Source organism: Ornithorhynchus anatinus, chromosome 20 (assembly GCF_004115215.2).
Source record: "Ornithorhynchus anatinus isolate Pmale09 chromosome 20, mOrnAna1.pri.v4, whole genome shotgun sequence".
Classification (NCBI taxonomy): domain Eukaryota; kingdom Metazoa; phylum Chordata; class Mammalia; order Monotremata; family Ornithorhynchidae; genus Ornithorhynchus; species Ornithorhynchus anatinus.
This window is the reverse complement of record NC_041747.1, coordinates 27,299,289-27,351,914: the sequence shown is the minus strand read 5'-3', so window position 1 is coordinate 27,351,914 and position 52,626 is coordinate 27,299,289. Positions and strand designations below refer to the sequence as shown.

The 52,626-nt window shown below is 44.6% G+C and overlaps 1 long non-coding RNA gene across 1 annotated transcript; it reads right to left on the bottom strand.

Moving 5' to 3' along the window:
* Positions 1 to 33,260: 33,260 nt before the first annotated feature.
* On the bottom strand, positions 33,261 to 42,366 carry LOC114805918. Its single transcript, XR_003754044.2, has 3 exons — positions 42,019 to 42,366; positions 34,055 to 34,230; positions 33,261 to 33,559 (listed from the first exon to the last, which is right to left on the bottom strand). It is a non-coding gene; the product is annotated as an uncharacterized LOC114805918 (long non-coding RNA).
* Between the last annotated feature and the right edge of the window lie 10,260 nt (positions 42,367 to 52,626).

Sequence of the window (52,626 nt, the reverse complement as noted above, 5' to 3'; positions counted from 1 at the left end):
ATCTGCCCTAGCACTTAGTACAGTGCTTGGCACATAGGAAGCTCTTAACAAAAACCATAAAGAAAGCAAAATAATAATTTTTGAGGGTAAACCCTTCCAAGGCAATGCTTTTTTTTGGCTTACTCTCCACCAAGCCCTAGTCTCAGTGGGAGCACCCGATAAAAGCTTGAGCGTCTGTATGATTGAATGAAACTCTAGCACCCTTGGAGTCGAGAATAATCCTGGTCCTCTCTGGATCTCATTCTCATTTACGATACAATCTTTCCTCCATCAAACTGGTTTTCATTCATTCACTCAATCATATTTATTGAGCGCTTACTGTGTGTACTGTGTGTATCTACTGTGTGCTAATATAACAGTAAACAGGCCCATTCCCTGCCCACAGTGAGCTCCTGACCCATTTGTGATCCTCTTCCTGAGTTTTTTGTCAAAACCCGAATTTCCACTTCCAGTTCCAGGCCCGGACCTGACCAGAAAATGGTGGCGAGCCGTGGTGTTGAAACTTTACAGATGAATCAGTAAGATGACCTGAGATACCCGGGGTGCGGTGAAAACGAATAAAATGCGTTGACTGAGTTCTGCCGTTTTCCCTGCGAAACTAAATGCCAAGGAAAAACTCATTTGAAAGGAGAAGAAAGACTCTTGCTCGAGTGTTGTAAAATCACTTGGGTTCAGTCTCCGCTTGACTCACGGAGATTCTCAAATTCTGTAGGAAGAGGTGTCTGTTATTTTCACGTAATCATCTTTCAACTAAGCTTCTGTTGTTTTCTCTGTCACCTTGACTCTTTCTCTATTCTTCAAAGCACAAAGGCAGTTTGAAAGCTTCTAAAATCTGGAGCTTAGTGCCTAAGAGCCGTGACAGAATGGAAGTTTTCTCGCTGTCTTTGCTTTTCCTTTTAGCCTTTTACTGATTCCGTGTGTCATGTGTATTGAGCATCTTCTGTGGGCAGAGCGCCGTACAGAGAACTTAGGAAAGTACAGTAGAATTAGTTGACGTGACCTCGGCTCTCAAGGAGCCTACATTCTAGTAGGCGAGACACCAAAATTAAGTACAGCTAAAATGAAGCAGTAGCGTAGGAACGAATATGCCGCTGCTTTAGATTCACGTCCCACGGTTTCCCAATGATTGACAAGAGGAAATGCATCCTCACCTGGAGATGAACTGCTCTTATCCCACATTTTATAGCTGAGAAACATGAGGCACGGAAAGGCCAAGTAACTCGTCCGAGATCACACAGCACTTCAGAGATGGAGTTGGGAAGAGGGACAGGGCTTGGGTGAACCTCGGGCTCTGTCACACTTCCTCAAATGTCACGCGGCTCAAGAAATCAGTGGGCAGCGTTTGAAATCTACCCATCGACATCACCCAGGTACCAATGCTTACTTTGTGCAGAGCATTGTACTAAACACTCGACTACAATAAATAGAGACGGCAGACACGATCCTTTTTTTCTTTTTTTGGTATTGACTAAGCGCTTGCTGTGTGCCAGGCGCTATTCTAACCACAGGGATAGGTACAAGTTAATCAGGTTGGTCACATAAGGCTCACAGTCTCAGTCCCCTTTTCACAGAGGATGCAAGTGAGGCACAGAGAAGGAAATAGACTTGTCCAAGGTCACATAGCAGACAGATGGAAAAGCCGGGATTAGAACTCAAGACCTTCTGACTCCCAGGCCTGTGTTCTATTCACTAGGCCGTGCTGCTTCTCAGCAGGCCAATCAGTGGACCCAGGAAGGCACAATCCCTCTTCAGTCCTGCCTACCTTTCGGGGTTCAGGGCTCCGCTTGCAGTGGACAAGCTCTAAATTGGGTGGGGCAGGCGGTTACCGAAATGCTGCTCCAGCTAATGGCTGGAGAAGTGGAAAGAACATGGGCTTGGGAGTCAGAAGTCTTGGGTTCTAATCCCGGCTCCGTCACTCGTCAGCTGTGTGACTTTGGGCAAGTCACTTAACTTCTCTGGGCCTCAGTTCCCTTATCTGTAAAATGGGGATTAAGACTGTGAGCCCCACATGGGACAACCTGATCACCTTGTATCTCTCCCAGTGCTTAGAACAGTGCCTGGCACATGGTAAGCACTTAACAAATACCATCATCATCATCATCATCAGACGTAGCGAGGCCTGGGAGTCAGAGGACCCGGTTCTAATCCCGGCCCCGCCACTTGTCTGCCATCTGACCTTGGGTAAATCACTTCACTTTTCGTGCCTCAGTTGCCTCATCTGCAAAATGGGAATGCTATCCCTATTCTCCCTCCTACCGTGTGGGACTGGGACTGTGTTCGATCTAATTACCTCGTATCTACCCCAGTGCTTAGAACAGTGCTCGGCATAACACAATAAGCAATTATTATTTAGGCTATCTCAGCCATTAATTGAGTTCCACTTCAGGGAGGTCAATCATCTCTCCTTAATAGCCAGCAACGCTTTCCATCTTGCTCTCTCCTCTGTGCTCTTCACTCTTCCGTCTTTCCCATTCCACTGAACCAGATGAACAGGGCTGTTAGGAGATACCTAATGTAGTTCCCTTTGCTCATTAATTTTCTCAGAAATTAATCTAATTTCACGGCCTGTTGCCTCCTGAATTGTAACGGTGAAGTTTCTGCATCAGCACGGGAGTCCTCCAAAGTGCAGGGCATGTACAAATTGGTATTGTCCCCTAATACTGGAAGCACTGGAGGGAGCAAAACAGGATGAATTCAAGACTTGTTTAGCCTGTATATTAATTGCTTAATTACATGAGGTTCTATAGTGCCACTAAAAGCCACAATGTCAAGAGGTCTCGGTCGTATCACGTTGCTGCTGGAAAGCAGTCTTTACATCACTAGGTTGAAATTGGGGAGGTAAAACTCTGGATGAACTTGCCCGTACTGCCCGGTTTTTCTTTATTTTATCACATTTTTTAAGGTCTTGTTTTTGTACAAAATCTTAGTGTTGGTCCGGTGGAAAGATCATAACTCTGGGAATCAGATGACCCGGGTTCTAGGCTCAGCTTGGGAGGTAGGGGAATGACACCTGAAGCTTTGCTAGCGACGATGAAGATTTCTGCATAAAGAACCACCTAGAGCGTTCAGGTAGATGAGCGGGCCCTGTAGGAATCCTGGAGAATAACTAATTTGGACGGCGAAGTCCTAATGTGTAAAGCAGTGTTGCCTAATGGGTAGAGCATGCCTGCTAGTCAGAAGGACCTGGGTTCTAATCCCGGCTCTGCCACTTGTCTTCTGAGTGACCTTGGGCAAGTCGCTTCACTTCTCTGGACCTCAGTTTCCTCATCTGTAAAATGGGGATTAGGACTGTGAGCCCCACGTCCAACCTGATTAGCTCGTAATTACCCTATCGCATCGCTTAGTACAGTGTCTGGGACATAATAAGTGCTTAACAAATACCATAAAAAAATTACTCTCTCCCTAGTGACCATGACTAGCGAGAACCCCACCCTGGAATGTCATCTGTGTGGACATCACCAGTGAAACAGACCCCTACATCCTAAGACTTTCACCAAGGCCATTACTGATCCCTCCAGACCAGTCTTCCATAACTCAGGAGAGATGAGACTTTCTATCTTTGCCAACCGATCGACGTCAGGGGGGAGAGGCGGGGAGAGCAGGGGGTTCAAAGGGGAACAGGTACATTGGTCAACAGAATGTTCAGGTAAATTCCCTTATTCGTAATTTAATACATAGTGGGTTGAGATCAAACTCTTTCTGAGAGAATAAGTTTTTCTGGAGAAAAGAAATCCCATCCCAACTCACTTCTAGACCAGCAGTTGAGCGTTTTCTGGAGGGATGGACACTGTGTCTGGACCCGGAGGTGTCAGGAGTAGAGCAGATTTTTGAGTGTCCGGCTTTTGTCTTTGGCTTACTTACGGTGCCCCCATCTCATCAGTCGCACTGTTGATGCTTTCTCCCCGTCCTCCTCCTAGCCTGGAGCTCCTTCCCTCTCCATATACACCAACCCACCACTCTCTCCATCTTCAAAACATTATTAAGGTCACATCTCCTCCATGAGGCCTTCCCAGATTAAACCCTCTTTTCCCCGGCTCCCTCTCCCTTCTGCATCATCTATCACTTGGCTCTCTGAACTTTGGGCGTTTGATATTAGCCCCACCCCCACCTCCACAGCACTTATGTACATAGCTTTAAATTATATATATATAAATTTCTCATTTATTTATATTAATGTCTGTCCCTGCCCCTCCCCCCATGACTGTAAGCTTGTTATGGGGAGGGAACGTGTCTATTAATTCTGTTGTATTGCATTCTTCCAAGCACTTAGTTCAGGGTTCTGCACCGTAAGCCCATCGATGGGCAGGGATTGTCTCTATCTGTTGCCGAACTGTACATTCCAAGCGCTTAGTACAGTGCTCTGTGCATAGTAAGCGCTCAATAGATACTATCGAATGAACGAATAGTGATCACGTAATAAATACTACTGATTGACTGACTGTAAGCACCTTATGGACAGGGATTGTCTTCAACGTGTATACTTTTTTGTCAGGATCTAAGCATCTCAAACAGCTAATATTAACATAAAATAAATAAATGTGAAGGAATTTCAGGGTTGTAATGTATCTTTGGAATGCTTAAATGTTCTAAATTATATTCAGATAAGGATTGCACTTTTAATAGGAAAAGTGAGTATAGCCCTAGCAATTAAAAAGTGCAATGTAATAAAAAATGCTTATCACTGAGGCGAAAAATATCAGAACACCTTTATTTATTTACCATCTATTAAACTGACAGTACCTATTAGGGGGAATTATGATTTCTTTCTCTACTGAAATATTCCATTTACAGAAGGCAGGCAGTCTTCCATTCTCGAATGTTTACCAAAAACATCCCGGGCATAATTTATGAATCTTCCTTGGAATGAAAACGAAATGTTTGCATAACTTTCCATTTGGACTCGCCGTTTAAATTTGCCTCATTATGAGTGATTAGTAAAAACTCCAATCATTTTTGGTAAGCAATAAAACCTAATTTGTCACTTCAGTGAGGTTACACTGCAGGACGCCAAGGAATGGGAATTGTTCAATCAGGAGAATTATCCAAATGCAGCCATAGAACATGACCTGTAACTGAAATTTTCCAGACCCCTTTCCAAATCCTGTTGACTGAGTTTGTTTATTGTATTTGTGTGTAGAACAGGTGGCTATGATTCCTCAGCATCTCTAATTTTGTTTTCTGTTTCTTTATCCACACTGCAGCAGTGAGTTAGTAATTGAGGTCTTACTGCAGGCAGAACACTGTACTAAGCACTTGGGAGAATACAACGTGACAGTTGGTAGGCACGTTCCCTGCCCGCAGTGAGTTTACAGTCTAGAGGGGGAGGCAGACATTAAAGTAAACATTAATTAATAATGATTAATTAAGATAATTAAGTTTACTAATTATATTAATGTCTGTCTCCCCCTCTAGAAGAAGAAGCAGCATAGCTCAGTGGAAAGAGCACGGGCTTGGGAGTCAGAGATCATGGGTTCGAATCCCAGCTCCGCCACGTGTCAGCTGTGTGACTGTGGGCAAGTCGCTTAACTTCTCTGTACCTCAGTTACCTCATCTGTAAAATGGAGATTGAGACTGTGAGCCTCCCGTGGGACAACCTGATTACCCTGTATCTACCCCAGTGCTTAGAACAGTGCTCTGCACATAGTAAGTGCTTAACAAATACCAACATTGTTATTAAACTCTTTGTGGACAGGGAATAGGTTATAATGTTGTGTTGTACACTCTTAAGTGCTTAGTATATGTCCTGCACACAGTAAGCACTCAATAAATGCGATTAATCGGTTGAAGCGGCCTTCTCTGATTAAACCCTCATTTCCTCATCTCCACTCCCCTCTGAGTCACCCTGATTTGCTCCCTTTATTCATCCCTCTCTCAGCCCCACAGCACTTATGTACGTATCCATAATTTATTTATTTATATTGATTTTATCCAACTTTGACCAAAACAATGAGATTTCATCTGCAGGCTTCTCAGTTTTCTGTCTTCAGCTTTATTCGGCTACCTTTTCACCCTCGATTTTCTATACCTTCAACTGGGTTTTATCTTCTTTCAAGCAGAAAGACCCATCCCCCTAAGAATCCTTGAGGGCTTGAAGAACAGAGGCAGAGAGACCAAAGGAAGATCTCTGGAAGTTCCCCAAGAGGCCGGAGGAAAGCGGGATAAATGACAGGTGTGGTGATGTCTCATCCTCGATGGAAAGAGGGTTTGGGGATCACAGTGGCTCCACTTGGGGAGTCAGGGGAAGGAGTCGGAGGGAAGCCATCCGCTTCACTGCTCAAATCAATATCTGTCAAAGCCCAGACAGGGGAGCGGAACATGCTGTGAGGAGGCTGGAGTTTTCCAGAATTCACTGGCGCCCAGAGGACATAAAGTTTCATGAGCCGCGTGTCTTTCATGGGCTCTAAACTCTCCAATAAATAAGACCAGGACCAGGCTGCTACTGACTAACTAGTAATGCAGTGGAAGTTGTTTTCTTTGAATCTAGCTACTGCTCTCTGTGAGAACGGGCTGCTCTGACTTTGTTAGTGTCTCTAATTTTGCTTTCATTCCTCTGTTCACATTGACAGAAAGGAGGGTTAATCCTTTCTTTTCAAGCCTCCCTCTTGAGGAGAAAGAGAAGCTTTCTAAGCGTGCACACTTCCTTTTGAAAGCATGAGGTGTGTGGCCAGAGCTTTTATCATCCATTTGATCCTATTTCTTGTGCGCTTACTGTGTGCAGAGCACTGTACTAAGCGCTTATCTCAGAGAGACCCTCCGGAGGTCAGGAATCCATCTGGACATTCAGTATTTCTGACAGATTTTTTTCATCAACCTTAGCTGGATCGATCTAATCATCCATCTGTGATGTTTTTCTTAAGCATCTAACCCCGGTTCGAAGCACAGCACTAAGCACTTAGGACAGTACAATGGAGATAAAAGACGCACCCCTGACCATAAGGAGCACTGTACTAAGCGCTTATCTCAGAGAGACCCTCCGGAGGTCAGGAATCCATCTGGACATTCAGTATTTCTGACAGATTTTTTTCATCAACCTTAGCTGGATCGATCTAATCATCCATCTGTGATGTTTTTCTGAAGCATCTAACCCAGTTCGATGCACAGAACTAAGCACTTAGGACAGTACAATGGAGATAAAAGACACAGCCCTGACCTTAAGGAGTTTATAATACAATGGGGAGACAGGCAGGCAGAAATGATTTTCAGAGAGTGGTAACAGGAGGAAGAACAAGGAGCTAAGAGGTAGTTATATGATTTTATGGTATCTGTAAAGCCCTTACTATGTGCCAGGCACTGTTCTAAGCACTAGGGTAGAAACAAGGTAATCAGGTCGGACACAGTCCAACATGGGGCTAACAGTCGTCCTCCCCGTTTTACAGATGAGGGAACTGAGGCCCAGGGAAGTGAAGTGACTTGTCCAAGGTCACATAGCAGAAGAGTGGAAGAGCTGGTACTAGAACCCAGGTCCTTCTGACTCCCAGCTTAGTGCTCTATCCATTAGGCCTCGCTGCTTCTCTTATGATTATGCCAAGATGAATGACTGGATATACAATGCGATATACGTACGCGGTGGCGAGAGAAATCAAATACGTAGGTGCCATAGGTGGTCATTGAGTTGGTGTCCCCTGGGGTATCATGAACGAATCAAGCCAGGCTTCCTGGAGGAAGTAGGATTTTCAGGAGGGCATTGAAGCAGAGTATGGGCCAGGGGAAAGGGGAACTGTCTCTTCTCTTTTGTTGCCCTTCTTCCCAGCCACCCAATAGTCAGAGGAGAAAGCATCCTAAGTTACAGGAAAGGAAACTGAGGCACAAATATGTCCCAGATTGTTATTTTTATTAACAATGATAGTAACTGTGGCCTCTGGTAAGCACTTACTGTGTGCCAAGCACTGTACTAAGCACTGGGGTGGATACGAGATAATCAGGTTCCACATGGGGCTTACATTCTAAGGAGGGAGAACATTTTGCAGATGAGGGCACTGAGGCACAGAGAAGTCAAATGGCTTGCCCAAGGTCATAAAGCAGAAAGCGGTGGAGCCAGGATTAGGGCCCGGGTCCTCTGACTCCCAAGCCTGGGCTCATTCCACTAGGCCACGCTGCTTCTTGAACCAAGAGGCTCACACTTTGTTCCATGGATTCTCTAAGGCTCTGGGATTGTGTCCCTCCAGCCGTGAGCTATTCAATCACAGCTGGCTCAAGAGGACAATGTTCCCACCGTCCGGTTTTATTTGGAAAACCTCCGGAGCTGGGCTCATGCAATTCTTTTCGGAACTTTCAGCCCCACGTCTTCCAACTCCTAGATATCCGTCTAGGGAGGCCGTGAATGCCAGTAAAGAGGATTTTGTTTCCGAGTTCTCCAAAGAACGCATGAAAATTTGCATCACTTTCTATAGGGAAAAGGCAGCCTGCATTAATTTTCAATATATTTCACTTGACAGTAATCACCTCTGGTACCAGCCGGGCAATAGGAATGCAGCAAAATCTATTTAGGATTTCGAGAGAATAATTTGAAGCTTTGCAGGTGAACGAAACTCAGAAGAAAGGAACAGGTCTCGACTTTTCCGCTTACGTCTTAGTTGAATGAACCGTACGGAAATAGAAACAGACTTGTACCGGGAAATGAATCAAACAATATTAGCATATTTAGAATCAGCAGAGAAGGAAATTCCTTCCTCAGTACAATACCTTTCCTTTGACTAATTGACTAAAATGCTAATGAAAGCCTTCTAATCACTCTAATTGGTTTTCCTAGAGAGTTTCTTTATCAACCTATACTTCAGATGTTATGTCTTTATATAGATAGCGCCAAGATTATATGAAAGACGTTCCCCAGAAAATATCTTTATATAAGAAGTTCCCAGGTTTTATGCCGCAAAGGCTCAAAATGACTTTTTTCTCTTCTGGGGAAGGGTGAGGGGAAGAAGGAAGAAGTGAGGAACAGTATTCTCAAATGAAGAAAATCAATTTTACTTCTAGAGCTCTTGAAGTTAAGTATAGTGGCTAGAAAATAACATTTTGGTAAGTAACACAAGCCCACACTGTTATCTGGACACTCACTTTTTTGAATCTCTTTGGCTGTTGCCTCGTTCCACCCACCCTCTTCTCTCTTTCTCTCTATGGACTGATGCTTGATAAATGCGATTGATTGATTGATTGACCGACCAAACAAGGAAGTTTGGGTTTGACTCCAATTTTGGTAGATTCCTCCCTCTCTTGGTTTCCTTCACCATCGTATTCATCAGTATTTACTGGCGTCCCACTTAGGTCCAACAGTCTCACGGGGCTAGAGAAGGAATTTAAGATAAAGTGGGATGGGAATCCATCCATGGACAACCAATCCAGAGGGATTTTTCAGGAAAACACTCCTTAGTAAGGAAAAAGTGTGTCAATCAATCAGTCAGTCAGTGATATTTATATGCAGAGCACTGTCCTAAACACTTGGGAGAATACAACAGAGTAAGTAAATATGATCCCTGCTCTCAAGAAGCTTACAATCTAGCGTCAACTAGGTTCATAGCATTATATCGATCTATCGATCAGTCATGTTTATAGAGTGCTTATTGTCTCCAAAGCCCTGTACTAAACACTTGGGAGAGTACAATATTACCAGAGTTGGCAGATGCCTTCTGGCCTGGAGGGAATGTAAAGCTTAGACAGTAGTTTACACACCAGGAAGACACCTTTCTCTTCTGGGGGTGGGTGGAGGGGTGTCAATTACAAGTCAATCCCCCCCATCCTGTGAGATCATCCAGTCATGGAAAGGAAGACAGAATTAAAATCCACTTAAGTCTGATAACACACAGGAGCTTCAGCTCAGAGTTTCATTGCCTTTTCAGAAATGAGGCACCAAAGCTTTGTAATAACAATTGCAATTTTTTTAAGCACTTTCCGTGCGCCAGGCCCTGTACTAAGCGTTGGGGTAGGCACCGGCAAATCGGGTTGGACACAGTCCCTGTTCCACGGGGGTTTCAGGTCTCAATCCCTATTTTACAGATGAAGTAACTGAGGCACAGAGAGGAGAAGTGACTTGCCCGAGGTCACACAGCAGACAAGTGGCAGAGCCGGGATTAGAACCCACGATCTTCCCAGGCCCGTGCTCTATTCACTACACCACGCTGCCAGGAACAGATGATAAAGAATACACCCAAAGAAAGGGGGAAAGTCGACCCGACACGGAAGTCCAAAACTTCCTAGAGGAGGTTTATTTTTTTTTTTTAACAGAAGAGAGTTGAAGAATTCCGACCCATGTCCGAGGCTATTTTTCAGAGACTGCTGGAATTTTACTGAACTGTCCACCCACCCAAAGTTACCTCCGAGCTGAGAATAAACCCGAGAGATTAGGGCTGGGAAGGTAGAGTTTTCAGAAAGTTAAACATCTCAAATTGGGACTTCTAATGAAAGAAGTTCGTCAGGCAGAACTGTAGGATTGCGACCCTGACATTAGACTAAGCATTTTTCATCATTTAAATTCAATCGTAAGAATGTCACGGAAGAATTCCTACAGATACAAAAATAAATGTGTTGGGCGTGATGCAGAACTTTATCTAAAAGACACCTCAGAAGGTTTCACTTTGGAGAGACATTATTTTTCAATACTTCCTCGTCATCAGGAGACCGTCTACCCCTCATAGCATGCACTTTATTTTTTCATGGTATCATTAGGCTCCTACTATGTGCCAGGCACTGTATTAAGTCCCGGGGTGGATACAAGATAATCAGGTTGGACACAGCCCAAGTCCCATCTGGGACTCACGGTCTTATCCCTGTGGTTCAAATGAGGTAACTGAGGCATAGAGAGAAGTTAAGTGACTAGCCCAAGGTCACACGGCAGACACGAGGTGGAGCCAGAATTAGAACCCAGGTCCTTCTGAGCTGTGCTCTATTCATTTGGCCACTCTGCTTCTCAGGGCAGATTTCAAAATAAAAATCAATCACCACATGAAAACCTTCACTATTTTGTTCACCGTTCGTGTGATCTCTCTGAGGGCAGGGGTCGCTTCTGAAGAGCCTTGAGATCCCCAAGTGCCCAGTACAGAGATCTACTCAGGGTAATAATAATTGTTTTATTTGTTAGGTGCTTTCTATGTCTCAGAGGCTGCGGTAGATTCACTACAGTCAGCTTGAATACAGTCCCTGTCCCACGTCAGGCTCACATTCTAAGGGGGAGGGAGAACAGGAACGAATCCCCATTTATCAGATGAGGAAACAGAGGCACGGAGAAGTTAGGCGGCTTTCCTAAAGTCCCATAGCAGGCGAATGGAAGAGCCGGGAGCAGAACCCAGGTCCTCTGAATCCCAGTCCTGCCCTCTTTCCTAAGGTAGATAATCAATCGATTTACATTAATACTGATAGCGGAAAGATCTGACTTTTGGCACACAATTTTGTTAAATAGGCAGAATCTGAATTCCTGCTGCTTTTTTTATCCGTGGTTCAATCAATGTATTTGGGCTGTTATGGGTACGGCGAGTTGTACTAACTGCTTGGGAACATGTAATGCGACCGAACTGATAGTCACAATTCCTGCCCAAAAGGAGCTTATTATCTACAGGGGGACACAGACATTAAAATAGATTAGTGATACAGGAAGTAATAGAGTATAAGAATATTTACGGGAGTATTGTGGGTCTGGGGTGAGTTTCAAAGTGCCTATAGACAGGGAACATGTTATATTGTACTCTTTCAAGTGCTTAGTAGAGTGCTCGGCACACAGTGAGCACTCAATAAATACCATTAATTGATTAAGGGGTAAACAGTGACGCTCTGAATACTGGCTCATTGGAAGAAGAGAGGGTGGGGCATGAGAAATCAACTCAGGTCCCTCCCCAAGGGCTCGACTAGTGGCAGCAATTGTCAGGGACAGGGTTTCTTCGTTTCTTTAAATTACATATTATAAATCATTTATTTATATTAATATCTGTCTCCCCTCTGGACTGTAAGCTCATTAAGGGCAGAGAACGCATCTACCAACTCTGTTGTACTGTACTTTCCCAAGCACTTAATACACTGTTTATTATTAATAGTAGTAATGATAATAGTAATAATAATTATGGCATTTGTTAAGTGCTTACTATGTGCCGGGCACTGTACTAAGCACTGGGGTGAAGACAAGCAAATTGGGTTGGATACAGTCCCTGTCCCACGTGGGGCTCGCAGTTTTAGTCCCCAATCTACAGATGAAGCAGCGTGGCTCAGTGGAAAAAGCCCGGGCTTTGGAGTCAGAGGTCATGAGTTTGAATTCCGACTCTGCCACTTGTCAGCTGTGTGACCCTGGGCAAGTCAATTCACTTCTCTGTGCCTCAGTTACCCCATCTGTAAAATGGGGATGAAGACTGTGAGCCCCACGTGGGACAACCTGATGACCCTGTATCTACCCCAGCGCTTAGAACAGTGCTCTGCGCAGAGTAAGCGCTTAACAGATACCAAAATTATTATTATTATGAGGCAACTGAGGCACAGAGAAGTTAGGTGACTTGCCCAAGGTCACACAGCAGACAAGTGGCAGAGCCATGTTCTAATATTATTTTACTGGACTCTCCCAGGCACTTAGTACAGTGCTCTCTATAGGGTAAGCGCTCAATAAATACGATGGTCTGCACATCGTGCTCAAGAAAGACCACTGATTGATTTCCCCAGTGGGGTTCAGTTCCCACCATGTCGGAAAGCCTCGTATCCGCACAGAGACAAGAGCGTCTCACTTCATGCCAGGCTCCCGGTCTTTGCGAAGGCCTGTTGGAAAGTGAGATTAAATTGCTGGCAAGAGCTCCGAAGCGAATGCGCTATCACCAGATTGCAGGTTTCTGGAGATATGATGAAAATCCTTGGTTTGTGCAGTAATTAAGAAGTGTAAAATAGAGATTCTTCCTCCATATAGAGCAGCAATTTAGCATGTGCGAGTTAAAGCCCTGGCGAATAATTGATTGAAAAAGAGGGGTGAGATGATGTGCATAATGTATTCAAATGGTGGCTGAGGGCAGAGTCATTTTTGAAAGATTTGTAAGCCAGGCTGCAGAGGGAGTGAGGTGGAATTCTAGGATAATCTCACTGGGCTTTCTCCAAATAGACAAAAGCCAAAAATGAGCTAAATTTCCTTCTACCAGAAAGAAGGATCCCGGTGGATGTGCATTCAGTAGGCTCGGGGAGCTGGGTGGATGGGAGAAAACTGGCATTTTAAAAAAGGAATGGGGATAAGGAAAAGCCTTGGAGGTTCTTGTCCGGGTGATAGCGGTTCTTCTACTGGAATGATTGTGCTTGTACACTCATTGTATTAAAATCAATTTTTGAGGGTTTTACTGCTTTATATCTTTCTCGGTGTTTCTGTAGGAGGTAGCACTGTATTTATTGAGTCCTTATCACGTTCAGAGCACTGTACTAAGCGCTTGGGAGAGTACGATATAACAGCGTCGGTAGACACTTTTCCTGCCCACAGTGATCTTAAAGTCTTGAATTGCTTTGCTGGTTTATCCAAGGAACGGGACGGGCTGGGTCGGTGTGGAATATGACATTTTGCAAGCCAGACGGCTATGCTGGAAGTCTTGGGTGGCGGTGGGAACCTGAAAGTTAATCCCTCTGATATTAATTGAGGCCAACTTGAGAACTTTTACAGTGATTTAGGAGATCAAAAGGAATTCCTTGAAGAAGAGTCGTTAAGATCAAGTAGCATGGTTGTTGATGGGGAAAATCCCTTCCATTTGAAAGAGTTCCAATCGTACTAAGCCCACGAGCCGTACGTGCTTAAATACTCAGTTGGTTATTGTAGTTTAAATTGTATTTTGTAAGTTATTTATTTATATTAGTGCCTTTCTTCACATCTAGACTTCAAGCTCGTTTTGAGCAGGGACTGTGTCTGCCAACTCGGTTATATTGTACTCTCCCAAGCACTTAGTACAGCGCTCTGCACATAGTAAGCGCGAAACAAGTACCACTGATGATGATGATGACCGTCCAATCATTAAGCTACACTCCCTGATCCCCACCCATGCTAAGAAGAATCTTTAGTCAACCAAAAAATCAATCAGTGGTACTTACTAAGAGCTTACTAGAGTGAAACAGTTAGACACAGTCCCCGTCCCACATGGGGCTTGCAGAATAACTAGGAAGGAGTACGATTTAACCTCCATTTTATAGATCAGGTAACTGAGGCCCTGAGAAGTTAAGTGACTTTCCCAAGCAGATGAGTGGCAGAGCTGAGATTAGAACCCAGGCCTCCTCTCTTTCCACTAGGCCAAGCTGCTTCCCGCTTTCTTCCCCCCAAAATCCCCTGGCATGTCTGAAAGAGAAGCAACATGGCCCAGCTCTGCCATTTACCTCCCGCGGAATCTTGGTCAAGTCCATCATTTCTGTGTGCCTCAGTTTCCTCATCTGTAAAGTGGAGCTCCAATGCCTAGTCTCCTTCCTGTCTAGAATGGGAGCCCCGTATTGGATCTGCATTTCTTGTATCTATGCTGGTGCTTTGGTGCCATAAACTGCTGTCTTGATTATCGTCATCATTAGGGATGATGGTGTTTGGTAAGTGCTTACTGTGTGCCAGGCTTACCCCGTTCTAAGCAGTGGGGTAGATACACACTAATCAGGTGGGACACATTCCATGTCCCACACGGGGCTCGCAGAGTTAATCTCCACTTTACAGATGAGTCAACTGAGGCACAGAGAAGTTAAGTTCATTCAATCAGATTTTTGGAGCACTCACTCCGTGCTGGGCACTGTTCTAAGTGCCTGGGAGAGTATGATATAACAATAAATAGACACATTCCCAGGCCACGACGAACTCACAGCCTAGAGGGAGATATTTCTATGGTCATGGGTTCGAATCCCGGCTCTATCACTTGCCAGCTGTGTGACTGTGGGCAAGTCACTTCACTTCTCTGTGCCTCAGTTACCTCATCTGTAAAATGGGGATGAAGACTGTGAGCCCCACATGGGACAACCCGGTTCCCCCGTGTCTACCCCAGCGCTTAGAACAGTGCTCTGCACATAGTAAGCGCTTAACAGATACCAACATCATTATATCTCATACACAAGCTCCATCACAGAAGCAGTAGCCGCGGCTACTGAGCCTAATAATAATAATTAATGATTAGGGTACTCATCAAGCGCTTAGTGTGTGCCAAGCACTGTTCTAAGGTAACGCAGCCGATAGGTAGAGGAGTCAGGATTAGAATCCGTATCCTTCTGCCTCCTGGGCTTGTGCTCTCTCCATTAGGCCGTGATTATGGTTAAGGGGGGTGCCCCCAGGAGGGTATAATACAGGCCAATTGGTGCCCCTCCAAACCAGGCTCTCCACCGAAAGCGGCCAGCAGCCTCCTCCTTTGTCCAGAATAGCTATTTGATGGATGGGTCATGGCAGGCTAGGAGCCTTCGCAACAGAGTGTCGACAGGTCCCCGTTGAGAGAAATTCCACGCATCTCAGGTCTGGCTCTCAGAACCACTGAAGTGTCCTGATCTCAGCCTCGGTGCTCTCTCAGGGATTCAGAGCAGGGAGACTTCTCCTCAGAAACTCTTTTTGACACCGGAGGGTTTTGTTTATGCAGCAGAGGTCCATCGTTCGCGAAAGTAGAATTGATGGAGCCCCCAGAGGGCAGATTTGCCTCAAATGCAAGCAACGATGATGAATTGTTTTCAGAAGTGAAAACCTGAGATGAAGGCGTTTCTAATAGCCCGATATCGATTCCCATTCGGCGATCGGCGAACGGAAAGCAAATCTGGTCTCGGCAAGAGAGAGAATCTCGCTTTATGGAAACATCCAGCGGCACTTCCTAGCCCAGCTGGTGTTTTTCCTTAAGGATCTCTGGTCTTGTTTCTTAAAGTCCCTCCCATGGTTCAGCAATGGCAGTTCAAGGGGAATGGTGTAGTCTTATCCCACTAGGTTCTAGAACGGAGGATGCGGTGACCCGATTCCCTGGCTTCTCCCAAGACAAGAAACCGGCCTCTCTTTCCAAGGGTGGGCCTCTGGGGTACCGAGATAACACGGAGGCAATGCCTACGTTGAAGTAGCATGGATTATTGGATAGTGCATGGGCCTGGGTGTCAGAAGACCTGCATTCTAATCCTGACTCCTCCCCCTGTCTGCTGTGTGACCTTGGCCAGTCATTTCACTTCTCTGGGCCTCAGTTACCTCATCTGTTAAATGGGGATGAAGATTATGAACCCCATATGGGATATGGACTGCCTCCGACCTGATTAGCTTGCATCTACCCCAGCGCTTAGTACAGTGCCCGGCACATAGTAAACACCTAATAGATGCCTTTAAAAAGTGGTGCAACAATCAATAAATGGCATTTATTGGGTGCTTACTGTATGCCGAGCACTGTACTAAGAACTTGGGAGAGTACAATAAAGTAACTAGACACAATCCTTACCTTTGAGGCGCTTACAGTCTAGCCAGAGAGGTAGACACTGAAACAAATTACAGGTGGGGGAAGCAATTAGGTGAAAGGATTTGTACGTAAATGCTATGGGGGACCGGAGTCGGGGTGAAGACCCATGTGATTCAGGGGTAAGGACTCAAATGCATAGGTGATACAGAAGGGAGGGAGACTAGGATGGGAAGATGAGCAATAAATCAGGGAAGACTTCCTGCAGGAGATGGAATGGGTCAACTCTGTTGAGTGAAAAGGTGGGGAAAGAGGAGGGGGGAGCTCGGTTTCCATGGTTTGTGTTTAAATGACCGTATTCCTCTTCCCCATTTCCCAAGTTTGCTGCTTCCTGTGTTTGATAGTGGTAGTTTATTGTTTCCTGATGATAATATAGAGAACTTACTATGTGTCAAACACCCGGGTTGATACAAGATAGAACAGAAGCAGTTCCTGTCCCACACAAGTTTCACATTATTATAGATAGCGAAGGCTGATATCTTATCCCCATGGAACAGATGTGGAAACTGAGGCCCAGAGAGGTTAAATGACCTGATCGAGGTCACACAGCTGAGCGTAGGCAGAACTGGGGTTCGAACCAAGGTCTCCTGAGGTCAGGACCGGGCTCTTTCTCCCCCTGCAATGAACCACTTTGCTCTGACATCCCAGAGAGTTTTCTCGGAGAAGGAAAATTCCTTTAATGATGGGTACTCTTGTGGCCTAGTGGATAGAGCACGGGCCTGGGAGTCAGACGGATCTGGGTTCGAATCCCAGCTCTGCCGCTTGTCTGCTTTGTGACCTTGGACAAGTCACTTTGCTTCTCTGTGCCTCAGTTACCTCATCTGTAAAATGGGGATTGAGACTGTGAGCCCCTTGTGGGACAGGGACTGTGTCCAATCTGATGTGCTTTTATCTACCCCAGAGCTTAGTACAGTGCCTGGCACATAGTAAGCGCTTAACACATACCGTAATTATTATTATTACTATTACTGATACCAGAGCACAGTGTGGGATGGTTCTTTTCACTTTTTTCCAAATAATGCACAATGGATGAGCAGTTATGGTCCCCGCTAGCCAACCCAGACCACCGCAGCTATGGAGTGTTGGGATCCGCTCTTACCTGAGCCCATCAAGAGCGGTGCTCCTAACTGTGAGTTTCAAGAGAGATGCCAGGAGCTTGTGGGGTCCCGGGATGAGGTGCAACCGCTAGGTATCTCTGAGATGCAGAGGATGAGAGTGCCCTCTGCACCTTCTCCGATTCAATCTGCTCTCCCTGATGCCCCTCCACTCCCCCTTCTCTCCGCACTGCCCGCTTGCCCCTTGGCTTCCTGCCCTGGTAGTCCCACTCTGTCTCCTGGGGAGTTGCCAATTTTCACGGCCCGTGTCTCGCTAACGGCAGCGATGCAGCCGTTGATGTGTGTTAGAACAACTTTCTCACCTCCGAGGGTGTTTGGAAGCATTTCGTGGACAGATCGGCTCCGGTTGGAAAATGGAAGAGAACTCACAGGCTGGAGACGGAGCTTCCTAGAGGCGGACAGCGTCGGCGGCAGTTGCAAATATGAAACATGAGACCCAAGGGGCAGCCTTTGGGGGGGAACACATCGGGGATGGTACCGTAATAGCCTTCTCAGTGACCTAGGCCACCAAGAGAGTATCAGTGAGAAGCAGCACGGGGTAGTGGTTAGAGCTTGGGCCTGGGAGTCAGCAGGACCCGGGTTCTAATGCTGCCTCCTCCACTTGTCTGCCGTGTCACAACTTCTCTGTGCCTCAGTTTCCTCATCTGTAGCATGGGGACTAAAACTGGGACACAGGGACTGAGTCCAACCTGATTAGTTTGTATCTACCCCGGTGCTTAGAACAGTGCTTGACACACAGTAGTGCTCAACAAATACCATCATCATCATCATCATCGTTACTATTAGCGTTTGAATATAAAGGAATATATGCCCCCATCAGTCTAACTGCAGTCCAACTTACTTTAGACTGTAAGCTCGCTGTGGGAAGGGAACACGGCTACCAACTCTGTTATATTTAGTGCTGTGGTCTGCACACAGTAAGCGCTCAATATAGACCATCGATTGATTGATTGATTGAAATGCATCCGTAGGCTGTTCGATTCTGCGAGAAGACCTGTGATGCATTATTACACCTGTAATAAAATCCTAGATTTTCTTCCATTATTTACATTCTCCCCCCCCCCCCCCCCAACCTCTGGCATCTTTACAGCAAGATGAAATTTGAAAATTGCGTTCCAAGATTGCAATACCCTGGGACAAAGGACACGGTTGCTTAGCAACAAGATCCATGTGACCGTTCAGACTAAATTTCTTACTTGGATTTCTTTCCGGTTTTGCTGGCATGGCTCCCGGAGCTGTCATGGAGAACCAGGCACCAAATGACCTTTCCTATTCCCCCAGAGACCGGAGCCCCGAGCTTGGCCAAAATGCCCGAATCCTTTGAGAGTGAGTGGCCCGTGTGTTTGTGTGCGTGCGTGTGTGTCTCCCAAGTGCTTAGTACAGTGCTCTGCACATAGTAAGTGTTCCATAAATATCAATGATGATGATGATTTCTCTGGCCCTCTTTTTTTCAAAGGCTTTCCTAAAGAAGGAGAGGTCAGCGGGATTTACAAAGTCTTTTTGTCTTAAAAATGCCCTGAAGTTGAATTGATGAATTCGGAATCGGGCATCACCAAAGACACCGACCTGAAACCCTCCCCACAAGCTGTCTTCAAAGATAAGGGCACTGGGCGTGCATTCGATGCATATGCTAAAGTCTGGGAGCCGAGCCCATTTATTACTTATCTAGGGGTTAGCACAATATCCGCCCAACGTCCTGTGGCTGATGAAACAAGGGGGCCAGGGGTGAGACATCTAGACCAACTGAATAGATGTACTTTGGGAATTTAAAAAACTCCTTTTCCTGATTCCTCCCTGATCTTAGTGGGGGTTCTACACCCAATCTCCAGCTGCAAAGGCAGAGAGAGGGGCAAAGGGGATCAATATGAGAAGAGTTGCTCTCTAGAAGGAAGCATTTATTTTCTACACTTTAAAGACCTTAATAATAATAATGTTGGTATTTGTTAAGCGCTTGCTATGTGCAGAGCGCTGTTCTAAGTGCTGGGGTAGATACAGGGTCATCAGGTTGCCCCACGTGGGGCTCACAGTCTTCATCCCCATTTTACAGACGAGGGACCTGAGGCACAGAGAAGTGAAGTGACTTGCCCACAGTCACACAGCTGCCAGGTGGCAGATCTGGGATTCGAACCCATGACCTCTGGCTCCCAAGCCCGGGTTCTTTCCACTGAGCCACGCCGCTTCTCAATAGCTTAAATAGCTTCTCGCATGGGTGCTTCGTTCAGTGTTCTGCACACAGGAAGCCCTCGATAAATAGTATCGATTGATTGAAGAGTCAGTTGATGCCGAAGTCGTCACCTTAAGAACAGATCCAAGCGTTACCTGGATTCTTTTTTATGTAGATTCTGTCTCTCAAATTCCTTAAAAAAGATCAGTTTTCCTGTTTTTATTCCTGATGGCAAAAATTACTCTTCCTGAGAGATGAGGTGAGTTAGATTTGTTTCAGACAGGAAAGTTTCCCATCAAAATTGCCTGGTATTTAATTTTCTCCCCAGATTTGATAGTGTGTATAACATGAATGGCAGTTCTTTCTTGCTTTTTTTCATGGTATTTGTTAAGCTCTTACTATGTGTCAAGCACTGTTCTAAGCACTGGGGTCTATCAGGTTAGGCAAAGTCCTTGTCCCCCGTGAGGTTCACAGTCTAAGTAGGAGGGAGAACAGGTATTGAATCCCCATTTTACAGTTGATGAAACCAAGGCACAAAGAAGTTCAGCGACTTGTCCAAAGTCACACAGCAGGCAAGTGGCAGAGCTGGGATTAGAACCCAGCTCTCTGACTCCCAGGATTGTGCTCTTTCCACTAGTCCATGCTTTCTTCCCTCGGCCAGATTAAGTGCGACTGTACATAAAGCAACTGATGGATGGTTTAATAATGAAGAAGTGACTTCTAAAGGCAAGACATTCTTCAAAACCCAAGTTCCATAATCCAACTTTTCTTCGAGTCATGGTAAATTTTTCAGAACGTCCTCACTAAAAGAATTCTTTCGTTCCTCCATTTTATTGAAGGGATTTGGGGGGAACGGGAAGACTACATCCTCCGCTGTTATTCAAGAATATATACGGTTAGTGCTTGGGATTTTGAATTTTAACAAAGTCATTTTGCCATCTGGGAGAACAGAAATCCATCTGCCATGATAATTCGATCAAAACCTGGATTCCCTAAAGCAGTGGGGGCTGCTTCGAGATCTGAAGAGGCAATTTCAGATGTCAAAATACAGTGTGTTGTTCTATTACGGCACTTGGGATGCAGTGGAAGGACAGTTGAAGCGAGTCAAGGTGGGAGGAAAGTAAAATGATTATCTGGAAAATTCAAGAGAGCCAGGTGATTCAGAGGAAGAAAACCAGGAAGGGTGGTGCTCAGACCTAGCTAATTTTATGCTAAATGACCCCTGTCAAACTCCCAGAAAATGACCCAGAGAATTTGGCGATTCTTCGGTTCCCTCACTGTATAGTTGACTCCCTTCACCCCACACGTAAGAGTGCTAAGGGTGGACGGGGACTGGGGTATTTGAAATCTATCGTATGAATCGCGGAAAACTTCCTGGAGGCAGTGGGATTTTAGGAGTGCCTGGGGGGACTGGGAGATTTCTTGTTGTTGTCTGTGCTTCTTCTGTCTTCTAAGAGAAACAGCATGGCTTACTGGAAGGAGTCATGAGTTCTAATCCCAGCTCCGCCACTTATCAGCTTGTGACTTTGGGCAAGTCACTTAACTTCTCTGGGTCTCAGTTACCTCATCTGTAAAATGGGGATGAAGACTGTAAGCCCCACATGGGACACCCTGATTACCTTGTATCTACCCCAGTGCTTAGAATAGTGCTTGGCACATAGTAAGCGCTTAACAAATACCACCGTTATTATTAGAATTGTGAGAGGAGTCATCGGTCGGGACTGGTGTGCAAGAAACCTGCTTGGGACTCCTTTCTAATTGGCCAGGGCCTCTGTACGGGATCCACTGTTATGGCAGGCAAATGGCAGAGCTGGATTAGAATCCAGAACCCCTGATCCTGTGCTCTTTCCACTATGTTGCTATACACACATACGTGAACACACACACAAACAGATTCACATGCACACAAATACAACCCTATACACATACACAGAGTGCTCTCAGAAAAAAGATTTATATCAGATCTTTGAATAATGTGTCTCTATCTGTTGCCGAATTGTACATTCCAAGCACTTAGTACAGTGCTCTGCACACAGTAAGCGCTCAATAAATACTATTGAATGAATGAATGAGTGAATGTATATTTCTACCATGCGAATGAACAAAACCCCCATTTATACCTTTCTCCCTACTGTCCTGAAGAACTTGAGGGTTCCTAGAGGAAAGCAAGATCTTATATCAAGGAGGAAGCTTTCTCTCTTCTATCGTTATTATTGCTAACATTTATTCAGCAATTTCAAAGCAGAAAGCAAGGTATTAGGTACTGGGGTAATTATAGGAGAGAATCCAAGAACACCATTAGGGAAGGGCAGATTCACAGGACAATCAGAATATAATTCAATCAACAACGAAAATAAGTCAGAATTCAATCATCAACATATCAGTGGTCAAATATGCTTATTAAACCATGAAATATAAGTTCAACACCTTGTGAAGAAGCATGGGCAGCATTAAGGACAGCATGATGTAAAGGGAAGAATTAGAATCCTGGTCTGGATAGATTCTAAATTTGACACAGTTACGTCATTTCTTATATTCATCTGTTCTTATTAAATATGCACATAATAAGTAAGGTAAAGTTACCTGCGGGATAAGAAAACAGAGGGAGGGTATAATATGATGGGGGTAAGATGAGTCAAAACCTGCATAGGCATAACTAGATCGGGGGAGATGACTGTGTTAGCTTGAATGGTAAGAACACAGGACGGGGAAATGAAAGGAATTTTAACGTATCCACAAGACTCTGTGCAATGCGGTATCCCAAAGACAGGCCTAAAGAAAGTGAAAAAAGGTTAAATAACCGGAATTCTTTTCTCCTTCCTTGCTTTACAGTTGCACTTTATCTTCCTATTTCTCACTCAAACAAAATGGAACGGATAACAAAAGTGTGTTTTGACTGCAGCTGGAAAGATCCCACCGTAAATTAAGGTTCTTGCTGTTTTCTGTTTAAGGTGGTGATTCTCTTTGTAACTGTTGCTATGCAAAGAAAAAAAAGGACTTCTTTCTTATCTAATAAAAAGAAGAATTTTGTAAAGGTCTAATTATTCCACTGGAACAGAGATTTCTAATTTTCCCAAGCTTCGAAAGAGGTTTCTATTTAAACCGATTTAGATCTGAGGTTCTGTATGCATTATGTTAATAAATGGCATCCATGAAAAAAACCAAACTTTGTTCAACCAATATTTCACAGAGCGTATAAAAGTAGGCAGGATGCCTTTGCAAATTATCACCAAGTTTGTACCTCCAAAGCATGTGAATGTAGCTTCACCCCAAATTTTAGGTAACTGACCTTCGTTTAAGTTGCTAAGAGCATCGTAAGAATTGTTTCTGAGCAGTCAACCTGATTAGGTAAATGCAGGGATTAATCCCAGGGACTCTCTCTTGGAGGAGATGCTTTTTCAGAAAGGAAAGATGATAGTTTGGCAAAACTGAGGGGGAAGGTGTTCCAGACAGGGAGAAGAGTGTGAGCAATGGGTTGGAGGTAGAAGAATTGAGAAGGAGGAACAGGGAGGAGATTTGCTTTGATTGTTCATCTTCCTCCTATTTGCCCTTAAAGTGTTTCCAAAGCCAATCGACTGTCTCTTGGAGATGCGTAGTCTTAGGCAGAGCCAAATCTCAAGGCGACATGCCCCAATTTAGCACCCTGTATTAGAATCCCATTAGTGACACACAAGATTCAAGTTATTAAACATCTTGATTTCCGTGGTTCTTCTAAAACTTCTCCTTTGGGGCCCCGTTCTTGGTGATACATATTCTTGCTGAGCATGTGTTTGTTTCTTTTCTCCCCTTGATTATATAACCATTATTTAGTATACATTAGGTCCCAGAAGTTACATGCCCTCCCTGACTTACCTCCCCACCTACCTCCACCCAACCCCCCGACCCACATGGAGAATGCAAATCTCTCTTGCCTCCCTTTATTTTAGATCCCCCGGGTGGATTTGCTAATTATTATCGCTTTTTCCCCTGCTGTTTACCATCAGCCTCTCTGACTTCCTCCTCCTCCTAAACTGATCGTCTCAATAACTTTTCTCCTTCTGTTAATGATCTTGCCAACTCGTTCTTCTGGTTTATTAGGGAAGCTATTTAACATCGTTATTTCTTGAACCTAATTTTCAAAGTCAATTAGGATCCCATTCTAGCATCCTACATTATGGGCACGTATAATGTTGGAAAAGCAGAGATGAAAACCTTAAAATATAATAATTGCCTCTTATTATTTAGTATTTATTTGGAATTGAAATCAGGAGTGGTGGTATTTCTTTATTACAAAATAAATGCAATTATCCTAGATTAGTTGAAATAAAATACAAATGAGCAACACGCTTGGTGAATTTAAAGCAAACGGGACTTTGTTGATTAAACACCGTTTACGTCTCTCCACTGAAACATTTCCAACCTCCAAAAGAAATATCAATCTGCAACTATATCCATTTCTTTTGTTGGATTAACGTACTCTGGTGAATCGCCAACAGGATTTCTGCCTGCCTATTTGCCTGTTGCATTCTGAGCACCGGTGGGAATGTGTTACGCAGGAATGTGCAAGTGGATCCGAGGAAGTCACCAGCCCCCAAAACAATTAGCCCCCACAGGTTCTCTCTACTTTTTAACGGCATTTATTAAGCGCTTACTATATGCCAGGTGCTGTGCTGAGCGCCGGATTAGATGCAGACTAATCAGATTGGACACAGTCCATGCCCCAAATGAGGCTCACATTCTCAATCCCCATTTTGCAGTTGAGGTAACTGAGGCACAGAGAAGTGAAGCAACTAGGCCAAAGTTCTCTGAGAAGCCTCCTACTTAGACTGTGAGCCCCATGTGGGACAGGGACTGTGTCCCCCCATTTCACTTGTGTCTACGCTAGCGCTTAGAATAGTGTTCGATACATCGTAAACTCTTAACAAATACCATTTAAAGGAAAAAAAAAATGTGAGCCTAGACCACATTCAGCTCAGCCTCAGCTAGGGCTTTAGCCACTCTCGGTTGTTTCAAGTTGTCCCAGGAAGATTACCTGGGAGAATCTCTCAGATAGTCCCCGAGTGTGAAAGATGTTCGATATAAAGGAATTTGGGCCAACGTTTTAGACACCAGGAAATCGTATGTATGTCTCCTTTCATCATCTGAAGGACAGATAAAAATACACCCAACAGTATCCAGGGGGCCGTACCCAAGGCACCGGTTCTTCAATAATCCTTATATATCGAGGGATGATTCATAATTACTGTCGACTCTAGAAATAGGAATTCCATTGTGGAATGGCACTGCAGTGTGTTCCTACATTCAATTATTGCCTCTTGCGTAAGACGTTTAACGAGGCACCGCAGTTAATAGCTCCTACAAAAACATAAAGCGGCTTGTCACATTTTTAAAAGACTCCATCAATGTTGGGTTTCTCTGGTTGGCTTTTCATTGGAAAGCAGAGAATACCCTCACCTCCTTTCCCTCTATCAGCACCCGTCGCCCATTCCAGTTTCCTTAGCAGTGTTAAGTGGGGTTGTCTTTCCAGACCAGGCAATGGACAGTATTTTGCTCGAAGCCACCTGTGACCCAGTATAGTAATATTAATTAAATTTGACCTGGGTATTACTGAATTCCAATAACCTCTCAAGTCTCCAATCTGTAATTTATTAGTGTCTGTCTCCCAGGCTAGACTGTAAGCTCCTTGAAGGGAAATGTTGTATTTTCCCAAGCACTTAGTACAGAGCTCTAGACACAATAGGTGCTCAGTAAACACTTCCCATCGATTGGGCCCAACCATTTCTGTTCTGTCTTAGAGCCCCGTGTGACAGGAATTTTAAATTTGGAGAAATGTTTGAAAGTGTCTGTCCCTGTCATTCTGTCCTTGATTCTCCATCCACCTTTCGGTCTTCGCTCCAATGTCTCTGTAGCTGCACCCGAAGTCTCTGATGATTGTCTGTGGTTTCTAGTATTATCTCTTCTATCTCGCTTCTATCTCCTCTTTCCCACATTCTCCCCCTAGCCTGGAACTCTCTCTCCCCCTCCACAGATGCCAGACCACCACTCTCTCCACCTTCAAAACATTATTAAAGTCACATCCTCTCCAAGAGGCCTTCCCAGGTTAAGCCCCTTTTCCCCCTGCTCGCTCTCCCTTCTGCACCATCTCCGCACTTTGATCTGTGACCTCTGGACATTTGATACTCACCCCACCCCCAACCCCAGAGCACATATGTACATATCTTTAAATTATAAATTATAAATTACTTATTCATATTAACATCTGTCTTCCCCTCTAGATTGTATGCTCATTATGGGCAGGGATCGCGTCTGCTGATTCTATTGTAGTGTACTCTTCCGAGCACTTACTTCAGTGCTCTGCGTCTATTATGTGCTCAGTTAATACGATAGATGGATTGATTCCGAGACCGCATTAGAGAGGCTCTGAATGAGCTGATCAATTTGTGTGATTAGGTGATTCTGGGAGGAAAAGGTGCTGTGGTTTTATTGCGTTCAAATTAAAATTTACACCCTCGTAAACAATGAAAGTATTTCCATGAGATGCTTCTATGGTAATCAACATAGAAGCGTGAAAATAATTTATTTCAAAGTAGCCCATAAAACCATTCAAAGGCAAAGTGTGATTCTCATTAAGGAAGTTTTATTTGGATTTGATCTGTCCAGGCATTGTCCTTGCTTAAATCAGCCCACTCCATCTCTAATCAGTTTCCATCTTGCCATATCTTTCCATTAGCTCTGTATGTTGTTACAGCTTCTTCAGGGGCTCCAGGGTAGCTTGAAGTCTGCCATTTTGATCCTACTTCTTTGGCCCTCTTGAATCCAGGATCCATCAGTCAAGCTCCCATTTTTTGTTTGTTTTGAAAAACAAACAAAAAACCCAATAGATAACATACCGTAAAACAGCCCTCTCTGACTGAGCCTTATTAGGAAAAGCTAATTAATTAGTCCTGGGAGTCTATGTGATTGGTGACTGAGCCTATGACAGTGTTTTGTCTCTCCAACCAGGGGCTGACTCATAGATCCGGCCTATTGAGAAGTAACATTTCCTAGTGGAAAGAGCACAGGACCGGAAATCAGGAGACCAGGGTTCTAAATTCCAGCTCTGCCACTTCCCTGCTGAGTGACCTTGGACAAGTCACTTTACTTCTCTGTGCCTCGGTTTTCTCATCTGTATAGCAGGGATAAAATACCTGTTCTCCCTCCTACTTAGACTGGGAACTTCACGTGAAATGGGTTCTATGTCTGATCTGATTCTCTTGTATCTATCTCAGCATTTAGCACCGTGCTTGAAACATAGAAGGCACTTAAGTAGTATTATTAATATTATCGGTATTATTACTGTCATTATTACCACTGGGGATCAGATGGAGGAGGAGGGGCTTATAGTGGGCTTTGAGCCGGAAAGATCAGAGCCAGAGGAACAGGCTCTAGTTGTGACACAAACTGTTAAATTTGGGAATAAAGGGATTTCCACTGGACTAGGCAACAAAGTCATCGTGTGGTGCCCAGAGTTCTTCTCGTACGTCTAACCCTAGCTGGGCTGTTGACATGGGCCCGACCCAGGGTTTCTTCATAGCACCTTGTGCTTCCTATCTTCCCTTTACAGCAGGTTTCCTTTTCAAATAATTGTCAACAGCTTTGAATGACAGGATGCCCCTTTAAAGGGAGATCCCTTTTAAAATGAAGCCAAAGGGGTAGCTGGTTTAACGTACTCTTTCTGTGGAAGGTGTTTTGATGATACTCCGAGTTTCCTCCCCTCGCCCCGTCCCCCCGCCCCCCGCAACATGCCCACCACCATCCCCCCAACTTCTGAATCCCGAGGGTCAGAGGAGAAAAGGGCTCAAGCCAAACGAAGTGCATTTTTATCCGTGGGAGGCTTTGGTTAGAAACAAGAGCGCACTGTGGTGGCTAATTGCCGCCTTGGCATCTGGCCACCAAAGTAGGGAGATTGATTGGCAGTGCACAGCAACACTGCAGGATACAGCTGTTCCAAAGACACGCGGTGAGCGCAGTCCAGCACGGAGGAGCCTGAGCCGTCAGATGTGTGACGGCAGTCCCTCCAGGTTTCAAAATGGAGTGACCGGACAGCTTTCTCCCCTCAAAAACCTAACCAGTAAAGTAAGTTCCATTCTTTGCTTTGAACACCCAACAGGCTTCTTCATCCATAATGAGAAGCAGCGTGGTTTAGTGGATACAGCACGGGCCTGGGAGTCGGAAGAACCTGGGTTCTGATCCTGGCTCCGCCACCTGGCTCCTGTGTGACCTGATCTCCCTCCCTCCTAGACTGTGAGCTCCATGTGGGGCAGGGGCCATGTCTGATCTCATTATCTTCTATCTCCCCCAGTACTAACACAATGCTTAACCCAGAGCTGAGCACATAAATAAACTACAGTCAGGCCCCCAGCAGGCCGGCTACTCGTCTGGCAGTGCGCCATTTTCCAAAGCGGGGAGAAGAAAGCACAGGGCACCCTCCCTGCCTGCACCGAAGAAATGCCAGCGTACAGAAGTGCTCCGCCTCTCAGTTGCTCATTCGTATTCAAACCTTGTCCAGACTATCTGGAGCACCTCGATTATGGGGGATGCAAAGAGCTAGCGCCATTCAACCAATAATAGTTATTGAATGCCTACGACAGCCTCTCCCCCACCACCCCATTTGCCAAGAGCATGCAGAGGTTACTCAAGGAGAAATGATTCAGGGAAGCTGTTCTATCTACAGCATCTCCCTGAGTTTGCCAATCCAGGCCTCTCCACTCCCTTCCTCACTCCACTGTTGTCTTTCCTCTCCTTTCTCTACTCTCTTTTCTTTCTTCCTCTTTCTCCTTCTCTCTCTTCCCCCTTCTCTTTCTTTTTTACGGTATTTGTTAAGCTCTGATTACGTGTCATTCTCTGTACTAAGCGCTGGGTTAGGTATAAGCTTATCAAGTTGGACACAGTCCATGTTCCACATGGGGCTCACAGTCTTAACCCCCCATTTCACAAATGAGGTAACTGAGAAGTCAAGGGACTTACCCAAAGGGACAAAGCAGACAGGTGACAGAGCCAGAATTAGAAGCCAGGTCCTTCTGACTCTACCAGGCCCATTCTCTATCCACTAGGCCACGTTGTTTCTTCCCTCTCTCTTCTCTTTTTTCTTCCTCTTTTTTCTCTCCCTCCTCTTACTTGTCTTTTCTCCGCTTTCCTCTCCTCTTTTTCTCCTTCCTCCCTTCTCTCCCCTTCCTCCCCCTTTTTCTCCTCCTCCCCTTCATCCCCTTTTTCCTCCTCTCTCCCCTTTTTCCTCCTCTCTCCCCTCTCTCTTCTTCTTCCTCTCTCTCCTCTTTATCTTCTTTTTCCTCTCTCCTTTCATCTTTCATTCTCTGCTTTCCTTTCTCTTTCTGCTGCTCTGCCCTCCATCCTCTTTCTCTTCTGCCTCCTCTCTCTTTCTCCGCTGTCCTTTTCACTCTCTGTTTTCTCTCTCCAAAAGAAAAGGATGTTTTCCTTTAAATATACTGGCAGCTTCGTCCTCATCTCTCTCCAGCAAAAACTGTCTTCTGCACCTTCTGCCCAAATGATGCTGTTATTAGCAGCAGCAGCTGCAGCAGAATGTATTGAGTCCTTCTGTGCTGTTATTTCTCCATCTGCCAGCAGGACCTGGACCTCGTTCATTTTGCAAAAGGGACCCATGAGCCCTTGGAGAGAGACCGGACAGTGCCAACCGACACCTTCCTAACCCGCATCTCTTCCATGTTTCTGACCAAAACAGCAATAACAAAAAAGTGATGAAGAATGAAGATATTTCTTCTCTTCCTCCTGCAAGAACCCATGAGTACAAAAAGTGGCAGGGCTCCCTTAACTCCCAGGGCATGGGTTTGGAATGCTCCTGCCTTTAAAATGATGCATCAATGGAACGTTTTCTTTCTTGGTCATCTTTCTTGTCAGACCGGAGGGTTTGAGTGGAGTGGGGAAGAGAGGGAGAGAGGACCGGGGGTTGGAGACAGACAGGAAGGAGGACGGATTGGCAGGAAGCAGCAGGGAAAACAAGGAAAAGAAGGACCCGAGTGAGGAGGAGGTTGGAGAGACGGGGGAAAAGCCAGAGCATACAGCTAGGGTGGGAATCCAAAGAAATTTGGCAAGCTGAGAACCATCTGGGAAATTTGCAGTCTTGCCTGGGCTGCTTGTGTATTTGTGTCTCCTTCCTGTCTAAAATCACAGGAAATGTATGCTTCATAGGAGCCTAGACTTATTTAGAGGCAATAGGGCGACTTCCTAATAAGTCTGCAATGATTGTGGAAGGATTTCACTGATTCTCTGCACGGTGGAAGAACAGTCAGCTTTTATTCATTCATTCATTCATTCAATCGCATTTATTGAGCGCTTGCTGTGTGCAGAGCACTGTACTAAGGGCTTGGAATGGACAATTCGGCAAAAGATAGGGACAATCCTGGCCCAACGATGGGCTTAAGGTGAATTGATTAAATGTCCGGGGTGTGTTGAGATGGGCAAATGAAATTTACGTTTACACTGCCCTGTTTTCCATCCATTTCATTCAATTGTATTAATTGGGCACATACTGTGTGCAGGGCACTGTACTAAGCGCTTGGGAGAGTACACTATAATAACAGACACATTCCCTGCCCACGACGACCAAACTCAAAGGCAGCAAAAAGATAGTCGTGTCCTACATGGGACTGGGAGGGGAGATTGAGGCAAATCAGAGATTCCACCCAAGTCTTTAGCCATTTCCTCTGAGCAGTCAGTAATCATTACATGATTAACAGAAAAGGGGACTCAGAGGGCAGGTGGCCTGTTAACAGGGAAGGCCAGTTTCCTGCAGCTCAGCTCCACTCAGCTTTCACCTCGGAGCCCAAACCCTAGGTCTAGAATTTGGAAAGGCAGCAAAACTAGGTTTCTCATCATCCCACCCTCAGATCTCAGAAACGGTGACAGAGCTTTCAGTCCGACAAGTACCGCGAGCCAGACCTTTCAGTGAAACGGATAAAAAAGGAGGCCGACAAGATTTCAGATGAGAACTTTGATCTGGATTCAGTGACTTCAGAAAAATAATTTCCCAGACACGGGCAGACAATGAAAATCACATATTGCTTAGTGCCTTTATGATCTACACTGGCAAGAACAACAGGTGAATCTAAAAAAAAAATACCCCCAAACAGTAAGGAGGTCATTTTCCTTAGTGTCATCAGAGAGGATGAAAATGAATTTACATCTGGAGGTGAACGGTGGGAAAATAGATTGGGCTTCCCTTGGGTAGCCGTTCATCTGGTTTTATATAGAGCAGCCTGGTTTTCAGCTGATCTGGCCCCTGTCCAGGACTGATATGTCTTCAGACTCTTTCCTAGTTCCCATTTTAATTTTCAGCTCCCTTTCCTGCCGCCAAGTCCCAAGGCTGGGAAGCAGGCCTCTTTTTCACAGTGATTCGGCTCTGGAACAAATGGAGGAGTCAGGAATCCCTCCGGAGAAACACTCTAACTTTTAGCAGTCACAGACAGGTGGCCACAAAATCATGCATCTGATGGCATTGACATCACATCACATGTAGCATCACGTGCGTCTGAGTTTCTGGTGTCCACGAGGGCCACTATTGGCCATCCTGCTCTCCCCAAGGTCTTCTTCTGGCATTCACCTGCACAAGAATATTTTGGATTCCACGTAAAGTAGAAATGGGAAGAATTTCCAACTGAATGGGTTTCAGAACCCTGGCAAATATCACTTTGCTGTCCGAATTTTGGTAAAGTTCCCCAGATATCTAAGGGAGGTTTCCAGAAAATCTGCACTTTCTCTCCCTGGATTCAGGTGTTTTTTTTAAATTGGTATTTGTTAAGCGCTTACTCTGTGTCAAACACTGTTCTAATTGCTGGGGTAAATACAAGTTACTTGAGTCAGTGTTCCTGTCTCTCATGGGCTCGCAGTCTAAATAGGAGGTATTTAACCCCCATTTTACAGTTGAGGAAACTGAGGTACAGAGGAATTAAGTGACTTGTCCAAGGTCACTTAGAAAGCGATCAGCAGAGGGGGATTAGAACCCAGATCCTCTGACTTCCAGGCCCATGTTCTTTCCAGTATGCCAATGTTGCTTCTCTGTGAACAAAGAAGATTGTGCAGTTTAATTTTGTATGGCTTTTTCTGTCACCCAAGGTGCAAACTTTTACCCTAATTGATACGGGACAGAACTGCAGATTCAGTTTAACTTAAGCTTCTTCTAGAGAACAGTTGCAGCACTGGGAAGAAAATATCTGTGAATCATCGCCAAGTTAGAATCTGAAACTGTGGGATAAGACCATCTGTACTGCATAATATCATATTGTATAATCAATCCATCAGAAACTTCATATCTTAAAATCAGTTTCCTAAAGACTGGAAGGAACTTTAAAAAGTTATCTAGCCAATCCTCCTCCTCCACATAGGAATCACCTCCACAAAACCCTGAGACCGTGTCACTTAATTGTTAATTGCAGCATTTGTTAAGTGCTTACTATGTGTCAAACACTGTACTAGGCGCTGGGATAGTTCCTAGGTATTCAGGTCAGATGCAGTCCCTGCCCCAACCAGGGTTCACATTCTAAGTATGAGCGAGAACTGGCACTGAATATTTTACAGATGAGGAAACTCGGGCACACGGAAGTTAAATGACTTGCCCAAGGCCACACTGCAGACAAGTGGCAGAGTTGGGATTAGAACCCAGATCCTCCGACTCCTAGGCCCATGTTCTTTCCACTAGACCAAGATGCTTATTTCTATGCTGCAGAAATAAGATCATTTTTAGTGGGAATAAAAGTTCTGTTTTATCTGCAACTAATGAACTCAAAATATTTAAGGATCGTCACCATTTGGTGTGCACCTCTGCATGTTTTAGGACTAACAGGAAAACTATTGAAACTGGGCAGAAAAATGTTCTTCTAGTTTTGTGGCCACTACTGGCAAGGTAGGGGAGTGTTTAAATCTTCGTAGATTTAAATTCTTGGAGATTGTTGCCCTGAACAGGAAACTCAGTTCCGCAAGCTGGAAGTTTGGGCTGCTTTTTCTTGACAATTCCTTCGGAATAGCAAGGTATTCCAGCTGTGCATAATGGCCCTACCATTTTGAGTTTACTCACCTGAGGTAATATGAACTCAGTTTTGAGTTCATTCACCATTTTGAGTTTACTCACCTGAGGTAATATGAGGCATGGATTGTGTGTCACATCCATGATGATTATGCTACTTCTTAAGCTTTTTCTGCATCAAGTGTTCACGGTGTCCATCCTGATCAGCCTGTATCCACCCCAGTGCTTAATACGGTACCAGGCACATACTAAACATTTAACAAATGCCATTAAAAAAAAAGGAAGAGTTTCTGCTGCTTTGAGGCCTGTTTTCCTCACACTCCTTATTTTTCCCCAGAAAACCTGGGGAGAGATTCTGTTTTTCCTCCTGCTGTACAGAATGTAGTCTAGTGGGAGAGGTTCAGTCAAGAGAGTCAGTACCCTGCTGTGGGTCCTCAGTCAAGACCCTTAAACTCTCTGGGCCTCAAATTCCTCATGTGTAAAGTAGGGATATCAATCCCTATCTCTTCTTATTTCCTAATAACGTTGTGAGGATAAAAATGAGATAATTGATATGAAAGAACTTTGGAAAAACAAGAGGGCTACAAATTTGCAGTGTTATATATGATTAATACTATTTTTATTATTACTGATCCCCATTTGCTAATTTCCTGAAGTTGATTTTTTCCCAAACTCTTGCTCTGAAGGAAAATAGCAGCGGCATCTTGATAATACTGTAATCATCACAGTATCATATTTAATGCCGGAGAGGAGTACATCGTTAAAAAACAATCAAGTTTCTCCCTTGAAGTCACGAAGTGATTAATGATGACTCCAGAAGCCAATATCTCAGTCAGCTGAAGGCTCAAGATAGAATGGAGAGAGAGAGTGTCCCGCAGCCTGAGGATTTCCACAGCATGACCTATTTGGAAAAAAAACACAGACTACAGAGTCAGAGGACCTGGGTTCTAATCCCATCTGCACCACTCTTCTGCTGTATGACTTCGGGAAAGTCACTTAACTTCTTTCTGTCTCAGCTTCCTCATCTGTTAAAGGGTGATTAAACAACTGTTGTCCCTCCTGCTTAGATTGTGAGCCCCATTTAGGGACGGGGACTGTGGCTAACTTGATAATCTTCTACCTCAGGTCTTATTACCATGCTTGGCACATGGTAAGCACATAAAAAGTACCACAGTTATTAAGCCGTAGCCTCCAAAAAGAATCCTTTGGGGTTTGTGCGGGACTCATTAAAGGACAGAAGCACATCCACTTATTCCTTTGCTCCTCCAAGCACCCAATACAGGGATCTGCACAAATTAGATGCTCACTAGGTACAATCTATAGATTAGAAGCCTTTCGGTAGATTGAAATTTACCCTGATCAAGTGAAAAAAAAAACATTAAACCATGTTTGTCACCTTATCTGCGGAACGATAGTGAAGATGTCTTTCAGAAAGTAGATTTTGCCTTCTCTTCTTACAGTAAATGTACTGAGTTCTCCTCATGACACACCGCAGGATTGCAGAGTTAAAGGTTCCGAGGCTCCGTGAGTCACGTCTGCGGGTAGTATGGGAAAGATTTCCATAGCAACAGCCTCCCAAGGAATGAAAATATGAGAAGTCAAAATTACATAACTGCTTCTTAACTGTGCTTATGAGGGAATTTGACTGTAAGAGTGGCTCTGGTTTTTCATGGATTTATGGCAGATTAAATTGAAACAATTCATCATGCTCAATAATTGGGTCAAAAATTAACCTCCTCTGATTTTTCAATTGTCCCCCAAACAACAACAAAATAACTACCCCCTACCTTCTGCCAGTTAATCAGACTGGCAAATAAGAACCTCTTCATCATCTCACTCTAATTGGCTTCAGGTTTAATATATAATTTTTAGGCATCAAGGACCTGTGATTCAATTCAGATCAGCTAAGTCAGGTTCAATATTTGAGGGGCTTATTCCACCTCACTAAGAGTAATAATAATTTAAACACTTACCCTTATGCCAAGCACTGTACTAAGCACTGGATACACTAGATACAGTATATGTAGATTAGACACAGTCCCTGTCCCATACGAGGCTCAAAATCTAAGGGGGAGGAACTAAAAGGGGTGTAAATCCCCATTTTTACAGATGAGGAAACTGAAACACAGAGAAGTACATTGACTTGCCCACGGTCGTAGAACAGGCAGGCGGTGGAAGGAAGATTAGAACCCAGACCTCCAGACCCCCGATCCTTTTTTTTCCCCAAGAGAGAAAGGTGGGATGCCTAGATGGGTGAGGAGGATTGCTAATAGCTGGAAAACAGCAGATTACTCAAGTGGGTCCTGGGCCTGAACCCCAGGGTGAATGGAAGCACTGGGGCACCTGGTGGAGGTGTTTCTCTGTTCCTTTGACCATTCTCGTGAGCAATCCTCACATCCTCTCGTGATCAAACTCCTCAGGTGGTCGAGAACCCTGCCTCATGTAGCTTCCTGCAGGGCTTTCCATGGTGTAGGTGTTTAATTGAGCATTAAATAAAGGATCATCTCTGCCCCTGAATGCCAGATGTAATGGCAGATGGCTGGAGATTGCGCTTTTGGTGTGTCCCCTCCGTGGCAAATGCACAGAGGTGCCATCGGCTGTGACTGGTGCTTCACTAATTGTAGGAGAGTCTGAATTGTTTCTGCTGCCCTGAACAGACAAAGGAGGATCGGATGCTGCGTGAGCAGTCGAGCGAGCTATCTTAATTATGGCTTTCCGGGAAGACAGTGAAATGGTGATAGGCTGAAAACCATCTGAGAGCTTACTGAAGAAAGTGGGTCTGTCCGAGAACTCATCGGGCCTCACCGTGGCCTGTCATCTGGCTTTATAGTGGACAGTCCTGTCTCTAACTGGTCAGTCCACTGTCTGATACAGGTAGGACACTGGACTGATTCGAATTTTGAGTTCCTAGTTTCCTTCTGTTGTCGAGTTCCACAGCTCAGAAGCGGCACCTGTGTTCAGAGGGACTCAGAGCAAGGGCTCTGGGAGCAGGTAGGAGGATCCTTGACCCTCCCAACACCCTGGAGGAACGTTCAGAGGCACATCTCAAAATGGCAGGTACGATATCATCACATTCCCGCGCGCCCAGCCTAATGCATCGCCAGGAAGGTCATCTTTGGCCACCCTACCGACCCTGGAGTGGAGGACATTGGAGAAACGGAAGGCCTTTTTGTGTTTCAATGTCCTCCTCTGTAAAAAGAAGATTAAATATCTGTTCCCCCTCCGCTTTAGTGTGTGAGTCGCATATGGGACAGGGACTGTGCATGATCTGACTGTATCTACTCCAGGGTTTAGCGTAGTGCTTGGCACGTAAGTAGAGCTTTGCAAATGCCATCATTATTATTACTAACATCTACTTAGCTTGAAGAAATTCCCAGTTGGACACATTGGAAGCAGACCAGTATTGTGCTTGGGAATTACCGGAGACCAACAGAGGTAAAATAAAACAGACTTTTCATCCATATGCCTCAGCTGATAATGACTATGAAAATAAAACTGTTTTTAGCGAAGAGGATTTGCTGATGGTTTTCACCATTTTATTCCCAAGTCCCCATCTCGTGTATTTCCCTTGGCAAAATGCACTTTGTGAATCCTGATCCTTGGACAGAGTTCAGATTTTCCACCTCTCTTCCTTCCTTGTAGTTTTTAATCCGGCTTTTCACCCTTCCAGGTTCATCTGAACTTCCTTATCACAGGTTTACAACTGAGCTGATTTTCAGGTAAGTTTTGATTCTTGGGTCTTAGTGAATTTTGTTCGTGTTCTATAATCTGTAGACTGTAAGTTCCTTGTGGGTAGGGACAGTTTCTACCAACTCTATTATATTATACGTTCCCAGGCACCTAGTACACTGTTCTGGACACGACAAGGGCTCAGTAAGCACCGTTGACTGATTCATTGATCTATATCTCATGGTAAAATGATTCTCTTTACCCTAAGTCCCTCTGACAATCATACGCAGAGACAGTTCACCGAAAAGGGAGAGATCTCAGTGGTGTCTGGAGCCTCTGAATCAGAAATATTCTATTCTGTCCCCACAAGCTACAGCTATTTTCCCTTCCAGCCTTCTCACCAAGGATGCTTCAGCATCTGGGGGTGCTGAGTGAGAGTGAGGATGGTTTGACGCAAACCATCACTACTCTGACAAAGAAACAATTCAAGTGTTTGTCCTGTCGGTCGGAGGGCAAGCCTTTCTCCTTAGCCTCTGCTGTCTGAATGGCGAGGGGGAATAAAAGATTCACAACTTTACATTCCTGGACAAAGTGTCCACGTGTGGGAAGAGATTCTTTCTCAGAGCCACTCGGACTCTTGGATGTTCCTTCTCTACAGTCCAGCTGTGTATTATTTTTCAGAATTTAGTGCAATGCTCTGCACATGATAAGGCCTTATAAATACTACTTCTCAATGCTAATACCGCTCCTGGAAACAGGGCATCTCCAAACTACAGGTCAACTCTGCGACTATTTCACATAGATTATGGGCCCGGGAGTCAGATGCTCATGGGTTCTAATCCCAGCTCCGACACTTGTCTGCTGTGTGACCTTAGGCAAGTCACTTCTCTGTGCCACAGTTACCGCATCTGGGGAATAAGACTGTGAGCCCCACATGGGGCAGGGACTGTGTCCAACCCAATTTGCTTGTATCCACCCCAGTGTTTAGTACAGTGCCTGGCACATAATAAGCACTTAAATACCAGGGTTGTTGTGATATTAAAAAATGATGAATCCATCTACCTACAGCAGAAAAGCAGTGCTTCTCAGAAGTCCAGGAAATCATTTTCACCTTTTTTTCCTCGGCGTCTATAAAAATGACAAACCAAATTTGCAAAGCTCTCAGGGGAAATCTTATCATTTTCATATTATTCCATACTGCTTAGGCTCCGGGGTGGTTCTTATGTGTAATCCAGATTGAGGTGAATTGATTTCATTTGAATGACTGTGCCTGAGAAGTCACCGAAGGAGAAAGAAATACCAGCTGATGAACCCATCCGAGCAGGCTAAGGCTGCGTTTGAGAGAAATGTAAGAGGAAGTCGGTGAGTGGGAACTGTAAAAAAAGAAATGCTTCTGATTCAGCAGAAAGAAAATATCTTTGAGGGGGGTTGGTCTATTAAACTCACATGGGGAGCATCTGTTAGACCTACAGATAACACCGAGATTCAAAATAAGCCTAATAGGTGTTTATCAGGAAAACAGAGTGAAGGTCACTCTGCAGTATCTTTGTCTTTGAGAGAAATCTATTGGTTTATAGAGACCAGGATCATAATTTAGGCAGAGATAAATGGGTCGTCCTTCAAGAAGCATTTTCTAGCCTAACATGTAGCCCTTCCCTACTTCTTAGGTAGTGAACCCTGTTGCTGGCGGGAACAGAGTCCTATCTGATTATCCTTTAACTCCCCCAGTTCGGTTTGCTACATCGTAAGCACTTTATAAATCTCGTAATTATCAATCAACTAACCAACGTAATAGAATTTACTGAGCGCATCCTGCGTGCAGAGCACTGTACTAAGCACTTGAGAGAGAGTCCGATAGAGTTAGAAGACACGATCCCTGTCCTCAAGGAGCTTACAGTCAGATGGATTCAATCAATCGATCGTATTTATTGAGCACTTGCTGTGGGCCGAGCACTGTACTGAGCACTTGGGTGAATACAATATGACAGTACAACAGAGTTGGTAGACACGTTCCCTGCCCACAACGAGCTTACAGTCTAGAGGGTTGATAGAGGAGGTTACATTACAGGCAACCAAAGTCCCTCTCACACCACGGGCTGGGCTCGGTTTGATGGAAGTCCTGTTTTCAGGTTCTCTTCGGTTAACAGCATCGAGGGTCTGGGTTCTAATCAGAACCAAGGGCTTTAAAGAGCTCATCTGGTGGTGTTTACTGCAGCCTTGATGCCCTCTGCCCTCTGAATGGGTATGAGAGAGAAACGGCTGTGCAGAGGAAGATCGAGGAGAAAGATGGCAAATAATATCAGCGCAGTTCCAAGCAGGCCAACCCTGCCTGACCCTCTTCTAGGCCTCTCTGCGGGGATTGGGCTCAGAGCTCTCTCCCAACGTCCTTTTTCCTCTTCCTCCTCTCTCTCTCTCCTCCCTTTCCCTCCCTCCCCTGTCTCTCTCTCTCCCCGTCTATATCTCTCTCCCCATCTATCTTGTCAGCTTATCTATCTTGTCATCTGTGTGACTTTGGGTAAGTCACTTAACTTCTCAGTGCCTCAGTTACTTCATCTGTAAAATGGGGATTATGACTGTGAGCCCCACCTGGGACAATCTGATGACCTTGTATCTTGCCCAGCGCTTAGAATGGTCCTTGGCACATAGTAAGCGCTTAACAAATACCAACATTATTATCTCTCTCTCTCCCCTTGTCTCCCTCTGTTTACCCATTTATCTCATTCTCCCTCCTCTGTGTCTCTCCCCTTTTCCCAATTCATTCATTCATTCAATAGCATTTATTGAGCGCTTACTATGTGCAGAGCACTGTACTAAGCGCTTGGAATGTATAAATCGGCAACAGATACAGTCCCTGCCCATCGATGGGCTTCTCTCTCTTTCTCTCCCCTGTGTCTCTCCCCCCCCAATCTGTCTCTGTGTGTCTCTCTCTCCCCGTGTCTCTCCCCATCCACCTCTCTCAGTCTCTCCCCTGTTTCTCTCCCTCCCTCCTTCCTTCCTTCTCTTGCCCTGATTCTGCCCCTGGCATGGAAGAATCCCCGCCCAACCTCATCACTGCTGCAGTAGAGTTGAGTTAGGGGGCAGGCACTGTCCCTGCCCTAAAGGAGCTTGCAGTCTATTGTGTGTAGCACACTCGCCAGAGTTGTTGGCAAGGTACGGTACACTAGAGTTGGTAGATACCATCCCTGTCCTCCAAGGGCCTCCAGTCTAGAGGTTGAAAGAGGCACTAAAATAAATGACAGGTAGGGGAAGAAATTGAATTTAAAGGGATGGACATTAAGGGCTACTGGGGGTAGGGGGTGGGGTAGGATCGAAGTGCAGGGGTAATGTTGTAGGTGAGGAGATGAGCGATTCCTCAGAGACAGAGGGGGAGACCAAGGGCTGCGGTCCCTACTCGAACCGAGGCCCTGGACCTGGCCATCATGTTGGGGGTGGCCACCATATTGGGGGAGGCCTCCATGATGTGTGTTTACTTGTAGTTGTTTTGTTGTGTTGTGTGTCACCCCCTTCTAGACTCTGTGCCCCGTTGTTGGGTAGGGATTGTCTCCATCTGTTCCCGAATTGTACTTTCCAAGCGCTTAGTACAGTGCTCTGCATCCAGTAAGCGCTCAATAAATTCCACTGAAATACCATCGATTGATAGTTCATGAGCATCTAATGGGTGTAGAGAATTGGATAAGGAACTTGGGAGAGCGCACCATCAAGGAGCTCCACCATCTAATTTCTTTAATCTAGGGTGACCGTTTGGGCCGTTCCAGGTGGAAAACGTTTGTTTTTTTCAAACTTCCTGGTCATTCTGTCCAGTCGCTGAAACGTCAGAAGACACCAGGAGGAGACTGTAAGTGTTTGGCGCCTGATGCATGCTTTATATAACATTTATTACTTTGTCTCCATTCTGCTTAGGAAAGTACTCCAAGATTGTTAATTTTGGGTGGTTTCTCAACTCAGATGCGGATACGCTCTCCTTTGTTGCAAATTGTTGGCTGCAGCAAAATCTAATATTCAACAAATCGTGTGCCGTAATCTTAAGAAAATGGTGTTTGTGTGCAATGTGCTTACTCTGTGGGGCAGAATGTGTCCTATAGGTTTATATACGGCCTGTCCCCTAAAGTTTGTCACCTATAAAGGGAATGCTCTTGAAATTCCACATAGGCAGCAGTAGAGGGCAGTCTTTGATCCTTGCAACTTTATAAAAAAATTAATCAAAATATTTTATCAGAAAAGCATCCTACCAATAAATGGCATAATAATGGTGCCTATTAAGCAATCACTAAGCGACAAACACTGTGCTAAATGCGGAGTTGACAGGAGATTAAACAGATCATTCACAGTCCTTGCCTGGCCAGGTGGGCCTCCCACCTTTGAAGAGGAGCAACTTGTAAGATAAATCGTTTCCAGAGTGAATTCTCCCTAAGACTACCAACATGCTGAGAGATTTCCAGAGAGAATGGGCAGAGATCTGGCAGAGGGAGACCCTTTATCAGCGGTGAGGTGGGTCTCTATCAAATCCACAGCCTCTAATCACAGGATTCTGTTCACCTTTATTCCAAATCCCCACACGTGTGGGAAATCAAATAATAGAAGTAAATACGGGCTGCTCCAAGCTGATTTTTGGAAAGCAGAAAGTTTGCTGCGTGGAATTCCTTTATTTTCCCCTCTCCACTTTCATCCACTGTGGAGAAAGAGGTAGCGTTTCTTCAAGAATGAAATTGCATTCCACCCCGTTAGCCTGGTTCTCATTAAATCTGTTATTCTTGCCTCGGTGCACAAGAAAATACCCAATTCAAGAATCCCACCACAGTTGGCTTCTCTAATTCACAGGACAATTACCAAAATGTTTTTTTTTTTTTTTCCCACAGTGGGAGAGAGAGAGAGAGAGAGATCGCTGGGGAACAGAAATTCTTGCAGCGTGTTGAGGGGGAAGAGAAAACGAGACAGGAGCTAGATTTTTCACTTATGAAAAAGAATGGGGCTCCTGTCGAGAAAAGAAATGAAAATCATATAGCTTTCTAGGACACTGGCAGCCAATAAAAAAAAAAAAGCTCTTAGATATGCCTTATGGAAATGTACGTGCAGTAATTACTTATTCCTGCCTATTTCATTCATTCATTCAATCAAATTTATTAAGCTCTCACTATGTACAGAGCACTGTACTAAGCGCTTGGGACAGTATAATACAACAGTAAACAGTGACATTCCCTGCCCACAACGAGCTCACAGTCTGGAGCGGAGACAGACTTCAATAAAAAGCAATGAAATTACAGATATATACATAAATGTGGTGGGGCTGGGGCAGGGGGAGGGACCTAAAAAAGTAAAGACCATTTTGTGTATGTTCATAAACGGACACTCCTTATTTATTACTGACCTAAAATACAAGGAGTTGTTATTAGCACCAAGCTTAAGATGGAATGCAAAACAGGTGTCTCGGTGATGTCTCCTGAAGATTGGGATACAATGGTAATAATACTAATATCAATAATAATATTATTAGTGCTATCTGTAAAGGGTTTAGTATATGACAAGCACTATTCTAAGCACTGACGAGGTAAAACAGATATTGAATCCCCATTTTACAGAAAAGGTAACTAAGGCACAGAAACGTTAAGTGACTTGCCCAAAGTCTCACGGCAGTCCTGTGGCAGAGCTGGGTTTAGAACCCAAGTCTTCTGACTTCCAGGCCCGTGCTCTTACCATTAGGCCACGCTGCTTCTTGGTTCAGGGGCAAAGTCAGAGGATCGAGGATGGTGCCATGCAAGATATCACCATTATAGGTCACCCTTTAGAATGTCTGGCCCAGGAAATAACACCATTGATTGCTCCGTCTCTAACTGCCCAGGACAATGAGACATGTCCTTATCAGCTTAGTTTTGCCTCAGTTGAGCTCCCTCAGAGCCCTGATTCTAACAGACCCACCTTCCTGCTGTTTGGGAGAATTTCCATAGCAACAGCACAGTAGCAAGAGGGTCTGATCTCCGGAAATTACCGAAAGAAGTCCGTTATTCGGGTGATAAAAATGGAAATAGCACTAGCAGGGCAACTCCAGCCCACCAACTCCCTCTGTGACTCCATGAATGGGCAGAGCCCGGAATGGCAGAGAACCCCTGCAGGCCTCCCCTGTTCCCATGGAAACTAGCCTAGCTTTTTCTCACTCTGACCGTCAAAATTGTACCCCTAAAATGAATTCCATAGTAGGTGGCGAATCAGAAAGTCTTCCCGTGGTTCAGCAATCATGGACCTCAGAACTCTTTTTTCATTCCTCTGAGCATCAAACAGAAACTCCTGACCACTGGCTTTCTGGTACTCAATCTGCTCTGTCCCTCTTACTAACTAGGCTGACCTAAGTAAGATATTCAGATTAAGCAAACGGCAAGTGAATGTGGCCAGTGTTAACTTAGTCCAAGAATCCAGCCCTGAAAAAGTACCCAAACAAAGAACTGGAAACCGTCTTCCAGAGACACCCACTCTGGAACACGAAAAGAGGAAGAAAGAATCTTCCACACTTTATTTCTCCTTCCCTCGGTAACATTTCCTAGTTCTCTCCGGAAAAGAAAAACAAGGTAAATGCCATCGACAAATCTTATCGCCTCAGGCACTAGACACCTTCAGTAAAATAACTCCTTTGTTTATGCGAATATGAAATGAATACCTTTTGTCTGAATGAAAGGCCTTGATCTTCTCTTCACCCTTTAAGTCTAAATGTCTGAGGAATTCGGCGGTTTATTCACAGATATTATTCTCCTCATCTCTAAATAGCCGGTTAAGCCTCTGAAATAGAGTGGGAAGGAGTAAATACAAAATATTCAGTCCTATATGATGCACAGTAAGAATCTTTCATCACTACCTGCATCTCTCTGGACTTTGACTCCTTTTCTCTCCTTCCTCTCTGAAGCTATCCAGCATCTTTTGGGCTGAACATTCAGGAGCGCCGCAGGGAACACCTGTCGATGCTTTTTATTAAAATTCCAATTGGAAGGCTTGTAAATATTTGACTACTTTCGTTTTTGAACAGAGCTGTGTTTTAACATCTCAAGCCATTCCCAGCTTCTAAATATTTCATTCCAGGGCATCAGACTCTCGGTGGAATGAGTTTCTGCTTCCAAACTATAAGGGTCTTAAAAGGCCTAAACTTACTAGGAAACAGGAGTTGGTTGGCTACTGTTTTTCGGAAGTCTGTTCTATAATCCAACTGAATGGGGGATGGGGAATTGAGAGTGGGGGATAGTTTCATAGTTTCATAAATAAAACCCCAACTTGAGCATTCTTTAATTCCAGCTGAATGATGTTTTCTGCTGAGAAACTTGGAAAAGTCTAGAGCCTCACCAAAGCTTAGTACAATGCTCTGCACACAGTAAGCGCTCAATAAGTACGATAGATTGATGGATGCACCAGGCCATCAGGGGGTCGTTCATCCAGCCCAGCATTCTGTCTCTAAAGAGGTACCGGGATGGTCAGAGGAACTGTAATCTTGTTGCCTTCCTGAATACCCAACCCAAAGCTTAGAACGTATCATTTAACATCCCTATTTTTTCCCTCTCCATCCCCGAACTTGGTTCTCTGTAACCCTGGACCATCTTTCTTGCTCCATCTTTGATCTGGAGCCCAAATCTCCAGGCTCATCTTTCACTGCCCCATTCCTTCTCTCCTAATGAACTGGATGAGGGAGGAGAAATTTGACCTGAATAGAAAAAAGCGCTTGATAAATGCAAAGGACGGGGTGGTCCCTCAGGTGGATGTGGTTTCCAGTGGGATCAGTTTTCTGTCTTAATTTTTATTGATAAAAGTTCAGGTTAGGGCCTCCTAGAGAGTTTACTAACTGCTTTTGACAAGCAACATAAAATAAATGATTTTTAGATTAATCAGACCTCATATATGGTACTCGGTAAAGGAACAAACTGTCTTTAGGAGAGATGGCATAAAAGACCCTCAGCGTGGTTTCTTGAGAGGTTTTTTGTGTGCATCGATAGCCGGTCTGAAGAGCAAAGCAAGATCAATTGGGAACAGAATCCTATTTATGCATTAGCGAAAGAAGATCAAAAGTTTCACCGTTCCGTGAATATGCAGCCTCCTAGCAAGCTCTCCTGGAAAGGTGGTCTTCTCATCAATATCTTTACCCACTTGTTCTCCCAGAAAGAGTAATTCACTTAAAGATATTCACCAGGGTGTGAAATTTAATCTGGCCACACCTTGCTTCCTTCGGAGATTGGGGGATCCAGAATCCCTGAATAATTCCTTAAAAGCATTGAGCTTAAAATGTAATTATTGGAGGCTTTGGCTTTTCTCTGGAAAACACTGTTTGTTTCTGTGGTTGCTATGGAAGTGGAGAAGGCAAGTTAGTCCTCAAACCTGCCCTTAATTGGCCTTCTCTCACCCTTTTGCTTTGATATTAAAGTAGATTTTCATTTTTGAAAGCAGTGAGGATTTTTTTTAGACCTTGGTTCCCTTATCATTATTAGTCATGGTATTATCATCGTATTTCTTTATTAATACTGTATTTATTCCTCATGAATTTAAAATAAATTCATCGAGGAGCAGCATGGTCTAGTAGATAGAGCATGGGTCTGGGAGTCAGAAGGACCTAGTTTCTAATTCCAGGCTCCACCACTTGTCTGCTCTGTGACTTTGGGCAAATCACTTAACTTCTCTGTGCCTCAGTTACCTCATCTGTAAAATGGGGATTAAGACTGTGAGAACCATGTGGGACATGGACTGTGTCCAACCTGATTAGATTGTGTCTACTCCAAAGCTTAGAACAGTGCTTGACACATTGTAAGCGCTTAACAAATGCCATCATCATCATCATCATCATCATCATCACTTCCTATGTGCCAGTGTATTGGGTTAAATGGGGAAGATTTGAATAATCAGATCAGGGGTAGTCTCAGAAGAACGGGTAACATCCACGTTTTACAGATGAGGAAACTGAGGCTCAGCGATGTTAAGTGACTTGCCCAAAGTCATTCTGCAATTCAGTGGCACAGCCGGCAAAGGAAACCAGCCCTATGCTCTTTCTATTGGGTCAAGATGCTTTTTCTTCATAGTCCACAATTAGTTTAATTGGTCATATGTCCCAGGTGAGTCAGGACGGACCTAGAATAAACATAAATAATCATCGAGAAGTCTACTACCTTTTTCTAGGTGAAAAGACTAATCCTTACTTGGTTTCTTTCATTGCCAACTCTCTTCTGTTCATGGAAAGGATGTGCCATGAATGATCCCCATTTGGGACAGGGACTGTGTCTAATCTGATTATATTTTATCTACCTTAATGCTTAGAACGGTGTTTGGCCCGTAGCATATGCTTAACAAATAGTACATTTATTATTATTATGGACACTAAACAACCTCCTCCTGTTCTCTCCCCACACAGAGATCCTCACATTCCACCCCTCTAGTCAGAAAAATGCAGCTGTTTACCTGGTAGTGAAATTTTAGGTCATATTCATGATACTTTAAAAAAAAAAGGTTTGGACAGCTAATTGCCAATATTGAGATGTATTAAATCTTGGAGGTCATTTAATTTGTAACCCACTGAGTTTGGTGGTACAGGTCATTCATTGATAATGCAGTTCTGCTCCCGCTAGGCACAATTTTAATTTGAGATTGTACGGGAGAGAATAATGCAGAGTGAATGACTCAAGTTTCTTAGGTAATTCCCCAACCCTGTGGGAACTCTTCTTTTCATAATATTTACTCCCCCGGCTTCGGATCAGAGGATGCTTTTTGATGTAGATTTGCCTGGCTTGATATCAGCGGACTGTGGGTAGTTGTGATTTTTAATTCTACTTTGAATTTAGAGGGAGCTCTGCGAGCAATTCCTTAATAACTCTGTAGATGAATTTTGAGGATTGACATTCTGTTAAGGAGTGACCAGGCTCAGCAGATCCAGCCGTATTTCAAAGTCACGCCGTGGGCGAGGGAGTAAACTGAGCAAATAATGAAATTTGTTAACTGGGCTACTAATTCACTGCTGATTCCTAGATCTCTTCTCTTCATTGCTTCCGGTCTCTAACCGGATTAATAACTCATACTTGCTTATTTATCTTTATTTCTAGGCAGAGCTACCCAACACCTGAGGAAATATTCTATTTTATTGTTCCCACTTTCTTGAGGCAACCGATCAATCGATTTTATTTATTGAACACTTACCTGGGTAGAACACTGCACAGAGGCGCTTGGGCAAGGATGCAAGAAGGGCTGTGGGAATGGCCAAGGAAGAAGAGAGAACTGCTTATAGGGATAATCGTTTCAAAATTATTATAAATAATGATAGTAATAAACCCAGTAATGATAATGACCTTTATTAAATGATTATGTGCTCAACAATGAGGCAGATGCAAGGTTATGAGATTGAGCACTGTTCTTGTCCCACACAGAGCCACATCCTCAATCATCATCATGATTTTTATTAAGCACTTACTGGGTGCCGAACACTGTACTGGATGCTTGGGAGAGGAAAGAGTTTTCTGCCCACAGAGAGCTTACAGTTTAGAGGAATCTGTCGTGCCCATTTAACAGCGGAGGGAACCGAGCCCCAGAGAGGTCGAGGTCTGCCCAAGGACGCACAGCAGGCCAGTGGTGGAGCCGTGACTCCATCCCGGGGCTCCTCACCAGCTCCATCACTTGCTCTCCCCACTGGGCCACACTGTCACCACCCACCAGGGTGTGTGGGGCGGAAGTGATGGCCTACACACGGCGAGCGACATATTCTCCAGGGTCGAGGATCAAGTACACAAGTAGATGAACAGAAGAACATGGCAGGTCCTCAAGAGTGAGGTGGCATTTTACCACTAACAAGAAATCGGAGCTAATGACCAAACAGTCTGGGGTTTGGTTTTTTTTTTTTAAGAACAAAGGGATTAATACCGATATTAATATCTGCTGATGCTGAGGAATCAATGAAACAGATGAAAGAGATCAGCAAAGCCAACACCAACCGTGGGGAGTAATTCACCTGTGTTTAATAATGCAGTCTTAAAATGACAGGACACGGGCAAGGTATTGTTGAAGGAGAAGTTGTTTGACTTTCAGTCCACACCTCCTTTTTCCATTAGGAATTCAATCACGTGCAGAAGATCCTGAAGCTTCCAGCATATTTTGCAAATCGATGCATGTATTCCTGCCTGTGGCTTTATGGGGATTTCCCGCGTTAGGCAGATTTTGTAAGTAAAAGGAGAGAGCTGGTTTACGAGATGAAATGAAAACAAGGTTCTCCGGTCCCTGTCTTCACAAGGAGAGAGCTGGGTAACGTAAGTACATTCAGATTAACCCCCGTGGTCGCGACTGAGTTTATTCAATCATATTTATTGAGCACTGTACTAAGCGAATGGGTGAGTACAGCATAATAATAAACAGACACCTTCCCTGCCCACGACGAGCTTACATCCTGCTAAGCACAGCAGGCCATTTTGGGTTGGTTTCTAATCCTGGATCTGCCACATGTCTGCTGTGTGAACTTGGCTAAGTCACTTCCCTTCTCCGGGCCACAGTTAGCTCATCTGTAAAACGGGGATTACATGTGGGACAGAGGCTGTATCCAACTTTGTTAACTTGTATCTACTCCAGCGTTTAGAAGAGGGCTTGGTATATATTAAGCGCTTAACAAGTACCATAATCATAGTATTTACTGAGCATCTACTGGGTATAGGTCATTGTATTGAGTGCTTGGAAGGGTGTGATGGAATTATTAGATATCTATGTATAGAATTATTATGATATCTGCCCTCAAGGAGATTACAATTTATCAAGGGAGACCCTTCCCTCCCTCCCACCCAGGATTCTGTTCCTGGCAGTAGCAACAGAATGCGTGGAGGAATGATCTGCTAGATGCCCTCCTGGACAATCAACCCTCATAACTTTCCTCCTCGAAACCCATCACGGCCGCTTGTCCTTGAATTTATCCTTTGGATGAGGATGTAGAGAATGTATTCAGGAAATAGTAAAGTGCTTTGAAAAACTTCTTTTCCCCACTGCTCCATTTCGAAGGCTGTCTCGCTCTTCATTGCCTTCAGGCCCAAGCTCGTCTCACCATGAGGCACAGATGAGAAGCAGCGTGGCTCAGTGGAAAGAGCACGGGCTTTGGAGTCAGAGGTCATGAGTTCGAATCCCAGCTCTGCCACTTGCCAGCTGTGTGACTGTGGGCAAGTCACTTAACTTCTCTGGGCCTCAGTTACCTCATCTGTAAAATGGGGATTAAGAGCGCGAGCCCCGTGTGGGACAACCTGATTCCCCTGTGTCTACCCCAGCGCTTAAAACAGTGCTCTGCACAGAGTAAGCGCTTAACAAATGCCAACATTTTTAGATAGAAGTGGAGTCAGCAGAAAAGGGAGGATTTGGGTCCCCCTTCAATAAGCAACCCGTCTACCACCACAATTAAACCAGAATGAAGTAAAATAGGGGTAGTCAACACTCCTACAATCCATGAAGGGGATTAAAAGAAGATATTGGTTCCAATTATGTGAAACCAACATGTCCAGACTTGGTCTTGCACAACCAGGAAGATCTCTGGCAGAAGGGATCAAGGAAATCTGAATTCAGTTGGGAAAGTTTCCTTAGGGAACCCTCTCTTTTCTCCTTCACTTCTGTCCCAATTTAGAGTGTGTGTTTTGTGTGTGTACTGTGGGACTGGGATGGGGTAAATATCAAGTGCTTAAGAATGCAGATCAAAGGGCATAGACTAATAGGGGAGATGACATTTATAATTCGATTTCTTTTATTAATGATGGGTATAGCTCTATAATTCTATTTATTTATATTGGTGCTCTTGATGTCTGTTTATTTGTTTTGGTGTCTGTCTCCCCCCTTCTAGACTGTGAGCCCGTCGTGGGCGGGGAATGTTTTGCTCAACTGTACTTTCCAAACGCTTCGTACAGTGCTCTGCACACAGTAAGCGCTCAATAAATACAACTGAATGAATGAGGGCTTAGTCAGGGAAAGTCTTTTGGAGAAGATGAGATTTTGGTAGGGCTTGAATACGTTCATTCACACTCTAGGCTGTATGTTTGCTGTGGGCAGAATCTACCATCTCTGGTGCGTTTTCTCCCGAGCGTTTCGTACAGTGCTTTGGACCCCATAAGCGCTCAGTAAACACCACTGGTGATTTACGTTCCTAGTCTTAACACATTCATCCTTTCAGGTAAGGTCTTCCACTTATTACAGTGCCTGGCACTGGCAAATCACTTCACTTCTCTGGGCCTCAGTTACCTCATCTGTAAAATGGGGATTGAAACCGTAAACCCCACTTAGGATAGCTCGATTTGCTTGTATCCACTGGAGCGCTTAATAAAGTGCCAGGCACATTGTAAACTCTGAATAAATACCATTAATGAGGTTTTAACTAGCAGTTTTCACCCCCAATTTGCCCATGGAACAGCTTCAACCCATATTTATTAAATGATAAGGGAGGGTGACAGACTCTGAAGCAGGACAGCGACTCACTAAGGAGTTAACAAGTTGTCAACAGTCGCCCATCAACGACTAAGGACTTGAGAGCGTTACTCGCCCATTCCCTCCGGCAGACGCTTTAATGACTCGCTAATTGCAGCTGAGAACTTGTGGATTCACCCCACGCCCCCTCTCCAGGGCCTCAACCAAATGCGGCCCATGGAACTCCCGTTAATAATGATGGTATTTGTTAAGCGCTTACTATGTGCCAAGCCCAGTTCTAGGCGCTAAGGTAGACACAAGGTATTCAGGTTGTCCCACGTGGGGCTCACGATCTTAATCCCCATTTTACAGACGAGGGAACTGAGGCACAGAGAAGTTAAGTGACTTGCCCGAAGTCACACAGAAGATAAGTGGTGGAGCGGGATTAGAACCCACGACCTCTGACTCCCAAGCCCCTGCTCTTTCCACTAAGCCAATCTGTTCCCTCATGGGAATTTTCCCTTCATTATTTACCTGTTCCCATCCCTGTCACTAGTCCAACTCGCCATCATTGAAACCTGGCTCTCCCCACACGACAAGGTCTCCCCTGCTGCTCTGCCCAGAGCATCTTCTCCCACTCTAATTTCCAATCCTCCCTCTTTAGGATTAGATATCTCGTATAAACAATCCCAGAGTTTCATCCGTTTCCAGTGACAACCCTGAAGATCTTGTCTCTCATTGACTAAAGGAAGCCTAACCCCACTTTGATTTTGATTCTAATTTTAGATGAATTTACCCTGGCCTTGGTCTTCACTGAATCAAAATCGATGAGTGTCCTTCATATTTTAATATCACCCAGTTCTTCCGAAGAAGTTCTCTCTCGGTACAGATGGCTCCCCAGTGCTCTGTGATCTAAATCGCTTTTCATTGCCTCATCCATCAGACTGGACAAGGTGACTCCCCACTTTCCAAATTTCAAGAGATCAAGGACTCGGCCACAGTTTTAATCAATCTACCAATTAATGGTATTTATTGATCGCTTACTGTGTGCAGAGCACTGAATTAAGCACTTGGGAGAGTACAATACAGCAGAGTTGGTCCACCTGGTTAGGAAGCATATGATTAAAAAAAATAACCCCCAAAAAAGACATAAAGCCTGTCTTCAAAATCATCAGTTGGTTCCAGATATTATTCTGGGCATAATTGTCCAGTTGGCATTAATATAAATCAATAGGAACTAATTATGCCATAAAACCAATTAATTATTTCTTCTCATCACAAGACTAAGAGCACAGTTTATGGTTGCCCCCAAAGTAATTGCATCCTTCCCGAGGGGTGACGTGACCCTCCGCCCACTATCTGGGGTCAGCATAAAGTTTTGCTCACCGCAATCTGGAAAAGACCGAGAAGAACTGAGGAGAATTCAACAGATGAAAGCAAAGGACCCCCCTCATTTAGGGAGAGAAATATGTGGGCTAGCACTTGGCATTCATTCGTTCGATCGTATTTATTGAGTGGTTACTGCGTGCAGGGTTTGGGAAAGTACAATAAACAGACATATTCCCTGCCCACAACGAGCTCACAGTCTAGAGGCGGGGAGATGGACATCAATATACATAAATGACGGATATGCACATAAGTGCTGTGGGGTTGGGAGAGGGGAAGAACCAAGGGAGCAAGTCAGGGCGACGCCGAAGGGAGTTGGAGAAGAGGAAAGGAGGGGCTTAATCTGGGAAGGCCTCTTGGAGGAGATGGGCCTTCATTAAGGCTTCGGGCAAGGAATCTTTGAAGACCAACTGGGTGAGAAAGACGGATCTCCCAGACCAAGTCTTTCAGAGATTATCAATGACCTATGTTGTCGGAGCCTGGGAAGCCACTCAAAAGGCTTTGCTCCACCCCTAGTACCGGCAATCCCAATCACTCTCCTGTAGCTAATTAACCCAACTTCCCTCCTTGATTCCCACTCCCCAGCACTGAGCTAATCACAGTGCCTTGTTTTGGGAGAGAGTGCCTTTGAAGGAGCGATGTTTTAGGGGACACAGGAAGTGATGCAGCAGAAAGTGAAGACCTGAAGGCCGGTAAGTAAACGCAACTTAACTCCAGTTCACTTCTAAGTAGTTTAATCCTATAAAAATGGATTTGTTTTGGAAAACTCTGGGTCCGGCCTGCCTCTCGCAGGCGACACCCGGCACCTTGTGCTAAACTGGGAATGCAGTGGGCTGTTTAACTGAACTCATATTAATGAGTATTTCTGATTCAGGGCAGCTAAACCAGCTGCCGCTTTACAAAATCATCATCAATTATACAAAGTGTCTTGACATCTCTGATTAGCAAGACTGCCTCTTTCCTAGTATTGCGATCCTACCAGAAGCTATACTGACCCTGGAAATGATGTTTCAAGACAAGAAAACAAAGATTTCTCTTTATCTACAAATATTTTGATTACTCTGAATCAAGGATATTGAGATGGGTTTTTTTGTTTGTTTTTTATTCTTTTTTTTTTTATCTGCCGGCTACGATTTACTTCGTTTCTTCAAGCTGGGTGTTTCATTTGGAAGAATGTGTCCCTAATTGGCTTTCTGTCTTAACGGCTGCTGTTACCAATGCTAGTGTCAATTAAAGGAAATATTTGAACAAAAATGCCTGCTAGAATTACCACAACCCATTTAGCTAAACTGGGACAGAGTACAATTTTGCACCATAAACGCCAACGATAAATTTCATCCTGATCATTCATAATTACAGTTCAAATTCTACGTATTCACCAGACCGTTAAGTATTAAGTCCTTGACAGAACTTAGTTGGCTTGGTTACTCCTATGTTGGCATAAAAGTTGTTCTAGTTGAGTCAGTCAGTCGTATTTATTGAGCGCTTACTGTGTGCAGGGCACTGTACTATGTGCTTGGGAGAGGACAATATAACAGACACATTCCCTGC